Below are 70,677 nucleotides of genomic sequence, written 5' to 3'. Positions count from 1 at the left end.
ACGTCAGCACTAACTTCTCCTGCAGGGCAGCAGGCAGCCGCCCCTTCCAGGCAAGCAGTCGTGGGTTCACTGCTCTCATCTTTTCGTCCTGCCACAGTCCTTGAGTTCCTGCAGTTCCTGCAGAGACGGACGACAAGCCAGGTGCCAAGAGCACTGGAGAGGAATGTGATTCCCCCGCCGCCTGCCGTAGAGGCCCTGGCAGACCCGAGGCCCAGCCGGCAGAGGCTACGAAGGCGGCCGGCAGTCCTGGGCCCTGGCACTTCCCCGCGGCCATCCACCGCCGAGCCTGCCAAGACCCCAACCCAGGACGAGGTGGGAGACGTGCCAGCGGCAGCGGGGGCCGCCTCCAGGCCTGGGCCACCCCACACGGGTGGCGCTAAATCGTGGCTGCAGAGCAAATTCCCCCAAATTTTAAAATGTCATTCATTTTTAACTTAAAATTACTATTTTATTATGTCTCATGACTTTGAAGGTCAGGAATTCAAGGACTACTGGTCTGCCCTACATGGCAGCAGCTGGGCTCAGCCTATGAATCGAGCTGCTCCATCCACAGGCCTGGACCTTGGCGGGCACAGAGCAGGGTTGGGCCCCTGTGGGCCCCTCTCCTTCCCGGGAGGCCCAGTCCTCTCCAGGTGACTCCCAGTGGGTAGCAGGAATTCTTACTTAGTGTCCCAGGGCCGTCAGAGGCAAGCTTCCAAGAGGCCGAGGCAGGAGCTTCAAGTTTTTCTGAACTGGCCTCCGAAGCTCTGGAATGTCCCTCCTTCCGCATCCAATGGATGAAGCAAATTGCAGAGGCCCATCTAGAGTCAAGAAGGGGGGAGAGGCTCCCCGCTGGAGAGAGGAACCGCAGAGGGCCGGGAACGCAGACGTAGGCGCTGGCTGCCGTGGAGGGCCGATCGCTGGAGTCCAATACAACCCGAACTGGCAAACCCCTGCAGAACCACAGAATACGCAAGAGGAAAGACAGTGACCCCAGGGAGCGCCCAGCACCCGGTCCTCCTTCAGGGCTCACCCTCCACCCCCTGCCCGGCTCAGAGAACAGGGCTCGAACAGCCCACACTGGGCTGCATAGCAAGGACGCTCAAAAGCCCTTTCCTGCAGGGGCTGGAGTGTGTCCCAAGTAACAGGGCTGTGGACACAACGCCCTGCAGATCCTGTTTCCCAAAGAGGCCCTGGCAGGCAGAGCTGAGGGCACAGTGTGCTCACAGCTTCTGAGAACCCGGAGGGGAGGCCAGGGAACTGGTGGGTCCGCCCTGAGGGTTTCCTCGGAGCCAGGGACAATCTGCTTTCTAAGCCTTTTAGGTCTTTAAAATATTCAGCATTTGAAAGGAAAAACTGGAGCTATATAATGAGATTAGCAATAAAGCATCTAGTAGAAACCACACACTTCCTACAGGTACGAAGTTTCCCGGGATCATGAAGACGGCAGGGAGCCACAGGCGCAGGAAATGCAGCTCCTAACCTCCAAGGCCCCAGAGCCCCGCTCACTCCTATGGATAATCACCGAAGTCCTCCAGGCCCCGCTGTGCACGGGAAGAGCCCGGACCTCCCCCACCAAGGAAAGGAAAGGCCAGGGGCAGCCAGGCAGGGGCACACGAGCCGGGATGAAGCCTCGGGGGGACTCAGTGCCCGGGAGCTGGCAGGCTCTCTTCCTCTTAACACCGCCCACTCTGCGTCTCACAGCCAGGCTCCCACCAGCACACCTGAGGAACTTCTCCACACAGAGAGACTCTGGCAGAAAACGGAACTCTTCCCCCTCCCGGTCTCCTCTTCTGGACCCCACGGAAGGCTCCTAACGAGCCTGTCCCTGTCATGCGGCCACCTGAACTGCCTTTGTCACAGAGGAGATGGGCAGGTGTAGACTAACCTACCACTTCCGGCAGCAGCTAGAGCCTGTGACCTAAACCCCCAAACCCAAAGCCATAACCGCTGTTCGCAGTGACTTCAGACTGAATGACGTGGGCACATGGAAGAGGCTGGTGGGCTGGGCTCATGGTGAGGTGCCGGGTTAGAGCAGGATGGTGTCCAGGCGGGGAGCCAGGCTGAATGGAGGGCAACACGTGGGCAGAGAACACGTGGGCAGGTGCATACAGAGACCGGCCAGCCCCAGATGGTTACTTGCTATCAGGGTGAGCCCCGTGAAACCCAGGGCTGCAACGAGATCAGAAAGCACAGGGAGTGAGGAGCAGAGGCCACAGGGCCAGGCAGCACCTGAGGGCAGGTGGCCAGGTGAGGGCAGGTGGCCAGGTGAGGGGAGGTGGCCAGGTGAGGGCAGGTGGCCTGGTGAGGGGCAGATGGCCAGGTAAGGGGATGTGACCAGGTGAAAGGCAGGTGACCAGGTGAGGGCAGGTGGCCTGGTGAGGGGAGGTGGCCAGGTGAGGGCAGATGGCCAGGTGACAGGTGGCCAGGTGATCAGGTGAGGGGAGGGGTCCTGGTGTCTCTTGGTGCCCATCCTCTCCCTGACGGCCTGAATCCACCAAGGCATTCCCCTAGACACAGTACCTGCACGTAAGAGGTTTTCAGTAACAGCCTCTTAGTCTCCTTCCCCTGTGTGCTCAGCTAGAGAGGGTGGGCTGGTGCAGGGGTCTGTGTGGGTCTGTATCAGTGACGGGATGTGAGCATTTAAAATCAAGCCCTGTAGCCAGTAGCAAATACTGTGCGTCTTTGGAGAAACAGGAGAAAATAACTGTACCTTAACTCTACAATCTTCCCAAACTACCAGACAAAAAGACGAACATAAAACATCTTTTCTGTAAGATAATGAAAACAGACAAAAATGAATACCAAGCCTGTGTGACTGCTAGTTCCTCATCTGACAATACAGAAGCTTATTTTAAAGGGTAATATTCATCAAATGTCTATGAAAATACCTAGCAAATACTTCATGCTGAGGACATTGCCTATGAGGCTGCACCACTTGAATTTTGGATCTAATCTATGACTTAATCGTGTTAATCACACATCTACCATTAAATAGCAAGTCATCTCAGCCTATACAGTGTATAATAGGTGGTTCAAAATTGCATTTGTAATATGTCCACAGGCTTATTTGCTGTAAACTAAAGTATCAAATTTTATCAAATAGAGAATGTAGATGTTTATTTGGAAAACAGAGAGAAAACATAGCTGACTTTGCTTTCCATAAACTAAAACGCACACTCACACTCGTCACAAAGAGTCTTTCTTCTTCCCAATGTCAAGTGAGATTCTCCAAAACGCATCACGTGCAGTCACTTATCGCGAGAGCATCACCCATGTTGTCACGTTTCCCTCACTGTTAGGATTATAGAGTCCTTGCCAGTGTGCTGCCATTTCCTGAGAGAAACAGCTTTACCCAATAGCAGAATTAAATCCTATTACTGGTGCCCTTAGGTTCATGAACAGCAGGTAACTTACTCACGTCAGCGTTGCACTCACGGTTAAGGAGGACAGAGGGGCTGGGCTTCACGGCCTCCTGCATGGGGTTTCTCGGGCTCGGGGGAGGGCCCTGGGCGGGGAAGCTGGCTCAGTTTCTGTTCTGTCTCCTTTTCTGTGCACAATATTCACTCCCTCCCTCGCTCGCTGTGTGACCCTAAGCGAGTCTTTTCCCTCATCTATAAAATGCGGGCTCAACTTGCAGTCACCAAGTCCCCTTCCAACAATTCCATCCTGTGTTTCTATTTAAGACAAGGAAATGCCCTTAAAATGAGGTTACAGAAAAAAGAATAAATAACTATATGGGACGTCACTGCTGTGTCTGCAGAACAGAAACATTCTGCATTTTGCGGCCCATAGTATTTCTCCCCTTATCTATTTCTTATCTGCATAAAAGCAATGAAATGTCACCTCATTCAACACACATTCACGGAGCGCCTACAGTTCTATGTGTGCTCAGGCCCTGGAGATGCAGCAGAGCCAAGGGACAAAGGCCTTCTCCCTCTCAGGCCTCCCCTGTGCTGGGGGGACAGGCAGCAGAAATAAACAAGGGAAACACACCGAGGTTAGAAGGTGTAATGGCTCTTTATCACTGCCTGACAACTACCGCACGCTCAGCAGCTGCAGACACACAAGCTGACCATCTCCTGGCGTCTGTGGCCAGGAGCCCTGGCACCGCCGAGCTGGGCTTTCCACTCGGGCAGCAATCCAGGTGCGGGCCAGGCTGCGTTCTCATCCCCATCTTCACTCACTCAGGCTTTGGCAGAACTTACTTGCATTTGCAGACAGCTTAGTTATCCAAAGCAAACAACAGCAAGACTCTAGGCTGAGTGAGCAACAAGGCGGTCTCACGTCTGTCAATTAGCCGCGAGCGAGGCCCCAGCGCCCGGGGCACCTTCTGTAGGCACAGGTGGTCACAGGTCCTGCCCACACCTGGGGAGAGGCTCACCCCAGGATGAGAGCACCAGGAGGTGGGCCTGCTCAGGCCTGTCTGCCACAGAGGGCCCGGGTCCCATGGAGGAATGAAGGCCAGGGAAGGTGGGAGAACCCAGGAGGGGGCTGCGCGTGAACAGGGAGGGCACCTATCACAAAGAGGCAAGAAGGATATCACAAGTGTTGCTGCTCCAGACGGAGGAGAAAATGCACAGCCCCGCCCCGCCCCCCCCCCCGCCCCCGCCTTGGGAGAAGCTGCCCCGTATGTTCAGGACAGCAGGTGCCCATCCTTGCTGCAGGGCGTGGCCAGAGGTAGAGGCGTGGATGACGTCGAGAGCAGAGAGGCCAGACCATGAGGGCTGGTGGACCCCGGGGTTTGCTTTGCGTTTATCGTGCGCGAGACAGGAGCCCCTGGGAGGGGCCCCACGGTGCAGTGACAGAACTGCTTGGTTTTTACAGGGTCCCTCTGAGCGCTGGCAGAGACTCGCGAGGTGGGCAGAGTTGACTAGCCAGGACACCATTGCAGGCTGTCCTGGCGCTGATGGAGATGTTGACCGTGGTGCTGACTCTTGGGTGGGGAGAGATTCGCACGATGGCTGGATTTCAAAGATGGCACCCGCAGGCTTTCTGGGTGAATTAGAAGTGGTTTCTGCAGCAGTCAAGACCCTACAACAAGTCTGGGGCTTCAGCCTGCGCCCTCCTGCAGCACCATCACCGTGTCCCCACCACAGCCGGCAGTGCCCGAGCCGGCGGGCACCTGGTCCAGTCAACACAGGCATCTCGCTGGTCCCGCTCTCAAGCCTTCTCATGGAAAACAACCCTCACCTCCTCTCTCCTTACACCCTGTCCCCTCCAGGCCTGTGACAGGCCGTTGTCACTGCAGGGGACGCTATTCCCCAGGAACAAACCTTCCCTTCTCCAGGGCTCCCTCGGCCTCTCTGGGCAGAAGTAGCAGCCCCTGCTGCCTCCACTCATCACGTGCCTGTCCTCCTCCAGGCTCTGGGGGCACCATCTTCCCTCGTTCCAGCCTTCAGGGGGTGCCGGACACAAAGCAGACGCACATTAAACATAATAACGGCGCACCACAAAGGAAAGGTTAGTGTCACCCCTGAATGACTAACCCAGCTGACGGGAGAGCTGCGTCTAGGGCCTCCAGTTCCCAGCTGGAGGCAAGCCTCAAAAATTGGGCCTCGGGCTTCCCTGGTGGCGCAGTGGTTGAGAGTCTGCCTGCCGATGCAGGGGACACGGGTTCGTGCCCCGGTCCGGGAAGATCCCACATGCCGCGCAGTGGCTGGGTCCGTGAGCCATGGCCGCTGAGCCTGCGCGTCAGGAGCCTGTGCTCCGCAACGGGAGAGGCCACAGCAGTGAGAGGCCTGCGTACCACAAAAAAAAAAAAAAAAAAAAAAAAAAAAAAAAATTGGGCCTCAGTTTCCACCTGGAAGGCCAGTTAGGAACCTGGAGAGGCCAGGTGGAAGGCCAGTTAGGGACCTGGAGAGGCCAGGTGGAAGGCCAGTTAGGGACCTGGAGAGGCCAGGGGAGTTTGGTGAAGAGAAGCTGGGCTGCAGGCAGGGCAGGACAGAGTGGGCCCGACGGGGCTCTGTCCACACCTGGAGTCTGGGGGCGGAGTGTCCACACTGGGGCGAGAGCTGGGACGGGTGCCCCTTGGCCACACTCAGCCCCCATGGGCTCCACGTGCCTGGCGGTGTAAGCAGGTCTGGTTCGCGCTGAGCCCTGCAGCCTGGAGGCCAGGGAACTGGCCCCCCGAGAGCTCCCTGTCTGGGTCTTGCTCTGGGACGCTGGTCACCCTCCCCCAGGACCCCTGCGCCTGGGACCTCAGCGTGCCTCCCCCAGCTGGGGCCCTCAGGCACGGCCTCGTTAAGCCAGTGAGTCAGAGCGGCACCTGGACACCGTGGGCCTCTTAGAGGCCCCACCTAAGGCCCTCCTGGAGGGTTCACAGGCCGCACGCCTCCATCCCATGCCTGAGAGCAGCCTCCAGGAAGGTGCAGGGCGGTCACCTCACGGGACGTGGGCAGGTCCTCTGATGAGGAAGCCAGAGGCCCCGTGGGAGACTCGTCCACCCTCCCCTCGGCCATGAGGATGCCGACAGCCCGGGCCAGATGATGCATTAACCTGTTTCTCACGCGGGCGAGGGTCATCCATCAGACCCGCTTTCCTCCCGGCAGGACGAGCAGCTGCCAGGCGCCCGCTGCTCCACCGAGGGGCCGCCGGCTGTGACGCCGGCAAAGCCCGTGCCCTCCCTGGGCCCCAGGCCCTAATTTATAGAGGGTGGGGCTGGATCGCACGAGCTCCAGCCTCTGCCTCCCGTGATGGCGTCAGCTTCAGGAGAGGATTCCCTCGCATCTTCTGTCCGGAGACAAGTCCCAGGTGCAGATTCTGGTTTTGCGTGAAATGAATCCCAGACGGGAGGTGCCAGCCGCGCGCTGGGGGCTGCGCTGAGCGTCTGGCCCGTCGCTCTGCCAATCCCTTCCCTGAAATCAGCATTGTCAATCCTGATAACGTCAGGTTACCCGTGGCTGTGTTACCTGCACAGGCGGGGGGCGGGGGGGACGGTGAAACCCCAAGGACATGAGCGTGGTGGCTGCAGGTCTGCGTCACCTCAGTCTCGGGGCGCAGCAAGGAGGCTTTGTCGACAAGCAGCAATGCAGGTCCCCCTCAGGACCCCTGAGCACGTGCGACTCGCTGAGGTCCCGGGGTGGCAGGGTCCGGTGGGGGAACACGGCGCTGGCAGTGTGAGGGGAAAGCACAGAGGGACAACATCTCAGGGAGGAAGAGCAGGCGTGTGTGCCTGTGGACGCGTGTCTGATGGGGTGGAAAGCACTGTCCTCCGGGCCCAGGCCCCAGGTCCTCTGTGGGTACCCCTCCGGCCCTCTCCACACACCCCACCAGGAATGGCCTCCCACTATGGCTCGAGTTCCTGAGAAAGTTCTGGAATGGCTCCTAGGAGCCTCTGCCCACAGGACCAGGCCAAGAACCTACTCCTGGCCAGCACTTGCGGTCTGTGCTGAACACATCCGTGGCACGAATCCGCACTTCCTGAGTGCCTGGGGCACGCCAGCCTCAGGGCGTGCTCTTTTCACGCAATCCTAGCACAGCCACAAAAAGCCGCATTTGTTTGTTTATTTTCATCTTCCCGTTTTACAAATAAGGAAACTGAGGCTTCAGACAGTCGATTCCTCACCAGCGTCCCTGTGCTCAGCCTACAGGGCAGGGCTTCCAGTGTCCAGTGCAGGGATTTTGCAAGATGACCCTTCTGTTTGGTTGGGGTTCTGCCTGCACACTCAGTGAAGGTCGTGGGGGAGGACGACTCTGCCCATCTGCATCCCGCCTGGGAGAGCGCCAATGCCAGGGCAGGCACCCAGGTACCCAGGTAGGTTCACCTGGAACCCGAGGCCATGGGGTCCCAGGCCCCAGTCACTTGGTCAACGCCAGGGACTCTGCAATGCCCCGAGTGGGAACCCTGCATCAGAGGGGGACAATTCAACACCCCAAACACATGCTGGGAAAACGGAGACTCACCAGAAGGCAGGACACACTGTGGGAGCCCTGGTCTTTCCCAGCAGACGCACTTCCAGCAGGGCACATGCCGTGGAGACAGGCAGGGGGCACCACGGGCCCCCCGTCACTGTCAGCGGAGCGAGCCTCCACCCCAGCTGGAGGCCTCCACGTGCCTCCAAGACCCTCCCCGGCCTGACAGTCTCCTCCGGCCTGGGGAGCAGACGGAAGTGAGGTTTCTGCCCATCTCTGCCTGTTGAAAGGGCCTCTCACAGGAAAAGCCTCAAAAGGATCCTTGGAGCACATTTCTTCTACAAAAAGAAATAGAAAAAGTGAAACCAGGAAGGCAGGAGGGAGGGAGGGAAGGGGCAGGGGGAGGGAAGGGGCAGGGGGAGGGGGGGCAAGGGGAGGGAGGGGCAGGGGGAGGGAGGGGGCAGGGGGGCAGGGGGAGGGAGGGGGCAGGGGGAGGGAGGGGCAGGGGGAGGGAGGGCTGTTCATAGTCTGACTTTGAGCACACCTTTGGAAATAAGTGTCAGGGAAGGTATGAAGTATAACCAGCGCACAGAGACGTACTGGAAACAAACAAACGAAGACCCTTCCCTCAGCTCTCAGAGCCCAGGAGAAACGGGAGGAAGGGGCTGGTCCAGGGCGGCCTCAGTCTAGCCCCGCACGCAGCGCGCAGGCACCTGGTGGCTGGGGGGGCTCGCAGGAGCCCGTGCAAAGCAGGGTGGCCGGTGGAGGTGAGCTCCATGCACGGCGCTTTCAAGAAGCGCTCCCAGCCACCCCCTCATCGCACGAGGAACCCGGCCCAGCTGCTCACTGGAGCCGCCAGGCCCCATTCAAAGGCCTTCAGACCTTGCCAGGGCTGTCAGGGCCCCGGCCATGGCCACACCAGCCCTGGGGGCTTGCAACGTGCAGTGTCTTTAGCTCACGGCGGTCGGCCTGGCTCCCAGGGTCCCTGCTCCAGCCTCTCAGCACTGTCCCTCCCGTGGCTCCTCCACTGAGGGCCAGACCTCCTGCAGTGGAACCTGCCACTCAGGGATGACAGCGAGCCCTGGGGGTCAGGAGAAGGGGCTCCTGCCTGGGACCTGCTCATTATGTGGGACTCAGGGATGGACGATGCTTTGGGGAAACTGGCCATCATGAGCTGTGCACACGGACACCATTGCTGACACGCACCAGGCTGCAGGAAGGGGGCTCCCCGAGGTGCAGGGAAGGTTCTGGAGCGCCTACCCTGGGGACAGGCACAGGAAGGCGCCAGGAAGCAGGGAACCAGCACAGCAAGGGGCTTTCACCCTCAAAGTCACCTGCCTGCTCGCCGAGATTTTTCTTTTTTTTTTTTGCGGTACGCGGGCCTCTCACCGCTGTGGCCTCTCCCGTTGCGGAGCACAGGCTCCGGATGCGCAGGCTCAGCGGCCATGGCTCATGGGCTCAGCCGCTCCGCGGCATGCGGGATCTTCCCAGACCGGGGCACGAACCCGTGTCCCCTGCATCGGCAGGCGGACTGCCAACCACTGAGCCACCAGGGAAGCCCTCGCCGAGATTTTAAGGGGCTCAGAATATCACCCCATCACCCTTCCTGGAGACTGGAAATTTCCACCAGTACAATAATTGTATTCATTCATTCATTCATTCACTCATCCCACAAACATCCCTTTAACGCAGACCACCTGTCACGTGCTGTGAGGAGACAAAGCAACCAAAGTGGACGAGACACGTCTCCTCAGATGGGGAGCAGATTGAGGGGCGTGTAAGCTCAGCGCACAGGTGACCTGTGGAAAAGGAGCCTGCTGGGAGGGGTGGGGTGTGCGGCGAAGGAGTGAGCTGCCAGGGAGTCGGAGGGAAGATAAGGCCTCCGGGGCGGGGAGACAGTGTCTGCGCCTGCCTGGGCCGCTCCGGGCGCCAGGCCTCCAGCCCCTCCCAAGGCGAGCACAGTCAGTGGGTGGACGTGCGGGGAGGTGAGCAGGGAACTGCCGGGTGGGCTGGTGGGGCCGGCACGGCGGGGCCCGGAGATGGGCTGGAGCCAGGTGAGCCGCTGCGCTTGCGCCAAGCCGGCAGCGCGCAGGCGAGTGTCACGTGCCCGCAGCACGGCAGCGCCCCACAGGCCCGGGGCCCGTGCGGCATGGGTGTCCGGCTGCCCGCAGCTCCTCCAGGAGCACAGCCAGCGGGTGGCGGGAAAACCAGTACTCCCGCGGGCCAGGAGCGGTGTGGAGCGCTTCTCGTACTCCCTGAGTCCCCAGGCAACCCCGGCTGTAGCTGCATTTTCCCAGGTAGGGAGCCCCTGCCACCCAACCCTCAGCGAGCCGGCTCCGCGACCACCACCCACCTCCGTGCACAGCACAGATACGCGCTCTCCCGGCTCCGGACACACGGCGCCCTCGGCCCTCGCTCACGCTGCCCGGGCGGGATACAGGTTTGGGAGTCTCAACTGTGTCTCTTGGAATCTGACTTGAACCAGGCCCTGACGGCTCCAAGAGGCCCATACACGCGCACACACACACACACACACACACGTGCACACACAGACACATGCATACATGCATGCACACGCACAAACATGTGCACATGCATGAACACACGCACGAGTGCGCACATGTACACAAGCCCACACAGACGCATGCACACTCACCCACATGCACACATGCGTGCACACACACAAGCACACACGCACCCGCGCTTTGGGGCCTCTGCACTTGCTCCTTCCTCGCCCTGAAATACCCACGCCTCAGTGCTGCATGCTGTCCCCACGCACCTCCCCAGTTTTGGCTGGACCCCTGGGCCCCGGGCCCCCGTCACCGACACCTCCGCCCAGTGCTCAGAACAACATGGCCCAGTGTCACAAGTGCACGTCCCACATTCCACCGTTGCCACTATTGTTTAAAACAATCCTTCCTCCCTCGGATTCTAAGTGCCCTGGAAGCAGGCGGTATTTGACAGGTCCCTCTCCCTTCCCAGCGTCCAGCACAGGCTCCCCCAAAACCAGATATAAATAAATATGGATTTAAAACGTTCTTATTTTTAAAGAATCATAATTTCATATTATCCCAGGCTGTCTTATTTTCTAATATTAGAGGAAAGAAAACACTTTCAAGAAAACCCTTGCTCACCCTGAAGTCTGAATGGGTCTGGACAGGTCTCTTTTATAGGAACTAAAGGTACAGCCGAATGCCCATCTTGACTTTATCATGTTAAGCCCCATCCCTGGACGGCCCACCGAGAGCTCTAAGCTGGTGGAGCAGGGCCTCTACTGATGGGCATCTTCTGTGGGTTTGAACCTGTTCTGAGCACGGCTGCTTCCAGGCCTCCAACAAGGTGGAAGACGGGGTTACTCACCCCAGACGTTGTTGCTGGGACTAAAGTAATTTGGCACTCAACGTAAATTCGTGCTCACATGATGTGTCTCTTTCTCCTACAAGTAGAGGGCAGCCTCAAATGCAGGTTGATGGAAACATCTCACGTTTTCCCAGACAATGGGAGTTTGGGGTGTCTTTCCAGTTGATGCGTGTTTACCCCACAGTAACAGCTGGATCCACGTTTAATGCAGTCAGCACACGGTTCCTCACAGAATCGCTCTACCTGAGGAATCACACAGCAACGTGGAATCTGGAGTCGGGTGTCAGTTCAAGCCCTAGTTCCTCATCGTGTTGCTTAGGAGACTTCGGGGGAGACTCAGGCTCTTTGAATCGCTCTTGATCTGTAAAATGCGTCTAAAGACACCTGTTCTATTTATTCCATCGACTTGCTTCAACGACCAAGATAACGCAAGTGAGAGCATTACTGACGTATCCTCCGCAACAATCATCTCTAACCGACAAGATCACACAGCACAGAGCAGGTTCTCAGGGACGCTCGTGGTTCCCCCTCCACGGAAAACTTGCGTGGCTGATACAGGAGCGAGAGCAGAGCCGGCCACCCTCCGAGGCAGCGCTGCGTCCCAAGGCCATTGCCCAGAGGCCTCTGGTCAACAGCCACTTTCACCAGTGCTCGCCCAGGGCTCGGGTCAGAAATCTCGTCAGCAGTTCTCAGCGTCCCCGGGTATCGCTTCAAAAGCCCCTGAATTTACGGCCAGTTGATCAGACATGTGGCGACCCTGGGCTTGTGCCTGGCGTCTGGAGTGGGAGAGTCGTGTGGGCCTGAGCTGCGACCCGGCCGGAGGCTGACACGGAGGCCGGGCGGTTAGGTCAGAGCTGAACTGACATCAGCTGGAGTCGCAGAACTGTCGTTGGAGAAGTGCACCGGCACCTTCGGCCCAGAGCCGGGCCCTGCCCACCCGGCTGTTATGGCCCGACTCCGCTGTCATCCTCCAGCAGGCCGCACAGGGTCCTCGCTCCATCGCCGCGCCGGCGGTCAGCTCCCGGCTCTCACAGCACTTCAGGGCCTCCCGCCACCTTCAGGACAAAGGCCAGGTCCGTAACGGTCACAAGAGTCTCTAAGAAGAGACCCCGGCCTTGGCGTTGGGGCGCGAGCGGCGCTCGGTCGCCGCACTGGCAGCGGCCAGGCCTGGTCCAGGGCTGTGGCCCTCTCTCCTGCCCCCAGGTGTGGTGTGATGGGTGATCCCACGCGTCGCCCTGACTGGCCACGGGCCGCCCAGGGATCTGCTCAGCGTGACTTCCGTCAGCCTGTGAGTGAACTGAGCTCGTCCGCCCAGGGAGGGCCTGGAGAGAGCAAAAGGGCAGGGAGAGCACAAAGTCTCTCTCTCTCTTCTCCCGCCCTCGGACCTCGGTGCCTTGGGTCTCTGTTTTCAGACTCAGACAGGGCCTTACCCCAGCAGCTCCGCAGGCTCTGGGCCCTCAACTCAGACTGCGTTATCCTGGCCTCTGGCTTGCTGACCGCAGGTGGGCCGTGGGACTCCTCGGCCTTCGTAATCACGAGACAGCTCCCGAAATGCTGTGCTGTGTCCCGTTCAGGTGCACTTATATGTACACATACCTCCGGTTGGTTCCACTTCTCTGGAGACCCCTGGCCACCACACACCACCGTGCCACAGAAAGCCCCAACCAGGGCCAGGCGGTTAGAGGTTCAGGGTTTCCTGGGACAGAATCCAGTCCGTGCAGATTGCGTGTGCTGGGCAAGCAGAACGGGGGACTCGGGGTGCTGTGCCCCTTGGTCTAGCTGACGCGACCAGGGAATCCCCAAGCCCAGCGTCCCACCTCCCCGATCCCCATCACGTCGCCGCGAAGCTGTTGTCTCCGGCCGCCGGCCGCCAGGGGGAGCCCTCTCAGACCCCACTCCAGTCTCGCGGTCACGTGTGTCTCGTCTCCGAGGAGCAGCCTCCACGCCCCCTTCCCCACGATGATGCTCTCCCCGACTCCTCAGCAAGCCCGAAACCCCCTACCCTCACCTACCCAGCTCTTCCGAGACGTCTCCCCTGCCTGGCCGCCATCCTCAGGAAGCTTTCCGCGAATCCCCTCCGGGGGGAGCTGCCCCACTTCACCCTCACATGCCCTGGGCCCACGCCCAACACGTGAGAATTTGCCCAACTCACCTCTTCGTTAAGAAGCGTGTGACTCTCCTCCGCGGGCTGGGCGCCTCCCAGGAGAGATGCTGCGTCCTAGTTTGCACCCTTCCTGCACCTTAGCGCCCTGCACACTGGAGCGCTAACACTGCACGTCCGACAAAGGTGTGCTGAGCTCCGCCAAGAGTGACCAAGAGCTAAAGGATGGGCAGGAACCAGAGCTTTGGCCGAGCCCAGATTACCGCAGCCTACCTGCAGCCAGCCAGGAGCCAGCGCTGTGCTCCAGGGCCCACCAGGCACCACTGCCAAGATACCACCTAACCATCGCCCTGTTCCAGGGCTGCTACTAACCCAGCTGCCCCCTACCCCCGGATTACGAGCCCTCCAGGGTAAAGGCACCACCCCCGTGGGTGTCTTACTCACCCCTGTATCTTCCAGGAGGGGGACTAGGGACCAGGAAGCGCCCCACACATGGGTGTGGCTGAGTCACGTACCGAGGGCGGGTACCGCCCACAGCTGCGCTTCATCTCTCATCCCCGTGGAGGCAAGAGGAGCCTGGACTTGGCGTCCAGAGGCACTGACTTGGAGCTGGTCCATCAGCGGGGCTCTGCGCACCGGCACCCTTGCTGTCCGCCCGTGCCACAGCCGGCAGGTGGCTGTGTGCAGAGCCGACCTCAGCGACGTACCCTGGTTGCAGAGGCCTGGTCACCGCTCTGCACCGAGCCCCGCCCCGTGGTCACATAATTAGTGTCCTAACACCATTCACTCGCTGACAGTATGCTTCAATTCCAGATGTTGCCACTGACAGCTCAGTCTTTGCAGGGTTCATTAGGTCTGGCTGTTCATCGAGTCCGCCTAATTTCCAGCTATGCCCTGTCCTGTGGAAAAAAATGATAATGTGTAACGATTACACAGTTCGCTTGTTTAATGGAAAACAGATGTGTCATCATTCTCTTGCTGAAAATGGCTTTACCTCCAGAGAGTACCCTGCACGTCCTGTAGTGGCCCTGGTGTGGGGCCCACGGTCCGCCCAAACCACTCATCAGACCCAATATCCCTCCTGCACCATGGGAGTCCGTCTCTGAGCATTGGTTTTGTTGGGTGTTTTCTGTGGAAAGAAACACCCAACGTGTTTCTTGCTCAAGGTGAACGTTCTTGTTCACCAAGAACGTTCATCGGTGTTGAGTGAAGAAAGGGTTCCAAGGCCAAGTGTGTGAGAGGATTGACTTGAAAGTTAAGTGTATGTATTTAATGCAGCACTGGTCCAAGATGTAAATGCACGGTCTCAACTGGGGACCATCGGTGAGGGGAGTACAGGGTGCAGCGCTCCACAAAGCTGTCTGTCCCTAGCAGCCCCTCTGCCCCCCCCCCCCATTATTGGGGACCAGCTGCGGGGACAGAGGTCTGGAGAGCATCCTTGCAGGATCAGTGCCCTCGCCTCTCCAGCTCACGGTCAGAAGGTGACACGTAAGCAAAGATGGTGCCACATTCCTCCACGCCTCCGACAGCTCTTCATCCAATCATCCAATACTTCCTAGCAGCTTCTGTGTGCCCAGATGGTCTTCGGTCGGGCTGTCCAGCAGCCGGCCCTGAAGAGCCGGTCTGTGTACAGGTGCATCGTTAAGGAAGTGTCCCCAGAGGAAATCTGCATGGAGCAGGGCACATAAGACAGGAGCAGGGGGTCCTCAGAGGGCGGAGAGGGCTCCAGGGGAAGGCATACCTAGGTGCCCCTAAGTCTCAGGGTGGGGCAGCCATGCTGCCATACCAGCAGGTGGGAGGGGAGGGTCTGCAGGACATGGGGTGGCAACGCTCCAGGCCCCCAGCTCTGCATCAGCCTCCCGTCTCTCTGTACACACAGCGCCCTCCCAGCTGGAACCCACCCCCGTCTGCCCCAGAGCTGCCCGGTGTGTCCTGAGCTCTCTGCCGTCACGAGTCCTGTTTTGCTAGGACAGTGGCGTCTGCCTTCTCGCCCTGGATCCCGCACAGCTGCTGGTGAGGCACATCGCTCGAGGCGGTCCCTGGGGTCGGGCAAGAAAGGTGGGGGATAAGCTTGCCGGGCACCGGCTGTGGGGAGTGAGGACGGCCTGATGAGTCCAAGGAAGCGCTCTCTGCTTTCTGAGGCATCTGAGGAGGAAACCACGAAAGACGACAAGGTTTCAGCATCGTTTTGTCACGAGGTCAGGGGGACCTCAGTTCCATCATAACTGCATTTCTGAAGCTCTACAGTCTCCAGAAGACCAGACTCGGTCATTCAGTTTGGAGGCCCTAATGTCCCTCGGGAACCGAGAAGAACTCATCCAATTTTACCAGCACTTCTCGGAAACCTGCAGACGCCACCAGAGTGTGTTAGGCGGTCCGGACCGTCAGGACGGACAGCCCTCTTGAATCCACACGGATATTTCTGTTTCCGCAGACACAGCCATCTGCGATTCTGTTCCAGACGGCGGAGAGCCACCAAATTGAATTCCTGCCCCACGATCACGTCCCAGAAGCAACTCTGGGGCAACTCCCAGCCCCGCACAGAAGCGGGAGCCGTCGGGGGCCCTGAGGAGGAAACCAGTGCCCTGGCCTCGCCCCGGGTCTCTCCCCCTTGCCAGCCCCCGAGCTTTGGGGGAAAACGTGCACAAACACACAAAGGAGGTGAAACCAGGCGTGTCCCTGGGCTCCGCTGCGGCCCCTACCTGGCTGGAGATGTCCCTCAGATGGGGCATTAAAAGGACTCACGGGGCAAGGTCGTACCCCAAACCCAGCGCTCATCTGCCTAGTGTCTTTGACCTTATTCCAGGCACCAGGCACAATTCCAGCCGAAGGGCTTTAACGGGAAAGATGCCACAAGGGCCTGGCCTCCCCCGGTGGGTGTCCACTGGCCGTGAGGATGGGGACAGAACAGTCAACGCAGAGCCTCAGCGTGTGGCTTCAGAGACCAGGAGGGCAGCGAAGGGCCTGAGTGGCCTCTCCCTGGAGCTGAGGTCTGAGCGGCTGGACCCCACTGGGCCCACATCGGGGCGGACGGCGTCTGCCCAGGGAGCAGTCGGTGCAGGGCCCCAGCTGGAAGCCCCCTGGCATGTCTGAGGGAGGATGTAAGCCAGGAAGAGGACTTCAGGTTTTATTTGAGTAAAATTAGAAGCATCAAAGGGCTATAAGCAGAAAGGCACCATCATGCAGTTTACGCTTCTGCAAAGCTCTCCTGGCTCCGTGGAGCACAGGCGGGGGGCAGGAGGGGAGGTGAAGGCAGGTGAGCAGGCCGGACGCTGTCCTGGGTCAGATGAGGGCATGGCCAGGACAGGAACAAGGAGGGAGGGTTGCGGGTATTTGGCGGAGGGTGTCACAAGAATGACAGACGGATTTGAATTTCAGGGGGACAAGGTGTTTTAGTTTACACAGCTTAGAGGATGCTGAGACGAGCTACAGAGGCTAGGGGACACGCGGGAGAGGAAAATTTGTTTCTTGGGGGCTCGGGACGCACCGACGTTTTACCGCGTGAAAGCGATCCGCTCTGATTGTGAGGCAGCAGGCGCCTGGCTGTGACCCCACGCCTGGCTCCGCCCGGGGGACCTGGGCGTGTGTGCTCCATGGCCCCAGCTGGGATGACAGGGGCCGCCCCACATGGAGAAGATGCTCCTTCAATGAGACCGTCATCCATGCCTGGAACTTCGCCTGCTCCTCTGCTGTGGGCAGCAGGACGGGGTCCCCAAGACGGGCTGAAGTTCTGAGAGTGGGTGTGACACATCATAGGTCACACAAAAGCCTACCCCCATCCACTGTCACCTCAGTTAAGAGGAGAAGAGGGGACGTAGCCCAGGGAAGGAGAAAGAAGTCCGTGGGGGCAGTGATGCGTCAAGCACAGAGAGAAACGCCAGATTCTAGTGGAACGAAGACGTGAACAGTAAAAAATGAAGAATCGTGAAACAATGGGAAAGCAATGGACTAATTCAACAAACGGCACTGAGAATTGTCTAAAGGGGAAAAATTCACATGCCAAGCTTTGCTTCACTGCATACGAAAAATAAATAGAAAGCCGTAAAAACAAAATGAAATCCTATAGATGCAGGTGGCTGCCGTGTTCCCTAAAGAGCCTGGGAGCTAGAGGGGGAGGTGAGAGTGTGGGGCTCTAGGTCAGACAAATGCAGGCTCCACCCCGGGACCCATTACGCGTGACGTCAGGAAGCCGCTTCACTTCCTTGCACTTCAGTTTTCTTATATGTAAAAAGAAGAGAAAAGGTATCACAAAGACTAAATAAAATACTCCCTCGAAAGCACATGGCATGTAGCTGGCAGGCTGTAAGCACCCACTTTATGTCAGCTATGTTACCGTAACTGCATGTATTTTATAAAAATTTTCAACAATAACGAGGACATTATTATTTTTGCCAGACAGTCCTCAGACCTTCAGAACCTTCCATCTGTCCGATGCCCATTGTGGTATAGTCAGATGAGCTTCGGACACCCGAACACCCACTGCAGGCTCAACAGCTCCAAAGGCGCTCCTGACGAAGGGTCCCGTCGGGGGTCTTCGTGGTGACGTGCCAGGTCCAGAGCTCTGAGTCCCCAGCTCTGGCGTGAACATCTTGGCTAGGAGGGGCTGGGAGGAAGGGGAGGGGGTTAGGGATCCCGTGGTGGGCCCCGTGCTCTGTGATTTACAGACCAGATGCTGCTAGATCTCCATGACAACCCAGCCAGGAAGGCGATCCCTGCCTGACCGATGCGGAGGCCAAGGGTAAGCGGGTAACCCATGGCGGGTCAGCGCTGAGGTTAGATGCAGAAGGATCCCGGGCCGAGCTGTTCACTCTGACACATTCTCCTTCGCTCTTGGGCGGAGCTACTGCTCCAGTCAGGCCCAGAGCCAGGGGAGCGGTGGGTCACTCGCACAGAACCTGGGCCAGCAGGAGACACTGGCCCCAGGCAGACCCCTAGACCAATGTTGCAGGAGTGTGGAGACGCTCAGGTGTCGGGGGACGGCAGTGACCATTTGAACTCAGCGTGGGCAGGGTCAGGGAGACTCTCATCTTAAGGAGATTTTTTAAAAAAAGAAAAAGCTAGGTTTCCTTTAAAAAGAAAATTGTATAGTACATGCAGTAAACAGGCTTTTGAAAACCTATAAAGGCTGTTCCGACACAGGCTGGCGTCATCCACCCCAGGGAGCGCCTGGGCCCCTGGGAAGCTTGGGTGGAGTACAGCCCGTCTCGAGCCCCCAGTTTCTGGTGGGCAGAAATCACGGACGCCAGGTGGGGCCGTCCCCAGGATCCACGCCGCAATTCCAGGACGAACTTGGTTGTGAAATAGGTCAGAGCCCACCTGTGCTGAGGGTGCGCTCGTGCATCTCAACCCCGCTCCTTATTCCCCAGAGTCAGGGTCCCACGGGTCCGAGGCCTGAGCGCACGCGGTGCCGTGTGAGCGGGCGGGGGGCCCCTGTCTGAACACCCAGAGAGAAGAGAGCTGAGGCCACGGAAGAAGGTAGCTGCCCACGCCACCGTGAGGGGCAACCACGAGACCAGCGTGTCAGCCACCACCCGGAAGGACGGTACCTTCGACAAGCTGATACTCCAGCCAGAGGGAGCAGACGGCGAACCGGCCAAGCAGGGGTGGTTCCCATCGCAGCCCCCAGCCAGGACCCAGGCCTTGAGCTGTTTCCCCAGTTCCGGTTGCAGGGCTCCCGGTGCGCAGTTCTGTGTCCCACTGGGGTGACTTGTCAGCCTCCCCAGCCCTGCGATCTCACCCAGGGCACCTGAGCCGCCTCTGTGCTGGCCGGTACCGCAGTGTAATCCGTCCCGCAGCGATGACCTTATTTAGGCGATAGAATCTTATAACTCAAATAGCTGCAGGATGGCCTATCTGTGCAGCACAGATAACATATTTTCTGTCAACTACACTGTGAACCAGTTTTTCACCTCATTTTTTTTTAGATCAGAAGTAAATGGAAAAGGGGACGACGGTATAAGATCTTGGCGGCAGCGGTGACTGAGTGTCTGCTCCTCGGAAGGGAGAGCTGACTCATGGGGGCCGCACGTCGTGAAGATGTTTGTGCAGGAGGGTCTGGCCCAGCCCATGGGAGGTCGTGGCCTGTGGGAAAAGACTAAAGCTCGTGGCAGTACCAGCAGAATCAGGGCTCCCAATTTCCGGGGCGCGGACAGGGGCACGGAGCGACACGAATTCGGAGGAAGGTGAGGAAAACCGTGTATGGCCGGAGACTAAAGGTCCTCATCGCTGTGTGGTAACCACCTAAGGGATTACCCTCACCTGAAGTTTACCCCGAGTTTCCTCCAGAAGACTGTACCCGTCCATCACCAGTTAATGCGAAACATGTCTTTCTGTTTGCAGACGTCTGAAGAAAGCGTGCCTGAGACATGGCCCAAGGCCAGGCCCGGGTCTGGGGACCACGCCCAGGCTGCTGCCGGGGTCCCTGCAGGAAGCGGCGGCCCTTCCCACCTAACCGCCTCGGCAGCTCCCTCGGGGCCGGTGCCCTGGAGCCACGCGCCTGGACTAATGGCCCCATGGAAGCGACGAGCCAGAGACCTTCTCTAAGTATCAGCAACCACACCGCACGCTCCGACCGTGGACCTGCACGCGTGGCCCCGCCGGCGGGAGGGCTCTGTGCCGAGACCTGCTCGCCGGCAGGGCCTGGGGGGAATAGAGGGAGGCGGCTAGTGACGAGGGACAGGATGGATGGAGGGGGACTAGGGGACAAGGGGGCCGGGGGATGGTGCATCTCCACCCAGGGGCTCAGCAGACGGGAGCCCGCCCCTCCCCCCCCGGCCCGGGCTTGGCCTCCAAGACGTTCCTCGTCCCTTCGGGCAGCACCTTCCCACCACCCTCTGCCCTTCTCAGGCCATCTGGAGGTTGCGCTCCAGCCCTGAGGGACCCCACATGCCCGGCCGGCCAGGCTCACCTCGTCTGGGAAACACCTGCTGACGAAAGCAGCCCTTGGCGCTACCTAAGCCTGAACGCAGGGACACCAGCCCTGGCCCCTGGGGTCCCGCCTGCCCTGAGGTGGCCTCTGTCCCCAGCCGGGCAGGTGGGCTGCCTTCCAGAAGGTCAGCTGGGAAGCACAGCGGGTGGTTCTGCACCCAGCTCTACAGAGAGTGTCCAGGTCCCCGAGGAGCAGGGCCTCAGACACTGAGCCCCTTGTTCCAAGAGTCTCATGGGCCCCGTTAGCCCCCACCATGCTCAGGAAGCGCCCGTGCCCCTCCGCGTGGCCCGTGTGTTTGTATCTCATCCCCTCCACCTCCATCCCCATCGTTGTGGCGTTAGGCCAGCTGTGCTTTTGCACCTGCCCTGGTCGGTTGCCAAAATCTGGTCCCTTCCTCCCGATGGAAAACACGTCTATTCAGTCTTCCAGAACAGCCTGACCGTCACCTCCTGACAGGACGCCCACCCCACAGAAAAGCTCCCCTCAGGCCTAGAACCGTGCGTTTCTGGTGGCAGGCGGAGCCAGGCAAGTGTGGACTCAAAGGACAGCCTGCCACCCTCAGCCGGCAGCACCATGGGTGCCGGAGGGCAGGGGCGGGACCGTGCAGGGCAGCTCTGCTGGAGGGTCCCCATCGGATGGAAACGTGCTCCCAGGAGCCTCCTAAGAAACGCACAGACTGCGAGCGGAGCTGATCCGCGGATCGGAGCTTGGAACCCAGGGCGGCACAGGACGGTCAGAGGTGCGCAGGCCGCACCCAGCCTGCTGTCCATCCCAAAGGCGTTACCTGCAGGTATTCTTAACCGGCCCACGAGTGGGTGTTTAGATGCTCCCATCAACATCAGAAATGGGCCAAGCACGTGCTCCTTGACGTAATGGAACGCCATGAAGGAGACTCTCCAACACAGGCTCTGCCATCACTCAGACGTGACCTGGCTGGGGCTCAGCTTCCGTGGGAAAGGACTCACTGAGCAAATCGGTACCGGAAGCAAGATTCCCATCACCGTTTCCCCTCGTCCTTGCCTCCCGTGCCCACTCTCATTAAGAAGGTTTCCTGAGCAAGGAGGTGCTTTAAGAACACCTGGCAAAAGCCTTATCAAAGGTCGCCGGGCTCTATAAATGCAGCTGTTTCACTGGGGTGGGAGGGAAGGAGGGAGGTCGGCGCCCATTCAGTGTTTGAACCCCGAAGCCGGGGTCCCGAGTATTAGAAATGCCCTGCAACGTGGCAGTGCCACTGGCCACGGGCCGTCCCTTCCACCCGTGCCCGCTCTCTCGTCGGATCTTCACGGCCGCCCCGAGAGACCAGAGTACGTTTGTATCTGGATTTTGTACCAAGAAAACAAAGCCTGAGCCAGACCATGTGATTCCTCGAAGGCACACAGCCGGTCCAGGGAAAGCTGGACTCGGGCTCTAATCCCTCCTGACAGCCTCTTAATTCCAGGCCCAGTGCGGCTCTCACGGGGCGGCTGGCGGTGCTCTTCAGAATAGCTCCTATGTGATGTGCACTAATCGATGGATTCGCATCAGTGAGATGCTCCGTACACAAGGTGACCCACACACAGTAAAATCTAAATGCTGGACCGGCACCCCGAGTTCACAAGGTAACCGCAAAACCCACTGCTGAGCACAGGGCAGGGGCCACACACACTCCAGCTGGAGGCTCTCAGGACAAAGAGGAGGGAAGAGGGTGTGTGACAGTCACAGGCTCTCACGTGCACCTGTGTGAGGTCCCCTGAGATTCCGGGGAGGCCTGGGGGAGACGCACCAACAACGCGAGGGCAGCTCTGTGCTCGGCCACTGTCCAAGTCACCCTTTCCTTCCGCTCGGCGCCCGGCCAATGCAGAGTTCCGAATCCTTGGGGGCTGCCCCTGCCCTGTAGGTCACTTCCCTCCATTATAGCTGGGGGGTGGGGGTGGGGGGGGAGAGGGCAGGCAGAGGCACGGTGCCCGGGGCAGCCGGTAGCAGAGCCAGCGGGTCCCCATGCGCCTCCTTGACCAGAACGGGACCCAGAGCCTGTGCTGCAAAGGCACCTGCTCCAGTGTCTCTTCCGCCAGGATGAGGAAGGACCAGGAAGACCCGGAGAGAACGTGAACCACGACAGGCAAAGCGAGGGGCCACATCCTCATCGCCTAGAAACCACTCCTTCTTTCCTCCCATCAAAACCCACGAAAAATCTGGTGTTTCCTTAACCCCGATTAGAACAAAGTGTAAGCACATGGTCTGCTTGAGTCGTGATTACCAGGAAAATGCTCACCTTTCACTGGTCATTCATATTTTCTCCGCACCCAGAGACACCTAGCATCCCGATGTTTCCCCATGTTCCCAAGATCACCACGTGAAGCCCCTGACATTTCCACCTAAAGTATAGCACTAAGGAGAGTGAAAGTAAATTATATTGTTGTTTAATGAGCCTTTACTCCACCTCGCCCCTCCACGGGAAGGGAGCATCTCCCTGCCCCAATCCTGGGCACGACCATGGATTTGCTTTGGCCGACGTGCCCTGCTCACCCCGTGTTGGTGAGCCTCTCAGGTCTGAGCCTTGGTCCACAGTGGGAGCTGACACATCAACAGAGCAGACGCGAGGCTCCGTATTTAGGGGGTTCCCGCTGCCACTCACTGACTCACGCTCACCTGAGGGCCCTCCCGATGGTGGACCACGCGGCAGGTGCAAGTCTGTGTGCACATCACAGTCTGTGAAACAGCTAGAAAAAAAATGGCAACAGCAATTCATTCATTTTACTAGACAGGATCAAAGAGAAGTAACTCTCACGCCGAAGTCAAGGATATTTATGTCCTAGCACCCTATTTATGTCCGGTTATTAAACTAACTGGACCTACCATGCTGTCAGTCCTAAAGAAAAATGGGAACCACACGCCCATATCTGCGGTAACTGCCCAGTCCCCTCACTCCCTCAGGCCCATCCCTCCAGAGCTATCTCCTCGGCATCCCGCTCTGTCCAGCCTGCGGCCGTCGGCCTAGTGCTTGGACCTGGCCTTGCCCCGAGGGTCTGCGGCGGGGGAGCACTTCTGGTGCTCTGAGCGGCCTTGAGTTCTGCGGCTGCATCCGCAGGAGAGAACTCAAACCACAGAAGGACCTGCAGCAGGCCTGGCCACTACAGTGGAAACTGCAGAAGAAAAAGGTACACGAACTTCAGAATTTCCGCTTCTGGGAGGCGACGGAGGGAGTGACTAGTTTAATTTAGAGCAAGTTTCCCGAAGGCATTGTTGTGCAAACTGTGATAAATCGGTGCTGGCGATGACCCTGCAGACATGAGACTGCGGTCCACAGTCTAATTGTGAAGATATAGAAAATGTAAATTACGCTAGGTTGTTTATTTTTAATGAAAAATTATGCTTAAAATAGTTCATCTGGTCAGCTGGCGAAATTATTTGCCCAAAGTATGTTCTTCCTCAGTGACACCTGATCAGCACGGTGTCCCCCTACGCCCCCCACCCATGAAGGCTCTTCTCAAGGACCCTCAGGTCTAGACTCACGTCCAACACCCCTGCTGGGGGAGGAGTGGTGGGCACTCGCTCATCAAGACATTAAATGGACCACGAATGCCCCAGCTTCGCCAAGACTGTTCTCTTTCACTCCCTTCCTCTTTTCTGATCCTCAAGGCATCCACGCTTCACAGAAGGACCTCACGGCCCCTCCAGGCTGTCAGCCCAGGCTCCCCACCCGCTGCTGACACGTCGGGCAGGTAACTCCCGTGGGGACTGCCCTGTGCATTATAAGATGTTTAGCAGCGTCCCAGGTCCCTCCACACTAAATGACAGCAGCGTCCCTCAAACGCACCTGGGGATGTTGCCAAATGTCCCCTGAGGGGCAGAAACGCCCCTGGCTGAGATCCAAACATATTCGACGTCTTGAAGCAATTTATCAAGCTGGCTTAAGACCATGTTTCACATATTTTGGCTGGTAAAAAACCTGTATGTAAATTCCCAGGGCAAGTTGCTAAAAACACAGTTTTCTAGATTCTATCCCAGACTTACCTTGCTGATCCCTGGAGGCGGGTGTGTGAGCAGCTCAACGGTGTTCTGACGGGTCAGGGCCTTCCTGCTGTCCCCCGGGACAGCCCTCGGACGACGGCCAGAAGTCCACAACAGTTCTAGACGCCTCTGTCAATGAAACATCCAGAAAGTGAAAATGGGCCCTGTTACCTCAGCACCTTCTTTGCTCTCCAGGGAAAGCCTTTCCGGGGCCCCACCCCTCTGGGCCAGATTACGCTACAAATCTGAGTCTAAAATATCCTCTGGCAAAGGGAAGGACCTGTTTCACCCCTGGGGCTGGGGAGCAGCCCCTTCCCTAGAGGACGGAGCCAGCCCAAACTTGCATTAAGCTGGGGACCTGTGGGCAGGAGAATGAGAATAAACAGAATTTACTTAAGGTTTTTTTCAGAAACATCTCGCTACCAGATCAAGTTCCCACAAACGGTATTGCTTTGGACTGGGATTAGTTTTTTTTTAATATTAGGCAAAATACAGGACCGGTGAGATAAGGATGTGACATAAGAAACGGGAAGACGGCACACAGACGCCGGGGGAGCTTAGCTTCAGCCTCCAGGAGATGTGGCCAGAGTCCCAGGACATGAGACATGTGACTCCAGTTTCCACAAAGATGTGACAGAAACAAGTCATTTTCTGAGTTAACTTTAATTAGGAGAGAAATAAGAATATGTGTGTTCCTCCACACATCTTACGTGGACCTGGGGCCCCAGGAGACAGTCTGGGCTCAGGGATCCCCAAGGATGTCGGATGCTGAGGGGCCCGGGGTGGGGGAGGGGAGGAAATGGGGGAGAAGAGAGACTGGTGGTCTCTGGGGAGCAGGAGTTCTTGTTCCTGCCGCTCGCGGGTGAGCTGCTCATCTGGACACACAGCCCTGGAGGTGGCAGCAGCAGCGTCTCCACTCCAGCCCGACAGGGACCACATCCTGCGCCTGCCCTGGACGCCTGCTCCCCAGCCACTTAGCTGTCCGAGCAGCAGGAGGCCTAGGAGTCCCCCATCCCTGCTCTTTGCTCCTGCGAGGAAGCAGTCGCCTGAGGATCGTAATAAAAGTGTAACTAGCTACCAAGGCCCACAGTATTGGGCCGACCTCCCCGTCCAGGGTGGGGAGCCCCTCGGGGGAAGGTCCCCACGGCAGGGACTCTGTGAGGGCCACGCAGGAGGGACCAGAGAGTGGGACAGGCGACTCGGGACTCAGATAAACTCCACGCATGGCCTGGGTTGCGGACGCTCACCTGGACGCTGCCCTCTCCGTAACTGACCAGCCACGTCACGCGCTGTCCCCTGTCACCTACCTCTACTGTGTTTTGCCACATAATACGCTGACTGACTCAAAACCAGCTGATTTTGGATGAAAACACTCTTGCATTTTCAGAAGAAATACTACTAATTTGGACGGTGAGCGTCTGATCAGAATTCCCTGTAAATATTTGGATCCAGCGCCCGGGGAAGAGAGACCCGGTTGACTGTAATTGATCATGGAAAACCTATTCCTTACAGCGTACATGTCGGTATCTCCACTGGGCTCAGCAACTTAAAAGGCCCCAGGATGAAACTGGCGCAGAGAAGGTGGTGTCCTCGGGTGCCGGCTGACAGTGACAGATGGGAACGGGGACCAGCATGCTTTCAGCCCCGATGGAGGGCAGACAAGAAGCAGGCCTCATCGTGGGTGGGTTGTAATTCATTTCAAGATGCAGAGCGGCTCAGAGCTCAGAGGTGAACAAAGGGCCAGGGCTGCAGTCCCCAGAGAGTCTCCCCTCAGATCTGTCCCCGTCTGCTGAGTCTTCAGAAGGGCTGCTTAGCCATGACCTCCGCCCTCCAATACCGCGAGGAAGCTCTGGGCAGGGATGGGACCGAGCGTCACCATCATTGGTGGAGAGGGACCCGATTTATTAAACACAGGAGTGACAGGTCTGAACGGAATCGTCCCCCAAGACCGAAGGAAGAGGCCCCTTTTGTGGACAGCTGCGGGGATTCTGCAGCACTTCAGACGGGGCATGCGGGGCAACGCTGGGATGCGGAACACACGGTCCAGGAAGAGCTCGGGGGCTGGGGCGTCTCCTGGGGAAGTCTGAGAGGAGGCAGGAAGCACAGCTGCTGCCGCGGGTGTGGAGGAAGCCTGGGGTAGGTGCTCTCAGGATCCGTGGTTGCAGGGCTGCAGACACATTCTGTTCCAGGGATGCAGCCCTGAACCTGGGTACCACAGAACCTCTCCTCGGCCTCAGCCTCCCGCGGGGCCTTGGCCTCTCCCCCCGACTCTCCTCCCAGCTCCGCACCCCCTGCCCCCTCATAGAGCATCACCTTCTCTCACTGGGGTCCCAGAAGCAGACTTCATCAGGACCCCCCAGGTCCAGCACCTCCCCTTTTCATCCACTTTTATAGATGAAAACATCTACACACATCAAAAATGCAAGGCAGATCACCATTCGCTTTCCAAAACTCTTCAATCACTTCCAATAGCTGAACCCCCAGTCCAGGCTCAGGAGAAAGTCCTTTAACCCCGAGCGTGTCCCCAGCCCTGCGCTGTCCAGCTTCACCTCCACGGCCACCCCCGGCTCCACCCGATCGTGAGTCACCACCAGGCGGGAGCACAGCCGCCCAGCTTCATACGCGGTCAGTCCTTACTGGTCTGGGATTCCGTGTTGGTACATCTGCCTGCGCACCAAGACCTATTAGTGACCTGCAGTCTGCACTCGTGGGGCCTTCGTGGGTGTCCTCAGACATCGCAGAGCAGGGAAACACGTGCACATCCAGACCCACCGCCCTGGCTCCGCTGGGACAGGACCACATCCCGCCTTCTCCGTCCAGCTCACACGCAAACAGGTGTCCTCCTCGTGGTCTACTGAGAGCCGTGCTCTTCACATCTCGGTGACCTTGTTCGTGGTTTTCTGTCTAAAATGGTCCCCAAGCGTCACGCTGCAGTGCTGTCTCGTGTCCTAAGCATACAAAGGCTGTGCTGGGCCTCCCAGAGGAGCTTCCATACAGTACGAGTTACGGGCTGTTGGCCCCAAGTTCAATGTTAGTGCATCAGTGCTGTCTATTAAGTTGGGTGTCTTCAAACAGAAACACAGAGAACAAGGTGGTGCACTGTTTGCTGGATGAAGCTGCTGTGACCAGACGTCGGCAGGACTCTGTGGTGGTCCACTGTATGTGTCCACTGGGCTGGGCTGCGGTGTCCCGGTATCTGGCTAACCGTTATTCTGGGTGTTTCTCTGAGGCTGTTTTTGGATGAGATTCCCATTTAAACCAGTGGACTGCAAGCGAAGCCAATTGCCCTGCCCAGGGGGGGTGGGCCGCGCCCAATCAGTTGACGGCCCGACCTGAACAAAACCTGACCGTCCCGAGCAAGGGGGGGGGGGGTTCTGCAGCCAGCTGCCTTTGGACTTGAACCGCAGTGCCCACTCTGCTCTGGGCCTGGGGCTGCTGACCGTGCTGCAGACCGTGGACTCACCCGCCTCCACCATCACAGGCAGTCTGTGCATGTGCACATCCTGCTGGCCCTGTTTCTCTGGGGAGGCCTGACCAACACACGGACCCTGTATCTCCCAAGAGCAACGGGCCAGATTCACCGACTCAGTGCTTGGGCCCACTTTTCGGGAGCATAACTGCCGTGAATAACGAGAATAGACTGCGTCGTCCCCGCCGCCTGGTTGCTATTATTCAGGTCACACAATTATCCCAAGCCCCCGTCCCCACCTCCCACCACGTGAAGCCCTCCCTGGACCCCTAGACTCTTGCCCTGGGGTCCCACAGGAGCCGGGGTCTCGCCCCTGTGGCAAACCTGGCACAGAAATGGCACAGAAGTACCTGCGAGTTCCCTTTCTCAGCAAACCGTGAGCACTTAGGATAGCGCTGTGCTTCCCTGGAACACGGAGGCTCTAGACGACCCTCAGATGCACGAATAGCCCGTGAGAGCAGCCCTCGCGGGAGGACGGTGGCTCCCGACTGCAACGCCAGGCTGCTTTCACGCCTATTGAAACTGGTACCGCACTGTGCGCACGGCCACGTGGTTGAAGGTCACCCGGTAGCCCTCCTACGGAAACTTCCCGGGTCCCGTTACAGTGCTGGAAATGCCTGCGTCTGTTCTCTGTATTTTGAGGCCTTGATGGGCACGGCGAGGACAGAGGTATTTTCCGGGCCAGGAGCAGGCAGGGTCTTTCATCAGCACTTCAGCTGTTCAGACCAGCAGGGCCTTGAGGAAATGAGGAAGGCGTGTTTTCATAGGTTGTAAACCAGACGAGGTCATCAGAACTTGGGGGCATCTGGGCTGAGACAGCCGCTCACTGACGCATCTTACTGATAACCCGGGGTCGGTGGAGTGGCAGGGAGGGATCCGCACGCAATCTCCTGTGACCCCCGCCACGCGTCTCCTCTCCTGACCATCTCGCCCGGAGCAGAAGACAGGGTGACAGGGCCAAACTGCTCCGGGGACAACATCTAGAAGCAGTGAGCTGTGAAAACTTCAAGTCTAGGGAGAACTTCAAGGAAGTAGATTTGGGTTCACTGACCTTGAAACGTTAGGAAGGTCTGTAACATTCCCAGCTGCCCCAGTACGGCCGGAGAGAGAAGACGCCCTCCCAGAGGAGGGGCCAGGAAGCGGATGGGGCTCAGAAGGGCCCTGGAGAAGCTTTACGCCCCCCTGCGTCCCTCTAATGCTGAGACCTGGGTCACGTCCCTCCTGGGAACCGTCAGCTTTGATCTGCTCCCTGGACACCGGGTTTGGATCTCAGAGCCAAGCACTCGATGCCTGTGCCGTGCTGCTGGAGGGACCCGTATCTCGGGGCAGGGAGACATGGCGGCCACACGGCTCGGCCGGCTTGCCACCTCCCCTTCCTCCGCGCACAGACCGCTGGGTGGGCGAGCCCGCAGGGCCTCAGCTCCCCCCATCCCAGCCAGGCCCTCGGCCGAGCACAAGCACAGCCAGCCTGGCCGCTCTGCCCGGAGGTCCTGTTCTACCTTCCTGACTTATCTCAGACTCTGGCCCCAAAGCTCATACTGACATTGGCGACAATTTTACATGGACGGTGACAAGATCTGACAGAGCTTAAAGTTTCAGTGAAAAGATGACACAGCTGCTGTCCAAACACAGGCTCAAATTCGGGGCCAAAAATGTAACGTCTGTGTGATGCACACAAGTTGCGTCATCCCTCTGCCCTCACTTGTCCTTTCTATAAAGTACACGGGTTTGGTTTGCCAGGAAGGGAAGATGAACTCACACCTTGAACCATGAAACACCAGGCAGATGTCTGTTCGTTAACGGTACCAGGAGACGTAACTGTGTTGCCCACCTCAGCACCCTTGGTCACACCTGCAGCTTCATTCCATGCCCTCTGGTCCATGCACAGAGCATCTTTCCCTGCCACATTCTCCATCCACTGGGGACAGGAGCCCAGGGCGCAGGTGCCCCTGCTTTTTACATGGAAACTAGCATCTGTCATATTTCTTAGGCTCTATTCACATCTGGTCAGAATAGCGATCCTGCTGGGAGTTTCAGCATCTTGCTCTTTGACAGTTTGAAGAATTCAGATGGCAGAGATCTTTTGCTTTTGGGAAGAGTCGCTCAATACTAGGCTGGGTTCTAAGGCTGGGTTTTGAAAAATAAAATCCTGGGAACATTCTATCTATTTTTTCCTAACTTTTCCTCTGCCATTTTGGGACCCAAAATGGAGGTGATGACTTATCCCCAGTAGCAGTGTTTGCTGTAATGCTCCCCAGTGTAACAATGGATAACTCTCACTACATATCACTGGTTTCTGAGCGGTACTGATGAAAATAATCATAATAAAGACCAAGGTCATTGCTTTGAGATGTGAATAGCTATTGGTAAAACTGAAATGCCAACTAGCCTTCAATGACCTTGAGGTAAAACTGTATTATAGCTCTGATGAATTTTAACGACCCAGTGCACACGACAGGGCCTGGAGAAAGCATGTGTCCTGCAGACTCTCGTGCTTTAGGCCAAATACACCTGCAGCACCACTTACCAAGAATATGACCGTGAAAACGTTACATCCACTCTGAGCCTGTTTCCTGTCTGGAAAAGAAGGGGGTTGATGCCATCACAGAGAGCTCAGTGAGCACTTGTGGACTTAGATGTAGGGGTCCAAGCTCAGGGATGGTCACATCCTCACATGCAACAGGGATTAATGTTCTCCCCCACACCGAATGCAGGGAAATCGTTATGGAAACAAAGTTACTGGACCTACTGACTTAAGGCTCCAGGGAAGTGAAACATCTAGAAACTTCGATGGAGACACCCATCATAGGATGGTCCACAGAGCAACAGGGAAAAGCAAGGGAGACCAGACACCTCACTCTGCACTGAGCCTCCGCTGGACCCTCTGTTTGTGAGAACAGGGCAGCTGGGAGCAGTCGGGTTATCCTGGGGGGTGAGGATTAGAGATCATCGTGCCTGGATTGGAGGACTAATTCTACCACTAACCAGCTGATAACCTCGGGCAGGTTACTCATCTGTGCCAATGCCTGCATTTTCTCAGAGGATCATTGAAAGGGTTAAATCAGTTATGCATGGATAGTACTTAGAGAACATTCCAAGGGCTCAGTTAATGTTAGTTATTTATCTATGTCAGGACTTGGCAAACTCTGGCCCTCTGCCTGTTTATATAAATAAAAATTTATTGGAACATGACCCTGCTCATTTGTTTAGGTGTCGTCAGTGGCAATTTTCACCCTACAACAGAAAAGCTGAATAATTCAGACAAAGACCACATACTCGCAAACCTAGGATTTTACTGTCTGGTTCTTTCTTGAAAAAGTTTGCTGATCCCTTGAAACTGTTAATTTTATGTGTCAAATTGACTGGGCTAAGCATGTCCAGATATTCAGTCGAACATTATTCTGGCTGTTTCTACAAGGGTGTTTTTTGGATAAGATTAACATGGAAATTGACAGACTGAGTAAATCAGATTGCTCTCCCCAGTGTGGGTGGGCCTCACCCAATCAGGTGAAGACCCAAATAGAAGAAAACGATTGACCCTCCCCTGAGCAAGAGCAAATTCTCCAGCAGATGCCCTTGGACGGCATCTGCAGCATCAGCTCCCCTGGTCTTCAGCCTGCCGGCGCACCCTGCAGACTGGACTCCTCGGGCTCCATGACTGTGTGAACCAATTCCTTAGACATGTATTTTACAGATTCCGTTTCTCCAGAGAACTCTGTTCTCAATCTATCATTCACTGGAATATTCAGGACATCTGAACACGGCCCTGAGACTGTTGTAAAGGACCTTTCATCTCTTTCAGGATGGCTTAAGGAGACATGGGCCTGAGCCAATGCCATCCCAGAGGATAGGACCCCTCACAGGTTGTACTCGTGGGCAGTGGAGGGAGGGGCTCCTGGCTGTCCCCACGTGACCTAAATAACTAGGTCATCAGGCCCCTTCAGGTCCCACCCTCCCTCTCTTTCAATCTTTGGGACTAGGAACTACAATTGGAGGTCTTAAACATTCTTAATTAGCTTGTTTCATTATCACATTAACACTTACCACTTTTTATAAAACTATTTTAGTTTTTAATCATCTTTTATGATGTTACTCCAATTAACTGTGTTGGAAAAATGCTGAACCTGAGCTTCCAAGAATAAGGTGTTAGTTTTTGAGGTAACTGTGTTTGATAGTGGGGTCTTCTCAGATTTCAGCACCTGGAAGTGGGCTGGTGCATCATTTTACGCACTGATATATGCATAACAATATAGATCTATTTGCACAAGTAAATGCATAGACACAATATGTATTGTCATCTCACCACTAGTCGGCATCTGAAGAAGCCATTGATATATACCTTCTCCATTTCTGTTCGTTCACTTAGCCACTTCTTTATCACTTCTCTTTAGCAAAAATCGTAACATTGCGATTTCACTGGAGCCTCCTTCAGAGATCACTTGGTATCATGGAGTGAAGTTAGGAACTACTTAATGAAGCAACCCACCAGAAGCATGATGGCTCAAACACAGCGGAAGGTTACGTCCCACCACGTAACAGAGCGTGGAGGGCAGGGCCGTCGGGGGTCTCATGCTGGGGCTGCTCTGCCGTCTTCAGCAGGTGGCCCCCAAGGCTGTCCAGGCCCGTCTCCGTGTTGCGGGGAGGATGGGGCCGTGCGTGGAGCCTTCCTTGGGCCAGGCCCAAGCACTTGTGCTCACATCCTGTGAACTAACCTTAAGTCCCGCTGCCGCACCTCATTGCCGGGGAGGCTGGGAAACCCCATCTCGCCGGGCGCCCGCGAAGAAGAAAACAGGAATTTTGTGAACAGCCGGAAATCTCTGCCATTGCCGCTCAGCCGAAGTGGGGAAACAGAAGATTGCTTGAGTCTAATCACAGGTGGAAATGAATATTTTCATGATGCAGAGAAGAGCTTCATGAATATTCAAGCAGCCTTATGAGAGAGGTAAATCAATACTAGTGTTTTTGGGGGGTGTAAAGTGGGGACTGTGAGTACATAAATTCAGGGGCTCCGTGGTGCTTTGAGGTGTCGCTGAAGAAAAACATGAGACTAAACTCCTGGGCTGAGCCCATCCCTTTATTCATGCCGATGTGGACCGGCAACCTCAGGGTTCGATATCGATCTACGCGGTAAGGACAGAGGACCAAGTCTCTAGCAGCTCGTCTTATACCGAGGAGGACTTGGGTCAAAGTGACCCTCAGACCAACGGCAAGCCCGTGGTCACTGACACCAGGACACGCAGGCACCTTTAAGGTACCTGCACGCTCAGAGGGAGAATCTGATTCAGGGGAACTTGAGACCTGAGACGTGAGATGCAGTGGAGCGAGGAAGAGGCACTGGAGCCCGAATCCCTGTCCTGCTGTCACATTTCTTCCATCATTCATTCATTCAACAAGCATTTGTTGTCAACCGCATACTGCAATGCTTCAAAATCAGCTCAAGCCCTGTTCTGTGGCACTTATGTTCCAGTGGGGAGATACACGGTAACAAATACACAAGCCAAGGGGAAACGGCAGACTGCTGTGTCTGTGCAGAGGATGAGCAGAGCCGACCTGAGGCCGGGTGTTGTGCGTGTCCACAGCCCCTGCCAGCCCAGCACCAGTTTGTCAGCCTCGTCACACTCTGCCCTTTAGAGACCCATCCCTCCTGCACCCTCAGTCCGAGCAGATCGGGGGCTGCGTGCTCGGCTCTGGGGTGGGCGCACACCTCGGTATGGACGGTCGGAACGCAGCCTCCCTTCATGCTGAGGCTCCGCTCCAGGACAAACAGGCCAGGCGGCTCCTCCCGGGGCCTTTCCTCAGGAGAGCAGGAAAAGAGTCACTTTCTACATCAGCTGCTAGTCAGGGGCAACGCAAGCCTGAAGCCACAAGATCTCTGGTCCTGAGCACTTGGAGGGAGCCCCCCGCACCCCCTGCCCCAGCACAGGAGGAAGTCGGGCCCCGCCAAGGGCCCAGCCAACAGGAGGAGAGGGGCGTTCCGGTGAGTCCCTCCGTGCGGCCCACTTCGAACCAGCCCTCCTCTGGCTCCCCAGTTACGGGAGCTGATGATTCCCATTTCCCTCAAGCCTCTGAGCTGTGGTTTTGAAATTTGCAAGGAAGAGGCTTCGAATACCCAGAGAGGATGGGGGCGGGGCCTAGGGGTGGGGAGTAAGGAGGGCAGGCAGTGGAGACTGAGAACAATGTGGTCAGGACGGCCTCTGGGAGGGGACAGCTGCTCTGGGCACATGGATAACAATGGCACTGCTGTGTGATAAGCCGGGTAAAGCAAATTCTAGGAAGGAGCGGCAGAGGAGAACACTTGGGGTGTTTGGGGCTCAGCGCGGAGTCCCCAGCAGCTGAGCAACAGAGCCAGGAGGACCGGGGGCCCACGTGCCGTCCTGGGGTAACGGGCAGAGAAGTGGCAGGATCTCATTGATGTCGTTAAAGGGTCGCCCTGATAAGCAGAAACAGAGTGATGGTTCCAAAGACTAGACGCTGCTGAGGAGGGCTGACGCCGCGCGGGTCAGGTGGAGGTGGGAACGGGGTAGGCTTGAGTGGACGGAAGCGCCCTTGGCAGGTAGAGCCAATGGGACCTGCCGGTGGCTGTGCGTGAGGGGGAGGGGGGAGGAGGAGTCCAGAGTGACCCCAAGTCTCAGGTTGGTGGGCGCGGGGGCCTGGTGGTGCCGACTCCTGGGAAGGGACGGTGATGGAGAGAAAGGGCTCGGGAGGTCTGGGGTGGCCACTGGATTGAGATTCTGATTCTCAGGCCACAAGCTGGATAACTGATTAATCACTCTGAACCTTAGTTCTCCGAGAATGAAAACGTAAGCTCTATCGTGAGAGTAAGGTTGAGGCAGGGAAAGTAAAAGTGACAGAGGCAGGGCCCACGTACAGCAGGCGCTCAGTGAACACTGATGGGCCTTGGATGTGCGTGGAACGGGGATCGCAGAGGCGGGGCAGCCCCGTCAGAGCCCAGACGCCCAGCACAGCGCCAGGGGTCCACGGCCGAGCTGGCCAGGGATTCAGACGCATCTGGGCGCGTGGGGCTGCCTAGTTCTGTTTGCAGGGGGAACTAAGCCGCCCCCAGGGACAGGGCTCACGCTGAGGAGAGTCCGATGACGTTGCCGTTCAAGTTCATCTCACAGACCGAGACAAGAGTCCTAGGGTGGGGCGAGGAAAGGGACGGAGAAGCAGAAAAGTCATCTCCCTGCATCTCTGCTCCCCCGTGCCAGCATCCCCTGGTTCTCACAGCCTAAGGGCCCTGGAGCGCCCATGGGGCCCCAGCCAGCTTGGTGAGCTGCCCGGACGCAGGTGCCCAGCAGAGGTGGCAGCAGCCGGCCTCTCAGGCAGAATCCAGGTGGATTCCAGAAAAGGAGCAGCGCCCACCGCAGGCCTGGTGGGGCCCCCAGCACACCTGTCATTTCAGATGAGACACCTGTGGGGACCCAGAAGAAGAGCAAATGCCAGGGAAATTGCGCAGGGAGCAGAAACTAAGCAGCCCACCAAGCCGCATCCCTCTTCAGCCCCTCCCCACGGAGCGCTCCCTCAGCCCCGACCCGGACCACCTCTCCTTCCGGCAGGAGCCTCTCTCCTTCCAGTTGCGCTGACTTCCTTGGGACGCTTTTGTTAGCTGCCTTTGTTCCCGTTCAACAGTTTCACATCTAATCCCAGAGACAAAATCATCCAGGTGTCCTCAGGGCTTTGCAGAAGTGTGTGAATAGCCACTTCCGCAGAGGTCTTTCCTTTGTACATTTCTTAAAACGTTCACGCAATTTTTTTAAGTTCCTTTGTAATAAAGAAGCTATTTTTAACCAGACATAAATACTGGTCACTTTATTGGTTTGGAGAAAGTATTTTTAAACAAGTCATAATGATTTCCCCGTAGAAATGCCTCAGCTGAACGCTGGGACCTAGACGGAACCTGACCATACTGAGATGCACTCAGCCCTTCAACAGGGGCCCGCCACCCGGTCTCCATTGTTGTCACCTCCACAGGACTGTCCCCAAAGAAGGAGTGCCAGTCTGTGCTCCTGAAGTGTCTCCCCCTCCCCCCAAGGACCCCTCAAGGGATGGAGGAGGAAGTACCTTGATAAAGCTCTGCTTCTGTAAAAGCCATATTTGCTCATGGCAGAACGCTTAGGAAATACAGAAAAAAAAGCACGAAGGAAACAAAAATTACCCATCACCCTAAAACCAAAAAGTAACCTTAGCCTTTGTGAGCCTCAGTTTCCCTAAGTAAAAGGGGAATAAAGGTGTCCCAATCGATCATAATAAATAGGGCGCCGTCCGGATGGGTAGCCCACCTCTTCTGGGGTGAGGCCCAGCTCACAGCGGTGCCCTTTTCTGAGGCCTGTCCCAGAGGTGAGTCAGACACACGTCTGTGTCGGTGACCCTTGGCCCCGGCCCTACCAGGCAGAGTGGGAACAGCGGCCTGACCCAGTGACGGGGGGTGCCCAGGGGCAGCCCTCTTCTCCACATCTCAGAGCATCAGAGGAGCCCTGTCTGCAGGGACAGACGGACAAGCAGACAGAACAAGGAGCAAGAGGTGAGAGACGGTGCAGCTGGGAGGCCGTCTGTCCGGGCACCGTCCTATAGGTTCCCTGGGCCTGTGCTGCCCCGGGGCCCCGTGCAAGCTCCAGTCAGCTCTCGTCGGCCATGAGGACTCTCCAGAGCCGGGACAAGGCCCAGCTGTGCCCTGGGTGAGGCCTGGTGCAGGCAGGATGGGCCCCGGCCTGCGAACCTCTCTGGGTGGGTGCTCGCCCAGGCCCCACGTGCAGTGGCACGGCAAAGCCCTCTCACAGCCTCCCCAAGGGGGATCCCTCCCCATCTCCACGTCCCCACGGGGGGGAAGCCCATCCTAGGTCACAAAGCCAGGGAGTGGCTGGTCTGGGCCCCAGAGCCTGTCCTCAGAGCTGCACGCTTCACGGCCAAGAGCTGCAGCTCCAGGGACAACAGATGGTACAGGTCTGTGTTCTGGAACATGCTCCTTCTTCTCTCTCTTTCTTTTGGCGCTGCGGCCTGTGGGATCTTGGTTCCCCGACCAGGGATTGAACCCGCACCCCCTGCATCGGAAACGTGGAGTCTTAACCACTGGACCGCCAGGGAAGTCCCTCTTCTCATTCTTCTAGTTTAGATGGGCTGCCAATCACCCGCTCGATCGAAAGCTTTCAGTGAATTCTGGCAGGAAACCACTCCATACCCATCACCATCCTAGACCCAGGAAATCAGCGATGAGATGGTGCTGCCCTGGCCCCGGAGCAGGCAGGCCCACGGGGAGGGGGCCGGCTGGTGGACATGGCAGTGGAGGGGTGGGAGAGGGGGCTGGGAGGAAGCCCAGGGGACCAGGCGAGCTGGCTGCCCCCCACCCACGCACGCGAGCCCAGGACACCCCCTCCCTTGCAGCCCTGCACTGCTCCCCCAGGTGCTGGGTGGGGAGCGGCCACCAGCCCCAAGGCCCCGGCCTGACCTTGGAGGTGCTTCCCTCCAGGCTTGCCGACCCCAAGTCTCCCCGCTCGCCCCCCATGTCCCGCCCCAGCACGGGGCTGCCGACACCCACACCTGTCAGCCCACCCAGCCTCCGGGCGACCTGTGCCGGTTCCCTCGGGGACACTCGAAGCCCGAAGGGACGATCACTCGAACAGGTTTTCTCTTCGTGTCAATATTTTCGGGAAACAGCCCTTTTGCTCGAGTGCTCTCAGGAATACGATTAACATAATTTCCTTCGCTTTCTCGAAATTTGATGTTTACAAGGCTATCTTGGCAAGAGCATACCGCAGGCTGGCGGGACCCGATGCTGAAACGCTGCTCTTACTTTTCATATTGACATTGCCATCGAATAACCTGGTGCTCTGCTGTGCTGTTCCCAGCCACTTCTCTGGGGCATTTTGAAGGGAAATGCAGGTATTTCCTGAATGGAAAGGAGCCCCACGACCTTTGGGTCTGCCAGCGGGGCTGGCTCTGTACACGCCTTGGCCATCGTACCCTCTGTCCAGCACTGGGGAGAGGATTTGTTCTTCAAATGTCAGTTCGTGCTTCACCTCCTCCAGGAAGCCCTCCTTGCCTTCTTGCTCTTGGCCCTTTGTCAACAGAGTTGAATCATTCTTTCTCTGAGCTACCATTATACTGCCTCAATATTTGTGTTATTTTGCTCATAACACTATACCAAAGGCCTCTGCTTATATATCTGCTTCTCATACTAAATGATAATGTCCTTGGGGCCAGAACCGAATCTTACTCATCTCTGCAGCCGCACGGCTAGAAGGGTACCTGGCACCCAGTGAGCTCCCCCGGCCGGCAGTCTGTAAACCGGCCCCAACACCTCCTGGTGCTCACATCCCTACGGAACCCCCTTGTCTTGCCTGCAGGCTGGACCTAGGGATGCTTCTCTAATCGAGAGAACAGAGCGAGAAGTGACCGATGACACTCCTGAGATTTGGTGACAAAAGGCGGTGACTGTCTTCCTCACGGGCCCACTGTGGTCCTCAGGGCCCGGCCCCGGGGAAGCCGCCGCCGTCTCATGCTCTCTAATGACCAACCGAGTCTCTGTCTTAGTGAGACTCTAGCATCTCGCTCTGATGGGAGCCTGGCAGCCGGGGCTGGGCCGACACAGAGTGCAAGCCCCCCACACACCTCCCCACACGCTTTGTCGCATTTGATTTCAACTGTGCAGTGAACATCATACCTAAAGACTTTTGATTATTTCATCTACAAAAAATAGTATGACCGACGGTGAGAAAGTGACCTTCTGTTCCGCACCCAGGCAAGCGCTGAGGGTCAGCCTGTACCCAGACCCAAGCCAGGGAGCGGGGCTCCAGGGCTCGATGGGCTGAGCCTTTCCCGTAACGAGGAAAGCGGTGCGGCCCAAGCACTGCTCCCCCTTCTCCCGAGGTCTTATCAGAGTCCCGCTGGGGTGGGTTTCTAGCGCAGCCGCGTCCAGGCTGGCGGGGGAGGGCGGCGCAGGGCCGGGATGTCCAGCTATGCCACCACCCTCCTACGCCACTGCCGCCTGGCTGCCAGGAACACTGAGAACAGAGCCTCGGGCTTCCCCCAAGACAGAGCTGAGGACCAGGGAAGTGGGGGGAGACTGCTCCTTCCCAGGGGCCCAGGTAGAGCCCCCTGCCCTCCAGATTCTGGAGGAAGGTCAGTGGAGAATGTCGGGGTAGCAGTCCTGCCCCGCGTGGGCCTGCCCCAGGCCGGAAGCATCCCAGAGGACCAGGCTGGAGCACAGGCTGGCGTTACATTTCCAAGGCAGAGTCTCTGGGCATGAAACTCACCCTCCAGTTACTTCCTTTCCTGCCAACATCGCAGTTCATCATCGGATAGTAACAAGGGCACCTCCCATCTTCCCAGCACGCTGACCTCGGTTGTCTTTTTGGAGCAGCTGGTGAGTGGACAGCAGGACTTGGAAGCACATGAGGGGGCCGCCCCCATTGCTCCCCGGCTGCCCTCTCACTCCGCCCAGGGCCCCATGCCATCCGTGGACGGAGGGACCACAGGCTGCCCTGGGAACGGGCCCCAACCCTGCTTCAGACGGCGTGGCGGGGGGGGGGGGGGGCAGGAGCTCCAGAGCACGGTCTGCGCCTCCGGCTGGGGTGGGCACAAAGGGCTCCGGAGGCCTGAGACCCAGGCCTGCCGTGGCCGCGCGCCCGGGGCTCTCGCCTCTGCCTGCGAGCCTCTCTCCCCTCCCCCACGAGACAGAGTGCACAGGCTTCCAGCCTGACAAAGAAGACGGCCACATGCGTGGACCGCCTCTGCTTCTTAGAACCGCACTGCCACCGCGGAAGTTCAAAGGGAAGAGAGGCAGAGAGACATCAAGGAATCTCTGGAAGATGCAGGCCGGTGAGGGGGCGGCTTGACGGAGGAGAAGAGAAGGAAAGGAGGAACACCCGGCGCCCCAGGCCAGAGCGAGAAGCACAGCGAGCCCAGCCCGTCCGTCCGGAGCCCAGGGAGGCCCCGCCGCGGCCGCAGGTAGAGACAGTGGCGGTGCTGGGGCAGCAGAGGGCTTCGTGCAGAAGCCACAGCTGCTGCCTTCCGGCTCCGCTCTCCACGCTGACCACGTCGGGTAGCACACACAGCCCCTTGTTGTCACCGAGCTTGGATCCCAGCTGGGAAAATCAGATCATAAGTGAGCAAATAAAAATGTACATAAAATGGAATGAGGAAAGCACACGTGGTGCTAAAGCCAGGTGGAGATTTCAAAGAGAGGGCAGAGTGGGGACAGGCTCAGGGAGAGCGCGACACGCCAGGTGGCTGGGGCAGGACTGGCGTCCGGCCCCGAAGGGAGTGTCGGGTGTTTATTCTAGATCAGTGGGCAAGGGAGCCTCTCCACAAAGGGGACATTTGGGCCAAGAGCGGGAAGGAAGAGGCCAACCGGGTGGAAATCAGGGAGGAGACTCATCCGGAAAGCAGAGATGTGAAGCAGAGGCCCAGGAACATGAAGCAAGACACGCTCAGCAGGCTCTCGGGGCCTGAAGTTGGGCCCAGCGTCCAGCAGCATGTCGGCACATTTTGCTAAGTGAATACCTCTCGAGAAGGTGCACACAGCTGGGTACCATGCGTGAGGCCAGGCCACGCGGGCTCTGTGAACCGGGGTGAGCAGGCCTCACACCCATCGCAAACCAAACTGGCAGAAGCCACAGTCCTCACTGTGATGGATTCTCAAGGTCGTCGGTGGAGATGGGGGCGTGTCTTGACCACGGAAACACACCCTCTGGGCCCTGCGGCACCTCCTCCCGGGGTCTCTCCCAGAGATGATGTGAGAGAGAAATCGTATTTCCCGCCCCGCTCTCTGAGCACACTCTGCTCTGGTCCTCTCTACCCCTGCAGCCCTGGGCCGGCTGCTCCAGGATATTTGAGCTGAACGGCCAGGTTTTGCTGGAAGGAGGTCGCTCTGGGGCACACAGCTAGATGCAGAGCTTGGCCTGGTCATGGGCCCACCAGAAGCCCTTGGCAAACAGAGCTGCCAAGTCTAGCAATTCAGCTGCTCGCAGTAATGCCGGTGATTTTTGCCTCCATGTCATTTGCTTGTTTATTTTTTCATTGTGTTTAGAATCTAGATGGAGAAGGAAGGCACTATGTACTGAAGACGCCCTCAAAGATGCCAACAGAAGTGAAAGGACCACGACCCACCTATGGACATGTCCAACCACAGATGCTATCACGTGGATGAGTAACGTACAAAGGTTCTCACCGTGGTTGTTTTGGCCAAGAATTGGAAGTAAACTGAATTACGTCAATTAGAGAGAAGCTGGAAAAAATGTATTACATCTGCACTAGAAACCATTATATAGTCATTAAAAATAATTAGCTGTACTGGGTAATTTAAGGTGATTTCCACAAGTTGATTTGGAGCGAGAAAACAAGAGGCTGAAACTATGTATTAGTGATACTATTTTCATAAATCAATCTTGAGAATATGTTGTACGTGTATTATATGGGGGAGATATGAAAAGACAGATCAGGTTATTGAATACGGCTTATGGCTAGGGAAGCAGGTTCACTGATCTTCTCATTTCTTTTGCTCTGTTTTGATAGATGTAGAGTCAGAACTCATCGTTTAGAGGAGAGAAATCAAGTAACAGAGACAAAAAGTACATTAAAGATATAGAAGTAAACAGAGAAAAACAAGCAAATAAAAAGGTGATAATGATAAGAAGCAGATGCCGACTCACCCTGGACCCACCTCCGCACACTCAGCCAGTGGGCGACCTGCGGGGCGCATGGAGCCCGCACGGGACGGAGCACCCAGGGCACCCTGAGCTCAAGGCCGCCGTCCCACGGGCGCCTGGACACGCAGTCCCCTCTGCACGTCACCCTGGACAGGGTGGAGGGAGGCCTGGGGAGTGAGCCCTCCTGTGTGACCACGTGGTGAGTCTCCACCTCACTCCGTGGTGTCTGCTGACCAGAAGCATGTTATTAGGAACAGAAAGATAAATATTAAAACGTCTAGGAGAGGGGCTCCCCTGGTGGCGCAGTGGTTGAGAGTCCACCTGCCGATGCAGGGGACACGGGTTCGTGCCCCGGTCCGGGAAGATCCCACATGCCGCAGAGCGGCTGGGCCCGTGAGCCATGGCCGCTGAGCCTGCGCGTCCGGAGCCTGTGCTCCGCAACGGGAGAGGACACTGCAGTGAGAGGCCCGCGTACCGAAAAAAAAAAAAGTCTAGGAGAGGCGGGAAAAGACGGTGCACAGAAACTGCTGCTTCCGTGAGAAGCCGTTTGACACCATTGGTGCTGCTGGAGGAGCCCAGCAATCAGCACCCTTCCTCTTACCAGAGCTCTGAGCTGATGGGGCGCCGGACAGACCCCGGACAGACGCCGGACAGACCCCGGGCAGGGCAGAGGACGAGGGTCAGGAGTGAACGGCGGGCTTCTGATTCCCAGACCCAGATTTAGACCGACAGCCCCGCGCAGTGACCTGCTCCTACACACCTCCCGGCAGGGAAACCGACCACTGTGGAGGCCAGGCCCCAGGAGGGAAGCAGAGGGAGCTCAAGCCTCATGGCCAAGTCACCAGCTAGTCGACCTGCCGCCCCTCTCAGAGAGGAGAGAGCCAGGGTGACGTGTGGGAAAGGCCTCTCTGGGACAGTCCTCCCAGCTGGCAGCAGGAGCGGGACTCCACGTTTTCCCCAAAATATACAACTTGATTTTCTCCTCTTTGCATATGGATTACTTTGCTTTCAACAAATATTAGCTTAAAAACGGTGAAAACAAAGAGACTGCTCAGACCATTTCCTGTCCCCTTGTCACTGGCCTTCCCTGAGTAACTGGGAGCCCTGGGCTCGCACAGCGGGAGCTCTGGCGTCCTCCCGAAGGAGGTCCTGCTCCAGACCCCGCCCCCAGCGAGCCGACCTCGGTCCCCTCAGCCAGGCCTCCCTGATGGTTGTGACAGTGGCCTGCTGCGTCGTGGGGAAGCCGGACTTGGAACTCAGTGTCCCTGCCGATGTGAAATCGTGAGTTGAGCCCCCCTCGTAGGGTTCAGAGGGATCTGAAATGACCGCCGTGGCGGGCAGCCCCCGGCCCCTGCCACCTGTCCCAGCAAGGGCGCCCACACGCTCGGGAACAAGCACTTGCCGCCCCAAAACCAGGAGTGATGAGCAATTCATGTGAAGATCCTGGAGGAATCTGCACTAATTGAAAAGCAGATGGAGTTTTAAGAAAAACCTACCCAGGCTGCAAGCTTCAGATTATTATAAACCCGGGTGCATTTTTATGAAACAATCCAAAATGCAAAGCAGAACAGAGGGCCCGTGTGGTTTCCGCGCCCTCGGTGCACAGCCGCCCTCAGACCCACTGACTGAGCCGGACAGGGCCCCAGGCCCTGCAGGAGAAGCCGTGGCTCCCAGAGCAGCCAGGGCAGCGGGCGGGCGAGCCCCAGGGACGGCTGCACCAGGACACAGGATCCAGCTGCACGTTAGCACAACCTTCTAAAGAGAAAGCTCCCACCAGGGTGGGCACCACCTCACGGCCAATCCACCCCCAGCCCTTGAAGACCTCCTGGCAGAGGGGGGGACACCGCAGGGTGAGTCCTGAGCTGACTGGGGGAAGTAGGACGTCCCGTGCCTTCCTGCAGCCTGACCCCAGCCTCTGTGTCCCCAGATCCCTGGGATTCTCCTCTGGACTTAACATCTCACATCCGGGCTTTTCTTTCCCTTCACGAGCTCTTCTTTCCTCCCTGGAGTCCACAGCCTGCCCTGCAGTGACAAGTTTCTGTGTTACCTTGAGCCCAGGGTTGAGTAGGACACCCCCGAGAGCACCCAGACCTTGGGGTCGGCCATGGCCCTTGGGTTCCAGGGGAGAGCGGCGCGTAGCCGACCCCTGTCCCCAGACCACCCCCCGCCCCCGGCAGGGAGATGCCAGGCGTGATGCCAGATACCCCAGGTGCTGTCACAGGAGACAGCGAGAGTCATCGGAGCAGCAGTCTGGGTGGGAAGCACGGGAAAGGCTATTTGCAGTTGACAAAGAAAGGCCATAGGGCTTGGGAGCTGCACGGTGCTGGGAAGGCGGCGAGGGGAAGGGGGCTCCCTCCCCACTGGGGCTCATCCGCCCACCAGCCCTAAAAGCTGCCCCCACTGCCCCGCCTCTGAGACCCCCATTTTCCACGAAGCTCTCCTCTCTCATCCGACCCTCCCCTGAGCAGAGATTACCTGCTCTGCGAGAACTTTTCATGCCTCTGAACAGACCACGTGCACATTTTCACAGTTCCCTCGTAAAAGATGTACTGGCAGACCCCAAAATGAGCTCGGGGGAGGGGGCGCGGGGGGACGTCCTCAGAATTCCTGGGTTTCCTGTAATTGCCCACGCTCTTTTCTCAGCATCAGACATGCCTGGCCCTGCCCTGTGGTGTAATAGGCTCCAGGGCCCCGGAGGGGCACTGAGGGGTCTGCCGGGGGCCAGGTCACCCATCGGGCAGAGCCACCTGCTTCGGACCTGAGTCTCCTATCTACCAGCTGTGGGCCTGCGGGCGAGTTACTCGGCCTCTCTGTTTCAGCTTCCTCTTCTGCGACGTGGGGCAGATACCGCCCCCCTTGAGCTTCCCTGTGAAGCCGTGATGGGCACTGTCAAGCGCTGGGCTGGAAGCAGGGCTGCCGTTCATTCCTGGGTTTTTCCTTCCAGCTGCGCTGCCTGCGAACCTCTGCGCCCACGCTTCCCAGAGAGATCGCACGTCCCCCCTCCCCCCGCCCCGTTGCCATGGAGACAGAGACGAGCGCAGAAAGGCAGGCTCAGCACAGTGGCTGGGCTCTCCTCCCCCAGGAGGGCTCCCTGTCAGCTCAAGGCAGTGAAGGCTCATTAGCAGGGGAGCCTTAGGCCGTCTGCCCACAACTTCCCAGGGCCCAGCCTGGCCCCGAATCTGCAGCCCCTCCCTCCCTGGTGCAGAGCTGGAGGTCACCCAGACACCCTGCTTCCATTTCTCTGTGTAAGTCCCTCCCAGAAAAGCCCAGACCTGCGTCTGAGTTGGCCTGAGATACAGCTAAACGAGCCGGAGCACCTCTAAGGGAGGCCTTGAGCGATCGGGGCTCAGATCTGTGCAGGGGTGCGTGTGTGTGTGTGTGTGTGTGTGTGTGTGTGTGTGTGTGTGTCTGCAACTCTGCCTGCAAAGTCAAGCTTTTTGTTCTCAGGTGCGGTCTCCGCAGGCCTCCGTTTTGGAGTGATCTGAACAATGGCCCCCAAAGATAGCAGGTCCCAATCCCGGAGTCTGTGGATGTGACCTTACGAGGAGGAAGGGTCCTTGGAGACATAATGAAGGACCTTGACGTGGAGAGACTGTCCTGGATTATCAGGGCGGGGCCTAAATCCAGTATAAACAGGCTTAGAAAAGAGCAGCAGAAGATTGAAGATTCAAATCACAGGGAAGAGGGTGATGTGAAGACGAGGCAGAGACGAGGGATGCGGCCAGCAGCCCGGGACACCCGGTACCTAAGAAGCTGGGGAGGCGGGAAGGACGCCCCCGAGCCTCACACGTGGACTTCTGCCTCCGCAGCTGGAAGGGACACAGCCTTGCTGTTCAGGGCCACCCATCCTGTGGCCATCTGTGGCGGCAGCCACAGGACCATCACGCAGAGAATAAAGGTGCAGACTCTGAGAACTAGCGCAGGCCGTCCATCCAGCTCTGTCGCCTCTCCCCACGTGACTCGCAGCGGCCAGCCTGCACCCTTTGTGCAGGAGCCCCACCTTTGTCCAGTTCAGAGCGTTCCTCTGAGCTCCAGGTGCAAATATCCCCAAACCAGCTCAGTATTCCCATTGAGATGCATGAAGGACATCCCAGGTATGACACGTCCAGAAGGATGGACACACCCTTCCCCACACCCACACCTCAAAAACCATGTTTTCTCCATTTTCCCGGAGGTGTGGGCTCGCTCCCCTTTCTTCACGCCCACTAGTCAGGCTGAGAACAAATTACAGTGATTCCCACTCCAGAACAGGTCTTACCTCCGATCCCCGCTTCGGGCAGCCATGTCTCCTCTGAGCAACCCCGAGACACCCCCAGGTGCCTCCAATCCCCCTCTTCCACCTGGCAGCCGGAGGCCACCCTGAAGCAAAGGTCTGGGCAGGCACCCTTCTGCACCGCTGGTAACACTGCCAGCTCCCTGACGCCCTGCCCCCTTCCCCGCCACCCCCGTTATCCCTCAGGGAGGTGACAGCACCGCCTCCCTCCTCGATGCTCTGCTCACAGCATGGGGGTGAGACCCCCGCCTCGGGCGCTCTAAAGCCACACTGCCCTGGATGAGGGCACTGCTCCCCAAGGCCTGGGAGACCTCGAGAGGATGGCAGTGGAAGCAGGGTGACAAGAGATCCCAGGGCGATGCCAGTCAGAAAGGCCATAGCCTGTTTGGTTAGGGACGGAGAAGACTCACCTGCCAGCCCGCTCAGACCCTCATGGCAGAACATGAGGACCGCAAAAGGGAGAGGACTCGACCCGCCCCCGCCGGCAGACTGCTCTGGGAAGCGGTGAGCACACGGGCCAGAGACCTCGGAGCGGACGGCCACATACCCTGTGTTTAGGGAACAGCGTTCACTCAGTTTCGCCCCTGTGCATCATCTAGTAAAGACTGTTTTCTCAGCAGAATCTGCTGCGTGAATGAATGAGGAGGCCCATCGAGGCAGCTCAGGGCCCCTCTGCTCTAGGCCCAGCCACAGATTTCCGGGGAAATCGGGGAAAAGCAACCCCTAATTTACCAAACTCAGGATTGATTCTGTAGGTTGGGCATTCGGACCGGGCACAGCAGGGGGGCCAGCCTCTGCTCCCTGAAGACTCAGATGGCTGGGAGCGACTGGAATGGCTGGAGGGCTCTTCCCTCACGTCTGGCACCTGAGCTGGGATGACTCACAGTGGGACTCGGCTGGCCTGTTGACCCAGTGTCCACATGTGGCCTTTCTCTGGGGCCCAGGCTCCCCCAGCTTGTAGGGTCCCAGAGGCCGTGTCCACACGAGCACCCCCAAACCCGGGCAGAGCGCCCAGCTTGGAAGGTCACCTTGCTCCCAGTCCTCTGTGGGTCAAAGCAGTCCCACGCCCACCTGGACCCGAGGCAAGAGGCCACAGGTCCCATTCCTAGAAGACAGACAAAGAGCCGTGGCCATCACTTTAAACTGCCAATACCAGGAGCCCAGAGGTGGAGGCACAGAGGCCTGCGCTGTGTCGCAACCACGCCCCCTCGGCCCCTGTCCTCTGACCCCTACAGCTCGGAAAGGCAGGGAGAGGCCCGGGAGCCAGAGATGCCGCCTGGATTCAGAGCACACGGTCACAGGGAGCTGCTACGTCCTCCCACGTGGAAGCCAAGCATTGCACAAGGCCGGGCAGGCTTTTGCCAACAGCTCGGCTTGTGGGATCAGAACCAGCATTCCACCCGTTGCTCTCCCAGTGTCCCAGGCTGCAGCGCAGATTCTGGGCAGGACTAAATCCGTCCCTTAGCTCCTCTTTGGTTTCCCCTACGAAATGAATACAACGGTTACAACAGTTTCGATCTGGATGTGTGGATATCTTCAGGGCAGGAATATAGAGGTGGACCCCACTTTGGCTGGAAATACCAGAGAAGCAACAGGATTCAGATTCTGCTTTCCAGACTTGGGAGCCTTGCTTGCTGTGACCGACTGTCAGCTGAACTGCTTGTGTGGTTCCCAAAAGCTACACGTGAAAAGATGAACCATAAGTCAGCAGTACGCCCCAGAAAGATCCTTAGCCTGTGAGCACTGAATTTTTTAAAATACTCATACCCAGAATCTTAAAATGCAGCTCCTCTAAAGACACAAGCACTGCGTGATTGTCTCTTTTTAGATCTGCAGGCACGTGGCAGATTCACATGCCCGTATCTGAGCGCAGGCGCTCTGGGGCAGCTGGTCTCCGCGGTGTGCAGGCTGGCAGGGCTGGAAGGGAGACAGTTGTGTGCCAGGTCCTCCAGTGCCGGACGCCTGTCAAGCTGTCTGCCGAGCTCAGGCTCATGGAGCAGCGATTCTGCTCTGCGGTTGGGGGTGGGGGAGCTGCCCCTGGCGCCATCCTGCGTCCTGGGCAAGGGAGTGGGACCCTCTGTGAGGCCCGGCCACTTGTCCACGCTGCCGCCCACTCCCGAAGGGCCGAAGTTGCCCTGGTTTGTCAAGATCAATCCTCTTCCTTAAATCGCCACTGCTTGAGGGAGTCCATCACGGCTGGCCGAAATGACAGAGGTCAGTCTTAAAACATTAATTTAAAGCTCTAAAATGATCTGCTAAGGTTAGACACAATTCCGATGAGCACCTAGTTTCTCTCTTAGAACATCGTTGGCTTCAGCAGGGAGAAGGAGTGCAGAGCTGATGATTTGCACGTGGGGAGCTCAGGACCAGCGGGAGCCTGTCTGGAACGGCTCCGTCTCCGATTTAGAAGGCGTCCCCAAGAGTGGGAATCATAGATCAATAACTTGGTGCAATTCTTTAGAGCTGAGGGAAAGCGTGCTGGGTGGTTCTGCGTGATGCGGAAGGGGAATGTCTTCCTGGCTTTGGGGGAGTCGGGGCTGACCAGCAAGATGCCTGCTAGAGGTGGGACACGTGGGCTCGAGTGGTGCTCTGTCACAGCAGGCTGAGCTCTGTGGGCTCTGGGTACCTCGCCTCCCCCCACCCCCACTCCCGGGCAGCACAGCAGAGGCCCTGTGCACGCTCGTCTCTGATGGAGACTTACAAGGGAGGCGAGGCCCGGGGACGGTGCGGAGAGACAGCCCAGCCAGCACCGCAGGGCAGGGAGCCGGGGGACGGCTGGACAGACTGACCCTGGGCATCTTCCGGGCGGCACGGGCTCGAAGCCAAGACTCCTGTGCGCCTGCGGCAGCCTGGGTGTTGGATGCAGCCCAGAGACAAAGGCAAAGCCCAGTATCCTGTCACCTTGCTTCAGGGAGGGAGCAGGTGGGAAGCAGATCTCAGTAAGCGATGAAGGTCGACATTCACAAGATTCAGGTCAGCCAAGGAAGATAAGGCAAGAAATAGAAGCCCACACACGTGCCAAGGTCAGCACTCAGGGGCCCACCCTAGGAGAAGCTTACCAGGTCAGCACCCGGGGAGTCTTCTCACAGGAGGGCCCGGAAGTCCGGAAGCAGACACTGGCAACCCCTGCTGTGCCAGGCAGAGCACCTGGTAGATTCTCCTAATGCGGAGGGTTGGTGGAAGGAGGGAGGGAGGGCGACACACCATGGACCAAGGCAGAGGGGTCTCTGCACCACGACTAGAGGTGCTCCTCAAAGACGGAGAGCTAGGGGGGACCCTAGAGACGGCCCAGCTCCCTGCCACCAAGTGTGCTTGTGAGAAATGCAGGCTCCCAGGCCCCACCCAGCTCTGCCTTTGGACAGGGCGCCCAGCAGTTTCACATGCACTTCAAGGTGTGAGAAGCACAGACCCAGGTCAGCCTCTGGGGAAGAGGTAGGGCACATGCCCGTGGCCTAGAAGAGAGGGGAAGATTGCCCCCGGCCAGCCAGCAGGCTGTGAAACCCAGCCTGCGTCTCCCTGTGTGACGGGGAGCTCAGCTGCGAGAACACTCAGGGGGATACCACAGGGCTGTGCAGCAGGAAAGGAGCTGGACACCATGTGCCTCAAGGCAGGTGACATGGACACAGAGCTGTGTATGAGGGAACAGTTCCAACAGCCAGAGCCACAGCGGAGGGAGCCACCTCTACAGTGGGTTAGAGCAGGGGTCCCCAACCCCCGAGCCTCAGACTGGTGCCGGTCCATGGCATGCTACGAACCAGGCCGCACAGCAGGAGGTGAGCGGCAGGCGGCGAGTGAAGCTTCATCTGTAATTACAGCCGCTCCCCACCAATCCCCACTGCTCCCTCCCACTCCCCAGCGCTCCCCATCGCTCCCATTACCGCCTGAACCATCTCCCCACCGCCATCCGTGGAAAAATTGTCTTCCACAAAACTGGTCCTTGGTGTCAAACAGGTTGGGGGCCGCTGGGTTAGAACACTGAGCCCCATGCCTCGTGGCAGGACATGGCAAGAGGGTGGTCCTGCCTTTCCTCCAATCGCGGGTCAGGGATACAGGGTGGGAATGGTCATTGCACCCAACCACAGGTCAGGGACAGGGAGGCCGTGGAGCAAGCAGAGGACGGGGGTCACGGAGCCAGACACCTTCTCCGGGGCTGTGCAGCTGGGCCGTGCGGGGAGTCGGGAGGGGGCAGGGCGGACCCGAGGTCCTGCAGAGCCTGCGGTAGTTTCTGAAGGTCACGGAGAGCCCAGGAAGGATTTCAGGCAGAGGAGCAGAGGAGCCCTAAGGACGGGAGGAGAAGGAGGCTACATGGAGGCCGTGTGGAGCGTGGATTAGAGCGTGTGTATTAGCAGGAAGCGGGCTGCAAGATGCGGCGGGCACAGACTGGGTGCAGAGACCAGTTTAGGGGTTTCAGAATGGTCAAGACCTGAGGTGATGAGCGTGGAGGACGGAGAGGGAAGGGTGCCCGCAGGAGACCAGGACATGGGGCTGGGCTTCCGGACTCCAGCACACGGGGCATGGGTGAGGGGGACGGTGGAGCCTTCCCCAGGATGGAATGCAGGGAGGGGCGCAAGTGGAGGTGAAGCCAGGACAAGCTCGGGCCCCTGTTGGCGGCTCCGGAGGCCGCTGGGGGGTCTCCTCAGCAGAGAGGTCCCGGCGGCTGGACGTGAAGCTCCGGGGCTCTGCAGAGAAGTCGGAGGGGTGCGTAGAGACAGAGGTGGGGTGTTTGCGCAGGTGTGACTGCAGCCAGGGGTGAAGCTGAGATCCCCAGACTGTGCCCAGGGTGCAGAGACCAAGCATGGAACCCCAGGATCAGAGAGAGAGGACGGATGGAAGGGGGGGCGACAGAGCGAGCATGGTAACCGGAAGCCAGGAGAAGGTTTGTCCACAAGGATGCAGTGGACGAGTGTCCGACACTGCAGGTCACTTAAGATCAAGGGTCCACTGGCAACCGGGTGACACCTGAGGCTCTGCCCGAGCTCCCACTCTCCTCCGCCCTCTTACAGGAGCACCCGCGCCTCTTCCCGCCTTCTCCGGCAGCGTCCGCAGTCCAGCCATCTGCACACGGGGGACCTCACACCTAGCGGATGGTCACGGAGCGGACGACGCGTCTATGCATCGCTTCCTCCCTTCCGAGGGAGCCCTGTAGCAAGCCCCCAGCTCCAGCCTGGTGCAGGCAGGCCCCTCAGTTCCTGCTGTGCACAGACCCAGAAGTGCGGGCACACGGGTCCGGGGCCCAGCTACCCTGGGGGCACAGCAGGGGGAAGGGCCTGAAGCAGATTTCCTATGTCAAGGCCAAGGCAGGTACAGGTGCCACAAGACAACTGCAGGGACTCCAAATAGCCCAGGAGTGTTCCAATGCCACACCAGGTACCAGGCATGCGTACACACAGACACGCTTAAACCATACGTGTGCACACATGAACACTCACATACACACACACACGTGTGCACGCATGCTCGTGCACACGCTGTGGTGTGGTGTCCCCCAGGCACGGGGACGTCCCCCGCACACACAGCCCCTCACAGCCCGGGAGAGCCTCCTGGCTGCCGCCACCGTCCCGGGCGCTGCTCCTGTGCGTGCTCCCTGGACGCGCAGCCCTCCCCGGCTCAGAGCTGCTCCCCTGTCATCTGGTCAAAGAAGCTGACAAGCGAGGGCAGGTGGCCAACTTGGCCTGAACTCCACTTGGAGGCTGGAGTGGCAGATAAATTGGTCCAGAGGCGGGCGAGGAGGGGGAAGCAAGAGGGGGGCCCAGAGGGGAGATTTCAGATCCGTTTTTCTGCTCACCAAGCGTGCGCTCTCCAAGGTTCACAGCTGTAGTCCGGGAGGCCGACAGGGCGCCGGCCGGGAGCAGGCAGATGGCACGGGAGGGGCCGGGGCCCCGTGAAGATGGGGAGGAAGCTGTGGCTCTGGAGGAACGGGCTGGCCGCTGACCTTGGACATCTCTAGAGGCACGACGGCTCATTCCAGGTCACTCCAGGGCCATGAGAGCCAGGCCAGCGTCGCATCCAGCCTGAGAAGCGCTGACCTCTCGTCCTCATGCTGCTCGGGAGAGGACGGGCCCTCAGCCAGGGGCTGCTCGGACAGGCTCAGCACGCGTCCCCGAGCCCCGGCCCTTGATGAACTGATGGCTGGTGCCAGTGCGGCCGCTTACAACCAGAGAGGGAACGCGGACAACACAGAGAGAGCAGCTGCTGAGAACGCTTCTTCCTGCCGGTCCCGCTGAGAGGCCGCCCCAGGCCCTGGGTGAGGTCGGGGTGGCGGGGGGCGGTTACTGGGCTGGGTGGCCACAGGCACACAGTTCTCGCTCCACGGGGCGGGTTCGGTCATTCACTGTTCATCCTCCTGTTGTTTCAGTAAGGCCCAAGATAAAAGGACAGGACCCCTGCAGGAATGGCTGTATCCAGACACCTGAGCTCGCGGGACGTCACGTGACAGTCACCAGCAGTGACTCCAGGCCAAGAGTAACCAGTCCGGCTGCTCCTCCCAGGGCTGAGCCTCCCACGTCCCCCAGGGTGTGGCCGGCTCTGCAGGCGGGGGGACCCCAGGGCTGGGGGGAGCACGTAGTTATGGGACAGGCTTGGGGGCGTCCCCACCAAAGGGGTCCCTCGGGTGCACCTGCCGGGGCAAGAACGGCCTGTTTCCACGTCCTGCCTTCCCGTCAGCGCCGCCCGAGTCCCCGGCACGTGCGGCTGCCTCTCCTGGATCCTCCGTACCGGCCTCTGTCTCCAGCCTCTTCCCCTGCAGCTCACAGACTGCACCCAGTGGCCAGGAGAGGCCAGGGTGGGCTGGAAGTCTAGTTGGGGCATCGAGACAGACACTCCACAGACAGAGTGATATAAAACCCTGTGTGTGTGTCTGTGTGTGTGTGTGATGCCATCCCTTTGGTCTAGGTGCAGATTTGGGGGTTGGGGGTCTGTGTTTACCAGGAGGTACCTCGAGTTTGCTTGAGCAGAACCACCGGAGACAGAGCCTGAGAAGACTGGGCATCCCTCCAGCAGCTCGGCTCCCACAGAGGGAAACGCCCACAGGAAGACGTGCTGTGAGCCACGTGGCGCCCGAGGGCCGGGGGATGGCTGAGAACCGCCCCCCTGCAACGTGCTGGGGACCTGGGTGTGCCGAGCAGGAAAGTAAGCACGGCACCAGCCCCAGACCAAACCGCCTTCCCAAGCAGCTGTGCTTTCACCGCTGACTCCCCGGGTACCAATGGCGTCACGGCCTTTTGGAAATGTCAAATCCATTCGGTCATCATTTTCTTCCTTGAAACAAATGTTGCAGATGGGAGAGGGGATGAGAGTAAAGGTCAGGTTGTGGTAAAACTGTGTCCCCCAAAAAGACGCCTCAAAGTCCTAACCCCCGTGCCTGCAGACTTGACCTTATGGGAAGTAGGGTCTTTGCGGACGATCCCTGGTGCGACCCTGATCCCCTACGACTGGGTCCTTAAGAGAAGAGCAGACACACAGGAAGGAGATTCCACATGAGGACACAGACACAGAGGGAAGAGACCAGAGCCCGAGGGACGCCCAGGGCCTCCAGAAGCTGGAGCGGGCGGGAAGGACTCTCCCCACGGGGGGAGGGCGCGGCCTCCAGCGCTGCGAGGAGATACACTTCTGTTGTCTTAAGCCACCCTGTTCGTGGTCCTGTGATGCAGCAGCCCCAGGACACTAATCCAGGGAGCAAATAAAAGTGGGTGGCTGCAGGCGGGGTCACACAGGAGACAGAGCAGGCCGAACCACCCACAAGCCCCTGTGGTGAGGGGGCTGGACGTCCGCGCCAGGTACACCGGACGTGCCGCGGGCACGGGATGAAGTAACCCCACGCTGTGTCGCGGGGGCCGCAGGGACCAACAGCTGCAGTCCCCACCTCCGAGGGAGAGTCCCCCCGCCCCACGAGCGCCCGATGTCACTAAACAGCTCCTCCCCAACCCGTCCTCCTTCTGTGGGTGCCGTCGGCTCACCGGCTGAAGAGGCGCTCCCGGAACGGCCCTCTGTCACCTGCCCACCGTCTGATCAGATAGGTGAGTGGGCTGCCGCGCTGGGGTGACCTCGAGATGGGCAGCGAGATCTCAGCCGCAGTCCCAGGCCGACCTTCCGGCGCTGAGACCTCGTGCCAGCGGCACTCCCTGCCTCACTCTGGAAGTCAGGGTCCCCTACTCACTGGGGGCTTAAACACATGTGAATCTGCCTCCTAAATTATAAAGCGGGATAAAATACCGATTAGCATTTTGACGTGTTTATCAAAAATACATACGAAGCTCCCCTGAGTTCCCTACGGCTCACAGGGCAACCAGGAGGCAGGCGATTTCACCGCCCGCCGCGGAGGGGATGGGGCAGGGGCCGTCGGCCGCCTCATCTCAGATCACACCTGAGATCGCGGGCAGAGGCCGGTGTGCGAGCCCATCCCGCTCCCAAGGGCTTGGCCCAGGGAAACGAGCACTCGGGCAGATGCAGTCTCTGTCCTCGAGTTGGGATGCCCTTAGAATCGTCAGGGCCCAAGCAGACTGCCAGCCCTTCCACCCCTGGGGAGGAGCCTCCACGGGAAGCCGGGTCCTCAGTTCCCCCACCTCTAACGGGTGAGGCCAGAGCATTTGCGATGCTCACGGGGCGAAAGCAGGTGCTGCTGTGGACACGTCTCCCAGGCTCACGTACACACAGAGAGAATGAGCACAGTGCTGTGTGCGCATCACGGCAGCTTCCACAGGCCGTGGCGGGCGGACCGCTGGGCTTCACCCACAGAACATGAGCCAGGGGTCCCCACAAGCACCGTCCTGGGTGTGAACAGATTTCTTCTCCTGGTCGAAAGCTCTTCCCCTCGCAGGCAGAGCCCAGGCCTCAGGCCAGGGTGTGCGGAAGGGGAGACACAGCAGGAAGTCTGTGCTTCCTGGGGGATGGCAGGAGTGATAGAGGGTCTCTCCTCAGCAAGCAGGCAGACAAGCATGTGCCAGGGGCGGCAGACGTGAGATGGGGAGGAGAGCGGGTGGGCACCGGGGCCTGGGACGGATGCAAAAGCAGGCCTGCTGGATCCCGGAGCTCTTGGGGTCTTGCCTCAGCTGCTCAAAAGTATTGTGTTTTAACTCCAAAATACGCCAAGACCCCTGCCCGCCTCTGTCCCTGAGCCTCTCCAGACTGTGTCCTCGGACGGCAGAGAAGCACGACATCAACAGTCAGCCCCTCGGCCCTTCTGTCCTCGACGGGCTGCCCAGGGCAGGGGAGACCGCGGGGCCGCGCTCCCAGGTCCCCAGATCAGAACCGCTCCCTCCTGTGTACGAGAACCCCTCGGACCACACGCAGGGCAGCACAGCCACTCGTCCTGGGACAGCTGAGTGGACACCAAATGGAATGGCCTTATGTTTGGAGGCTGGGATGTCGACCCGTCTACACAAGCACCCACGGCTCTGTGCCACGTGCACTGTGAGGGGCACGTGGCAGGTGAAGCTGACCTGGGCCACGGCACGGCCCTGTCTCTCTGCCCGTGTCTGTCCATCCATCATCTCACGCTACAGACATGCAGCTTGGCCTCCGAGCACAGGGCTGGCGCCCCGCAGCACCATGAGATGCTCTCCCCTCCCTGTCTCTCTCTGTCTCCGTCTGTCTCTGTCTGTCTCTCCCTCACACACACACACACACACACACACACACGCCACACGTGTACACGTGCATGTATTCACACCTGCCATTAGTCCCTGGGGGTTACATCTGCGTGACCACCAGGCACACTTCAGCAGAGCTAAGGAGGGGAACTCACCTGTCTTCCCAAAGCTTTGATCCATCTTCCTTATTTTGAGTACGTCTCAAACGAAACCCCCTAGAGATCACCCCTTCTCTTTATTCATCTCCCCTCTTCCTCTCCAGACAGCAAGATTCAAAGGGAAGAACCCGGGTGAAGAAGAAGCCAGCAGGGGGCGGGGGCTGTCACTGCCCTGCACAGCCCACTTCAGGGCCTCCTCTCCCGGTGGGTCTGGGGGACGTCTCCCTGCCCAGAACCTTCTCCAAATAGGGGGCTGTGTGTGGCCTGGCACACTCCTGGTGACCTGCCCCGGGCTCGGTGTTGCAGGTTCTCAGCCTCCGCAGTGAGGCAGGACCTGGAGCTCTTCCTGCCCGCGGCTCTGCTGCCCCTGCCAGGAAGCCCGCCTGCAAAGCCACCAGGGGGGACAGACGGGTCCCAGGTGAGCGGGCCGTTGGTCGCTTCCCTTCCTGCGGGCCCTTCAAGCTCGGCAACGGGAAGGCTCAGCCCCGAACGGTGCCTCTGACCCTTAGGCAGCATCTCTGACCCCCGGAGGGCAATCGAAGCCCACCCACCCTGCTCTGCTTCTGGGGCTGCAGCCCACCTGCATCTCTGCCCACGAGCCCACCTGGGAGGACCCTGGAGGGGATGCTGGGCCCCAGGACGCCATCCAAGTCGGCGGCTTCACTGCAGAGCTGCTGGGAAGCGGGGGGCTGCAGCCCCACCAGGCCTGCAGAGCTGAGATGAAGCGCAGTGGCTGCCGTCCTGCCAGGGCGAGGTCTGTTGGGTTCCCACAGGTGGCCGACAGGGTGGGGACGACAGTCTAGGGGCTGCTGCCAGAGACCGTGACGGGCGAGGAATCGTGATGCTCTTGGCGGGCTCAGGTCTCACCCTGGGCCACCTGGCAGTGGGAGCCGACATCAGCAGCTTTTCCAGAGTCTTCTCCTCACGTCCCACCATGGGAGATGCACAACTGCAGGAAACGGTCCAAGCAGGTGGGCACAGAGGGCACAGACCCCGGGCAGAAGCCTGGGGTGGAGGGGCCTGGCCAGGAAGTGTCCACAGCGGCAGAGGCAGAGCAGGGGCACAGGCCAGGGATCCACCTGGTCTGGGTGGCCTGTGCACGAGCTCCCGGGTGGGCCAGTGGTGGGGCTGACCCCCTCTGTCCCCGTGAGCACAGGAGACTCGCCCAGGTGCTGCAGCTGGACCCGGCCCGGATTTGGTCCTGTCCATGCTGCCTAGTCAAGGCCCTATTCCCCACCACACACGCGCACGCACATGCACACACAGCACACACGCACACACAGACACACATGCACACACGCACACACACCCACACACTTGCAAGTTTGGGCTGGAGATTTCGGGCCTGCCACCTTTCCTCTGCCCCTCCGTTGACCTGGGTCCAGACCATGGGGTGAGTCAGGGGGTCACCAGTCCCTCAACAGCCCTGTCCCTGAGGGTCACCCCGGCCCAGGCTCAGGCCAGAGGCACAGGTCCCAGCAAACACCAGCACCCAGGGCTCCAGCTCTCTGGGCGTAACCACTCCCTCAGACTTGGGTGGTGAAGGTCCCGCCCGCAGCCCACCTTCCGGGACAGCACACTCCATCGGGTGGCTGCTTTGCGACACCTCGTGTCTGCTGCTGGAACCCTCACCGATGCAAACTGCAGCTCACTCCTTTCCTCATTTGCTGTTGGGACACCCAGTCCTAGGGAAGTCAAAGGATTCGCCCAACTCCCAAAGCCAGACAGGGACAGGGCTTTCCCTGTGCTCAGCGTGATTTAGGGACTGGCCTTCTCACCTTGCTGAGAGAGCCCCGTGTGTGTGTGAGAAACGGAGGGGGTGGAATGAGGGGCAAGGCTTGTCTGAGATCAGGAATTCTAGGCACAGAGTAAGGGGTGCCTCAGGGGCCCAGCACTCCGCCAGCTGAGAAGTGGGGACCGGCCCTGGTACGCTGGCCTCCTCCGTCACAGGAGACTTTGTAACCTACAGAGCCAATCACATCCCACTTGATCCGCAGCAAAGATTCTCAAAGAGAAGTGTTATTTCCATCATTTTAAAGATGATCACACAGGCCCTGGGGTCTCCCCGTCAATGAAGAAAGAAGTGAGGAACAGAGGAGGACGCCTCCTGCCGGTGCCCGGCTGACCCAGGAGTGGTGTGGCGCTCCGCGCGTCCAGGTGTGAGACGGGTTCCCATCAGACTATAAAATGAGGGGCAGATCCGATGGCCTCCACGGCCTCTCCCAGATCAAAGACGAGTGCAGGAAGTGACTGGCTGGAGACGGAACAGAGCTCCCAGAGGTCTCTCTGGACGTGCGTCCTTGTCGCCACTGGATGGCCAGAGCCCGGCTCGCAAGCTCTCCTCCCTGCCCAGGCCAGGCCCAGCGGGATGCCTGCTGTCCGGCCAGATGGCCAGCCGGTCCAGGGGCGAGTCAGTCTCAGCCCAAGGCCGCGGTCTCCAAGTGTGATGAGAGTTTCCCTCCTTACCCGCTGTGGTGAAGCCCTGGGCGACCCCGTGTGGAGCACAGGTGTGGGCCTCTGGGAAGTCGGGAAGCGTCCCCTCCCCAGTCCGCCGCAGAGGAGGCTTCTGAGAGGACTGGACAGCACGCCGGGGTCTCAGTGGGGGGCGACTGCTTACTTTTCCTCCTTCCACAGCGCAGAGCCCTAGCTGTGCCAGGCACATGGATGACTCTTCACCCTCCAGCCTCCTCCCCTGGCTCAGCCCCCACCCGCTGTGCAGAACCCGGGGTGGGGGGGGGGGGAAGAAAAAGAAGCCGAGGAGAGACTGACTCAAAAGCGATTCCCCAGGATGACGCTGAGCCATTAACGAAAAAGAAAAGAAAGAAAGAAAGAGCAGAACGCACTGAGCTGGTAAGATCTTAGGACCAAAAGCCGTCGCCACGCGAGGCTTCCTTCATATCCTAAGCTGACGGAGCAAGTCTCACTTCATGATTTCAAACACTCAAGCTTGTCTCCCAGGAAGGTGTTTACAAAGCCGGGCGTTTCGATTCAGAACATGTCCCATGAAAGCCAGGGCGCGTGGCGGTCAGCCCAGGGGTGGGTGGTGGGATTCAGGACACGGTGCGTCCCCCGGGAGGGCAGGGCGGGAACCACCCTGCCCGCACCCCTTGCCCTCCGCTGCCCCCTGTCCCTGCCCACACGCTTCAGCCCCGCACGTGCTCTCCAGAGCCACCCTGGGGACGTGAGATCCTGCTGGCTCCCACGAGAGGCACTCAGCCGGGCACTGACCTCAGGGTCACTGCTGCCCCCACCATTTTTATTATCAGGGCCCCGAGGAGGACGATGATGCAGCAGCGTGGAAGCGGGCAGGTGCTTCCTTAGCTCAAGTCCCCGGTGGTCCCCTCAGAAGGAACCTCACACCCTCTGGAGGCCCCCCTCTCTGGATATCTGGCGGGGAGACACTCATGGACCCAGTGCCCCGAGGAGGGCTGCAAGGTCTGGGTACTGCGCGGGCCAGCCTGTCTCCATGCCCGTCCTGTGCCAGGCACGTGGCCTTCACCAGGGCACTTCACCCTCACAGCAGTGCAAGGAGGTGAGGCCTTGCACCCGTCCTGCAGAGAAGGGCGCCTAGGCATGGAGAGGTCCCAGGTTCCCACAGCCAGGAGGGGTTTGAGCCCAGGGGGTCTCTCCCCAGCCATCAGGCGGCAGGTCCTGCTTTAAGGATTGGCTCCTCCACGAGAGAATATTCTATTTCCCTCTGTGGCCCTACGGTAGGAGCCTCAAGTTAGAAGAAACGGGCGATGCTGAAACTGCTCGCCTGTGTTCCAAAGTAAGTCCAGTCACAAGCAGAACTCAGCCTAGTGGCAGAGTCCTCGGGGGCATGTGAACGTCAAGGATTCACCCGGAGTGGGGGACTTCCATGGTGGTCCAGTGGTAAAGAATCCACCTTCCAACGCAGGGACTCGGGTTCAATCTCTGGTGTGGGAACTAAGATCCCACGTGCCTCGGGGCAACTAAGCCCGTGCGCCACAACTACAGAGCCCACGCGCCACAACTACAGAGCCCACGCGCCACAACTACAGAGCCCATGCGCTCTGGAGCCTGCGCACCACAACTAGAGAAGAGAAAGCCCACAAGCCACAACTAGAGAGAAGCCCGGCGCTGCAAGAAGAGCCCGCATGCCGCAACAAAGACCCAACGCAGCCAAACAAAGAAGGACTCACACAGAGGACACATGAGCCCCACCCAGAGAAACACAAACAGTGCTGATGAAATCGACAAGAAACAGTGAGAGGGGGAGGGGCCTTGCCCTGAGCTAGTTCCACTCTGAGATCTCTTCTTCCAGGGGACACAGGTCGCGCCGGTATTTCCCAGAGCCCTTCTCTTCCTCCAGCACAGGACCCCAGGGCTGATTTGAGGGGAGATTCTAGGAGCAGAGCGGGGCGTCCCCTGGACACACTCAAAGCCGGTCCCCGGCCCACCGCAAGCCCGCTGCTCGGCCATCACCCCTGAACCGGCAGTAAAGCCAGCAGGACTGCGCCCCAATCCCCGTGCCTGTTTGGAAATTCTACCCGCCCAACAGTTCACAGCCCAGGAGAAAGGCGGGCTGTGATGCAGTGTGAGCGCCCGCGACCCTGCTTGGGAGAGAGGAAGCCCCTGCCCCCGGAAGTGCCTGGCAGGTTGTTATCTGACCCGTCCGGAAGGTGGGACGTCCTGGAGGAGCCCAGAGCACCCTCCCTCCTGGCCACACTCAGCACCCGGCCTTGAGTGTCACTGAGAAGCCCCCAGAGAAGGGCCTGCGCACCAGGAGGGACCTTGCCCCGCGTGGATACCGAAGCCCAGGCAGCTGGGGGACAGCACAGCCTGTGCTTTACGTGGAACAGGTGAGCTGGTCAGGCCCTCGTCCCTGGGAGCTGCCCAAGCCCTGGGCCGGGGACACCTCCACCAGGCCGCTGTGTAGACAGGCAGGTTCACACAGGGCCGCCCCACCCAGCAGGGTCACTCGAGCATGCGTGGGCCGCGGTGCAGTACACGCACGGACACACCCCACCACACCCCAGCCTCACGGGTGTCGGTGCACGCCTCACATACCACACGTGCCCCACACCAGAGCCACCAGGCACACTCGTGCCCTGTGCACGCCGCATCCGTGTGCTCACGAGCACACCCAGGGCCCGGCCCTTGGTTAGAGGAGCCGGATCCGGGAGCCCCCTGGCTCCTCTGCGGTGTCAGCGCTGGGGCCCCTCGCCCCGCCCTCCCCACTGCCAACAGCTGCCCCGCTCGTCTTCCTTCCTCTGTCCTGTGGGCCTGGGGCTCAGAGCTGACAGGAAACCCAGGGAGGAGGATGGACAGGAGGAAGACAGATAAGAGGGTCACAGCTGCTGAGACAGAAGCAGGTCCCGTGCAGACGGAGCAGCAGATGCTGCCTCTGGGCCAGAGTCCCTGGGGCGCGGCAGTTGGGGAGGGGGCAGGTGGGGGAGGACGGCGGAGAGGGATGGAGGGGGGAGCTGGAAGGGGGAGAACCCGGGGGAGGAGGGGCCACGAGGGCAGGGGGTCCTGAGAGGGGAGCCAGGAAGGACACCTCTGGCGGCTTGTGTCTGGGACCCAGGGGACGTCACTCGGGTCACAGCCCAGGGCAGGAGCGCTCCCGGGCTGTCTGCTTCCCTCCTCCAAAGAGCACCCTAAAGGACACTCTAGCACCTGCCCAGAACAGGCCAGCGTCCTGACCACCCACCAGGCCCGGACCCCTGCCCAGGGCGCATCGCTGAACCTGGGACGCCCGCAGGCCCTCCCAGCACCCACCTGGGACCTGCAGGGCCCTCGAAGCGTCCTCCAGCACAGCGCCCAGCAGGTCTTTCCCAAATGCTTACTTTTTAAAGACTTTACCTTTTCGAGCAGGTTTAGGTTCACAGCAAAATCGAGGGGCAGGTATGGCGAGCGCCCACAGCCCCTCCTCCACACGTGCGGGCTCCCCCTTGTCAAGCTCCCACCAGACAGTGCGTTTGGTGCAGTCAGTGAACGGGCACTGGCGCGCCATCGTCACCCAGGGGCCAGGGCAGGTCAGGCTCACTCTGGGGGCTGCACCTGCTGCGAGCGTGGGCGGATGCCGGAGGACGCGTACCCTTCAGTATCTCCTCTCTCCTCTCTCTCCCTTTTCTTTTTAAAACTTTACTTACCTGCTTCAAACTCCAGCCAGGCCCCCTCTAGCTGCCAGGAGAACCCCCAGGCCCTTCAGGACCACGCCCGGGACTGTACCAGCCCCGTGTCTGCACTCGCCTTGAAGAGCTGATCATCTAATTTCTGTCTCAAATCGGGATGCTTTCGAGAGTGAACAGAAGGACCGGCTGCCATGAGTAGCACTTCCGGAGCCACAGACAGAAGTCAGGACTGCTTCAGCAGGCCCGCCACGCACACCTGACAGGCACACCCTCACGCGCCCACGCGCCTGCAGCTCTGGCCCTGAACTCGTGCTGTCTGCAGGTACCTGGTGCCTCCCACGTGCCCAGAGCACAGGCCTCAGGTGAGAGGAGGACTCCGTCCCCAATCACCAAGACCAAGGCCTCGCCTGCCCCCAACTGCCACGCCCCTCCCGCTGGCCGGCTGGGAGCTGGGCTCCGGGCCGCCGCAGAGGTGGCAGTGGAGGGAGCCCGGGGCCTGCCAGAGGCGTTCCCACCAGCCCTCCCACCCCTCCTGGGCCTGCTGAGGACAGCGGGTCCTTTGTCATAAGTGTCTACTGGATTGTTCATCCTATTTCCCAGGCAAAATAACGTCACCATCGGAGGGACGACCGTCCTGCGCAGAGGTGGGATGTGGGGTCTCGCCTGTCAGAGCCTGAGGGCGCTGAGTCGCTCGGCCAGCCCTCCTCAGGTGGGGAAGCCACCAGAACACGACAGGCGAGCCGGGAGCCTGGGCCTGCCGGGGTCGCACCGCCCAGCACGGGGGGATACCTCAGGGCCAGATCGGGGGTCCGGCTGCAGCCCGCGTGCCCCAGGCCACGCAGCTCTCCTGAAGCAGCCCAGCACCCCTCCTGGGATGCGAGAGGAGACCCAGCCCGCGAGGCCGAGCCTCCAAGGGCTCCGGCTCAGAACCGGCCTGAGGGCCTTCGTGACCCTCGCCGCCAGGCGGAGGGCGGCGAGCCTGTCACTGGCCGCGCCTTGTCCCGCGTGCCTTTGGTCCCGCCGAGGACAGCGTCCTGCCCGCACCCCAGGCGCAGCCTGTGTCACTCCTTCGCGCCCCCGGCCTCGCGCACCAGCTGTGGGCGCCCCTACCCCATGGGGTCCTCGCTGCACCCGTCAGCACGGCCCCTGGCTTTTGAGTTCACCGTTGCCGGGTGTCTGCTGAGCACAGAGCCACACAGCACAGCGCGGTCTCGCGGGGGACGTGGAGACCGGCCTCTGGCCCAGAACCGTGAAGGCGGCATGATGGGGATGAGGCTTGGGCCCCCGGGGCTCCCCCCGCACCTGCCCCCCGGGGCCTCCTGTCACTCTGCCGCCTAAATGCCTGCTCCATCCACCGTGCGATGCCCGCAGGGGCCTGCATTTTAAAGAGCCAGTAATGAGACTTTCCTTCTGAGCGGGCAGATTGCCATCGCTATCGGGGGAGGGCACGGTTAAAGGGGCAGCTCCCTCCGCAGAGTCGCACCCCACGGGCAGGCCCCCGGTCTGCGCCTTAACCTGTAAGGGCCTCCCAGGCCCGCTATCCACAGCGGGGCGTGGTCAGGACCACGGTGTATATCGGGTCACGGACCCACTTCCCCGACCCCAGCCCCATCTGTGACCGGACCTCGGGGGCTGAGGTGCCCACAGCTCACTTTGGGGTCGTTTCTCATGTCAATTGGGGCGGCCTCCTGACTGGCTGGTCTCACCTTTGGTCGACTTGCTAATCTACCGAGAGAATTATTTTTAAACACAGACCTGGTTGTGCTTCCTCTGCTGTCGTTCCTTCAGTGAGTCCCCAGGCTGACACAAAACAGAAAGGTCCCCAAACCTGGCATCCGAGGCCCTGAGGGATGGCTCTCTCCTGGGTCCCAGCCGGTGTCCCCCACGTCCCCCCGCTGCCCTGACAGACTCCGTATCCTCAGGGCCCTGGCCGTGCACGGAGCTCCCTGGAGGCGCCCCTGGAGGACTGACCGGGACCCCAGCTGGTCAAAGCAGAGACCGGCATCCCAGGTGGGAGGGGGACTGGGCGGGGAGTGAGGGTGAGGGCGGCTGTGTGGACGGAGGACAGTGCAGGAAGGGACGGTAACAGAGCAGGACGAGGAGGGAGGAGCTGAAAGGATGGACGTCCTCCCTGAGGACAGCAAACCCCGATCTCCAAGGGAGGCCTATGTCCTGGTCCAGGCGTCCCTCCTGGAAGCCGTGTCTGGGCCGCTCTGGGGCCGTGCTGGCCACTGACCAGGCGGAAGGCCCATGAAGCAAGGTGCATACTCAGGAAAGAACTAGAGAGCAACTTGGGCGTCGCTGGGTCAGGACCCACGCTGAGAGGGAGACAGAGTAACTGCTCCAAGGTCGCGGACGCAGCCCTGACCTGGCACTGGGCAGAGGCGGGGCCTCAGCCGGGGAGGGACCAGGTGGGGTTTAAGGGGGTGGAAGAAGGGGACGGAGTGGGGAGACTGGATGAAGGGACCGTACGACGGGGCGGAGAGGACCCTGAGGTCCGCAGGAGAGGAAGGGCGAGGGGCCCCACCCTGAACACCGTGCTCCCGGGAGGAAGTGCTTCGGTTACCCGCTGCCACGCACTCTGCTCCAGGCTGTGGGTCTGCGCATCAGCTGGGCCCCTGCTCCATCGTCCTCCTCTGCCTGAACCAAGGTTGCAGGGAGGCAGCTGTTCTGGGAGGAATTGTGTCCCGTGTCCCGTGCCCCGCCCCCCGGCAAAGGACATGTCGAAGTCCTAACCCCCGCACCTGCGAACCTGACCTTGTGGGAAGTAGGGTCTTTGTGGACGATCCCTGGGGTGGCCCTGATCCCCTACGACTGGGTCCTTAAGAGAAGAGCAGACACACAGGAAGGAGGTTCCACGTGAGGACACAGACACGGAGCGAAGAGACCAGAGCCCAAGGGACGCCCAGGGCCTCCAGAAGCTGGAGCAGGCGGGAAGGACTCTCCGCAGAGGGGAGGGCGCGGCCTCCAGCGCTGTGAGGAGATACATTTCTGCTGTCTTAAGCCACCTCGCCCCAGCCCCCGTTCGTGGCACTTTTTCTGGCTGCACTTCCTCTTCTCGTGGCGGGAGAGGTCGTGGAAACTCGGGGTTCTGAAGCTGTGGCCTGGAGCCAGGACCCGGCTGCTCCCACCCACAGGCCCCTGGGCAAAGCCATCCTGCCCACATAGAGCATGGGTGCAGACGGCGAAAGGTGGGGCAAGCACGGCACCAGCCACTGCTCGGGGCGCTGCTCGTGTCCGGCTGTGTGGCCACAACAGAGGCCGTTCGAACCTTCTACATCCCTATGGACACACACGCATACACACTTACACACACACAGGCACACACACGCACGCACATGCTCCAGTTACACAGAAAAGAAACAGTTCCATAGCATCACGGGTTTCCAGGACCCCTGCCTTCTCGACGTAGAGGACTCTCTCCAGGGCCACCTGCGTGGGCCCAGGGCAGCCCCTCATCTTCTCTTTCTTATTTTGATGCCTTTGGCCCCACAGCTTTCGCTGCCTTCCCTCCTGATCCTCCCCCTAAACTCGGAGCGGAACCCACCCTCCTACCGCCCAGAGCCCCCTCAGTGTCGTTACCACACTTGCCCCGCTTCGCTGCAACCTCTCTGTAACGTGGGTCTTCCCAGAGGCCACGGGCTGGGCCACCGCATTTTGTGCTCCCAGCACTTCACACATAATAGGACCCAAAGAATATTTAGTCAGTGAAATACTGGATAAATGAAATAAAGAATGAATAAATGGATGAATAAACGGATTAAATATAAATTGAGACCATATGATAAAGAGTAAAAGAAAGCTTTGTAAGATAAGGAATTTTAGAAAATAGATTATTTAAAATAGATCTAGGAATGGGTGTTTGGAAAGGGGAAAGTTTTGCAGAAAGAGAATAAACCACATGTCAAATAGAACGATGTCAGTTCAAGTCACCCCACTGTTCAAAACAGGCTCCCATCCCACTCAGGTAAAAACCAAAGTCCTAAATGTCCTGGGAGACCCTGTGACCACCCTCATCCTTCTTCCAGCCTCGTCTTTCACCCTTTCTCCGCAGGCTTCCCACGTCCCCCTCACACGTACCAAGCATGTTCCTGCCTCAGGACATTTGCACCTGCTGTGAACCCTTTCTCCAGGTGTCCATCTGCGTGACTTACTCATCTGCCTGTTCTAGGGACTTATTCAAACGTCATCTTCTGTTAAAGTCACTGTAAACATACTCCCCATCCCCGTCCCCGAGGAGTCTCTGCCTTAATCTATATCAACATCCAATGTGGTGTGCAGTTTACGGGTTCTACCTTGTGTCTTCCTCCAGTGGAAGGTGGGCTCCGTGAGGGCAGTGACTTGTGTGTGTTTGTGTGTGTGTGTGTGTTTTGTTCACTCCTATCCTCTTAGTGCCTAGAACCATCTCTGTGACCTGACAGGGCCTCAGTAAACACCTGCTGAATGAATGAGCTGGAATACATGAACCGATATTACAAACAGAGGAGACAGGCAGGAAATGGGAAGAAAAAATTCAGGAAACCCTTATTATAAAAGGATAGTGCTTGAGCTAAACTCAAAACTGAGGGCCCGGTGACGGCTCCATAGAGCAGGGGACTCCAGGCCCTGCTGGCAGAAGAGCTTGCTTCCACCCAGCCCGGGGACTCAGGAACTTTCCCAAAGTCCAGTATCATGCCCGTGGGGAAGGGCAACAGGACACACACAAGCAAAGGCAGGCAGGTGGGTAACACTGTGCCTGCCATACCAGTGCCAGGCTGGGATTCTGGTCCCGCCAGTAATTTGCTCGGCACTTACCCCAGGTCCGGGCAGGCAGTGGGTGGATTCAGAGGATAGCTGACGCACAGAGCAGCTGCGGGGGGCAGGTGGGCCCCCGGCAAGAGACCTGCTCCCAGCTGACACCGGTGGGTGACAGGGGCCACCTCCAAACTAGCCAGGGATTCAGCGGGGAGACGGGCGGGACTCCAGCAGAGGTCTGGCGGCACAAGCGGTCAGGTGGAGGTCTAGGCCGAGCACCTCCGGCTGAGCTGGGTCAGCTACTAGAGGAGCGAGACAGACAGACGGCCAAGGTCTCTAGTCTGCGGGGGGCAGGGGGTAGGTCTTTGAGGTTCCTTCCAAGCCTGCCGACCCCTAGCCCCCCTCCTTCCTCTCGCCACCTGGCTCTGGGCGAGGGGAGGATGAGAATCCTGGATAAATACATGGCCTGAGCTCTGCAATACGGTTATTCACAACCTTGAAAATCAAATAAAAAGTTGCAGCTTCCCCTGACGGGGGAAACCACTTCATCACTGTGGGCACAGTCCCAGAGGCACGGGTGGCCCCAGGGGCAGCCCTGGAGATGCAGGACCGCCCAGGGCCCGGAGCTCTGCTGCCCCTGGCCACGACCCCCCACCCCGCCCCGCAGAGAAATGAAAGGCCTCTCTCCACTCCACTGGGTATGGAATTGGCTTCTTTGTGTTATTTGTTTCTTTTCCTACCAGAAGGAGTTCAAAAGTTGAGAGCTGATTAGTATTCCAGGCACCAGAACCGCTGCAAGCCAGCTCCAGGGCGGGCGATAGAAGCCTGGGCTCACCGCCCACCCGCCCCGCTGGAGACCCCGCTCCCCAGACGCAGAGCTTTCCGGCCGCCCCTCCCCTCCTGCCTCAGTAATCATCCTTCCCACCCCTGCCCTTCCCCCTGGTGATGAGAACAGCCGTCCAGGCAGTGGTGGGGTCCAAGGGAATCTCCCAGGAACCTCACTGGCTGCCTCTGCAGGCAGGAGTGGGCACAGTATTTGCATACACTTGTATAAGTTATGCAGCAAATACACTTCTCTTTAACATTGCAACCTAATGAAATCACTCAGACAGCACATTAAAAACACGACTTACTCTGGGAAGAGTCTGACCCTTTCCGCGTTAAATCATTTGAATGATCATTTGAATATATTTGCACAAGTGTCGAGTTAAAATGGCCCTCGCCCGGGTTTTCAGAGTTAATGGGGGATGGGGGGACGTGTCCACAGTCTGCCCCAGGCTGCCCAGGGTTCCTGGAACCTCGGGGGCCACAGGCGCCCCCAGCAGGACGTCGGGCGCTCCCAGGCACGAGGAAATGAGTTCAGAGTCCCCATAAACCGAATTCATTTCACGGGGCCTCGGGTGGCAGTAAATCTGCGCCTCTGCAGAGATGTAAGGGCGTGGAGAAGAGTTAACACAAGCAGAGCAGCTGTGGGGAATCCTGGTGGAAAAGGGTGTCAGGGAGCGGAGCCAGAACCCCTCAGGAGCAGGGCTGCGCTCAGAGCGCCTCGGAGACCCGGGAGCTCAGCCCACCTCCAGGGCTGAGGCATCTGGCCTGGCCGCCCTGTAGAGCAGCCCGGAGCACAGCGCCCCCCCGCTGGAGGAGGCAGAGGCAGCCTCGCTGTGGCTGAACGCGTCCCAAGGTCCCGCCACTCAGGCCCATCCTCCTCCCGCAGAGCCGACATGAGAAGGTTCTCCGGGGCAGCCAGCTGAGGCAGGTCCTGCGGGGAGGGCCCAGGGCCAAGGGCCCTAGAGCCCTCGTCACACTTTCTAGTTTACAAAGTGCATTTTCCACAGACACAATTGTTTTCACTTGCTTTTCACGAGAACCTTCAAATACCAGAGAGAGAAGCTAGTCCATGACGTATGTGACCTGCACGGGGTACTCAGCTGATGGGGGCAGCACGACCGAGTCCCAGGCTGCCCCTCTCTCTTCCTTGCCCGGCACATCCCCAGCCCAGCATCCGCTCTGGGAGCAGCCCCCTGGCTGGAAGCCCTTCCCCCAGGGTACCTTGTCCACAGCAGGAGCTGTGTGGTTGGGCCCCATCGGCTCCTGAGAATTATTCCTTCCCTCAGAGTATGATGGCAAGCTGGCCCCAAGGGCAATGCCCCTCAGACCACCCGGGCCCTCAGAAGAGCCGGCTTTTGTCCTTTAATCGCATGACTCCCGAATCCCTACAGCCCCAGAATGGATAAAAGCCCAGCAAGTCAAACCTGTGTCCACGCTGAGATAGTGTATGTTCCTTGACCTCCCCCGCCCTGGGCCTGGAGGACCAGATCTCTGCCCTAGCTGATTCCCACAGAGCAGATGTCTGTGCCTTTCTAGAACCATCACTCTGATGAACTCTCTGCAGATCCACTGACTTATCTGGAAGCAGAACCCTCGCCATCTGGACCTCAGCATCCTATAGCCCTCCATCTGCACATCCCAGTCCGGCCCACTCATTTCACTCAAGTCAGCAGAGCTTTATGGACCCGCACGGCATACAAGCCATCGTTAGGATCTGTGCTGGGCTCAGGCCAGGAGACCAGCGGTGTGGGCTCTTGATCAGCCTGTCCGGGCCGGTGGGATTCTCGCTTGCTGGGTTTACTGCCAGGATGGGCAGACGTTTCCCAGCCACTCTAGCCACAGTGAGTATTTCCTTTGGCAAGATGTTCTCACCACGGCTGCGTCAGACAGGCAGCCTCGTTTTCAGGAAGAACAAGAATCACCTGTCAAGCGTGATCCCCTCTCACCCTTTTTTAACTCAAAGTGCCAACATGTTTTGGGTTAAAATGACTCATTCTCCTTTTCGAGCAAAAGATCTAGGTGTGGGGAGGTGAGGTCAGAGGCTGCCTGGATCGCTTTGTCCCTGAGTTTCACACATGGCCGCTGCCCCAGAAATGCATATTTCATGCCATGGGACCCTGCCCGTCCTTGACAGTCCAGGCCAGGTGCCCCTGTGGTACCCACTGGTGGAGGTACAGCTTTCCAGGGCCACGGGGGCTCAGCCCCAATCCAAGAACACAGGCTGTCAAAGGGAGCCCACAGTTCATTCCCAGTTAAGTGGGTATTTTTTACCACATGGAAACGCAGATTTTCTGCCCATATTAACTGCTCCGTAGTCACTACAGGACAAAGAATTGACAGCACTTTTTGCAAGAGAGCATACTAGGTATTGTATCAAAGAAATAGCACTGTTGCAAATAAAATGATACATAACTAATTTATACTGTTGGGATGGAGGTCAGTTTCCTCCATGTGAGCTGAGCTGGGATTCCGCGTGAGTTAGTTCTTTGGATGAGGTCTTCCCCAAACCCAAGCTGTTTATTGCTCTCCCAGATTTCGTGTTGCTCACATAGTTAACACGGTCCAGTGCTGGCAGAATCGCCATCTGATGGCGGGGAGGTCCTGTCCAGGCCGAGCGCCGTGATAAGCTCTGTGTTTGACCTTGTGACCCCCAGCCCAACCTCCCAGTGGCTGACCAGCGTTCAAGGTGACCCCGTGTCCCAGGACGCACCCCCAGCCTCGCCCTGCCCCTCCCACCACTGCTAGCTGTGGGGTATGTGGTTTCGTGGAGCAATTATTAGAAACCACTGATTTTAAATTGTTTTAGAAAAACCCGAAAATAGGGAAGACTTCTCCGGTCCGTCTCAGCTCCTACAAAGTATGAAGTGTGCACAGCAAGCTTCTTTTCACATCAAGCACTCTTTAGATTACATTCTCACTCCCAGCATTCAGTACTTGGTGATGAAAAAGGTACTTCCGATTATGGAATAAAGGAAGTCAAACAAAATCAGGTCTCCCGCTTCCTCAACCCCGCGTTGCACTGATCCCCAGACACTACATGCTACCCATGGAATGTGTGTTCCGCGCAGCCCGAGTGTCCCCTGCCCACTGCAACCAGCCAACCGCTGGCCCTCCTTTACCTTCCACCGCCCTTTACCTGGAGAAGTAACCCGCTGCTCGCTGCCAAAGCTGCTTCCCTGCTTCACTGCTGGACACCGCCCTGGCCGACAGCAGGGTTAGACACCTGGCCACCCCTCCGCTCCCCGCTGGCCTCCAGCTCCCTCCCGGCTCCTCCAACACAGCACACCCACCAACGTGTCACCCTGTCCCCTCTGTGCCTTTAAAATCCTAGTCTAACCTCGGGAGGCCCGTCAGGGTCCTGCCCATGCCTCTTGCTCTGAGCTACCACCCAGGGGCCACGTTTCTCTAGACCACCGACTAAGTCCTTTCACTTGTTTGGCATCATAATCGAACGCATCCGGTTTAGTGGGAAAGCAATGAATTTTGGAGTCTAGCTCACCTGCATTCAAACCCCAGCCTGTCAGGCCCACACAGCTGGCCTGTCGGCCACAGGAAGCAGGACTCCCTCTTGGTCACAAATCCATACTCAGCTGACGGTGCAGTTATCCATCTTTCACTCTTTGCCTCTCACGGTTCTAGGCGCTTTCCAGGAATTTTTCTGTCCAGTGTGCAGAG

Source organism: Aethalodelphis obliquidens, unplaced genomic scaffold (genome assembly GCF_003676395.1).
Source record: "Aethalodelphis obliquidens isolate GAN/ISIS:26980383/991018 unplaced genomic scaffold, ASM367639v1 scaffold12, whole genome shotgun sequence".
Taxonomy (NCBI): domain Eukaryota; kingdom Metazoa; phylum Chordata; class Mammalia; order Artiodactyla; family Delphinidae; genus Aethalodelphis; species Aethalodelphis obliquidens.
The sequence above is the reverse complement of the archived record's forward strand: the minus strand, read 5'-3'. Positions refer to the sequence as shown.